The sequence below is a fragment of the Oncorhynchus nerka genome, linkage group LG11 (assembly GCF_034236695.1).
Source record: "Oncorhynchus nerka isolate Pitt River linkage group LG11, Oner_Uvic_2.0, whole genome shotgun sequence".
Lineage (NCBI taxonomy): Eukaryota > Metazoa > Chordata > Actinopteri > Salmoniformes > Salmonidae > Oncorhynchus > Oncorhynchus nerka.
In genome coordinates, this window is record NC_088406.1 from 54,650,970 (window position 1) to 54,723,058 (window position 72,089).

General features: G+C 41.3%; 2 protein-coding genes and 2 pseudogenes across 3 annotated transcripts in view; 1 reads left to right on the plus strand and 3 right to left on the minus strand.

Annotated features, from left to right (window-relative positions):
• LOC115119935 (NLR family CARD domain-containing protein 3-like) overlaps nucleotides 1-5,782 on the plus strand; it is a 10,213-nt gene extending 4,431 nt beyond the window's left edge. The window contains exons 4-6 of the mRNA XM_065024087.1: nucleotides 4,124-4,297; nucleotides 4,472-4,518; nucleotides 4,936-5,782. Coding sequence (XP_064880159.1) covers nucleotides 4,124-4,297; nucleotides 4,472-4,518; nucleotides 4,936-5,489 — 775 coding nt within the window. The 3' untranslated portion in view covers nucleotides 5,490-5,782. The remainder of the gene's footprint in view (nucleotides 1-4,123; nucleotides 4,298-4,471; nucleotides 4,519-4,935) is intronic.
• Nucleotides 5,783-17,442: 11,660 nt separating this feature from the next.
• LOC115119942 (5S ribosomal RNA) lies at nucleotides 17,443-17,561 on the minus strand (annotated as a pseudogene).
• Nucleotides 17,562-21,207: 3,646 nt separating this feature from the next.
• On the minus strand, nucleotides 21,208-36,493 carry LOC115119937 (zinc finger protein interacting with ribonucleoprotein K-like; annotated as a pseudogene).
• Nucleotides 36,494-42,847: 6,354 nt separating this feature from the next.
• LOC115119940 (zinc finger protein 271-like) lies at nucleotides 42,848-59,139 on the minus strand. Of its 2 annotated transcripts, XM_065024666.1 has the most exons (3): nucleotides 58,524-59,139; nucleotides 52,954-53,127; nucleotides 42,848-44,703 (listed from the first exon to the last, which is right to left on the minus strand). In XM_065024666.1, exons 1-3 carry the CDS (start codon nucleotides 58,900-58,902, stop codon nucleotides 44,546-44,548), a joined length of 711 nt encoding a protein of 236 aa, XP_064880738.1. In that variant the 5' UTR covers nucleotides 58,903-59,139; the 3' UTR covers nucleotides 42,848-44,545. The 2 variants fall into 2 exon arrangements, with proteins under 2 accessions (XP_064880738.1, XP_064880737.1); XM_065024665.1 differs by lacking the exon at nucleotides 42,848-44,703 and having other exon boundaries at nucleotides 48,460-53,127.
• Between the last annotated feature and the right edge of the window lie 12,950 nt (nucleotides 59,140-72,089).

Consider the following 72,089-nt stretch of genomic DNA (forward strand, 5'->3'; position numbering starts at 1 on the left):
AACGGCACCTCAGTACCTCCAGGCTCTGATCAGGCCCTACACCCAAACAAGGGCACTGCGTTCATCCACCTCTGGCCTGCTCGCCTCCCTACCACTGAGGAAGTACAGTTCCCGCGCAGCCCAGTCAAAACTGTTCGCTGCTCTGGCCCCCCAATGGTGGAACAAACTCCCTCACGACGCCAGGACAGCGGAGTCAATCACCACCTTCCGGAGACACCTGAAACCCCACCTCTTTCAGGAATACCTAGGATAGGATAAAGTAATCCTTCTCACCCCCTTAAAAGATTTAGATGCACTATTGTAAAGTGGCTGTTCCACTGGATGTCTTAAGGTGAACGCACCAATTTGTAAGTCGCTCTGGATAAGAGCGTCTGCTAAATGACTTAAATGTAATGTAAAATTAGTATGTCTTGTTGTATCCTCTGTTTTTGGTAATGGTGAGAGATTAGCATGTTTTGTTGTAGCCTCTGTTATTGGTAATGGTGAGTGGTTAGCATGTTTTTATTGTAGCCTCTGTTATTGGTGATGGTGAGAGGTTAGCATGGTTTGTTGTAGCCTCTGTTATTGGTGATGGTGAGAGGTTAGCATGTTTTGTTGTAGCCTCTGTTATTTGTGATGGTGAGATGTTAGCATGTTGTGTTGTAGCCTCTGTTATTGGTAATGGTGAGAGGTTAGCATGTTTTGTTGTAGCCTCTGTTATTGGTGATGGTGAGAGGTTAGCATGTTTTGTTGTAGCCTCTGTTATTGGTAATGGTGAGAGGTTAGCATGTTTTGGTGTAGCCTCTGTTATTGGTAATGGTGAGAGGTTAGCATGTTTTGTTGTAGCCTCTGTTATTGGCTAATGGACACTGGACACACACAAACACGCGCTGGACACACACACACACACACTGGATACAAACACACACTGGACAAACACACATGCTGGACACACACACACTGAGCAGACACACACACGCTGGACACACACATACTGCACACACACACTGGACACACACATACTGCACACACACACTGGAAACACACACACACTGGAAACACACACGCACTGGAACCACACACATACTGGAACCACACACACTCTGGAACCACAAACACACTGGAACCACACACACACTGGACACACACACAAACACTCTGGACACACACACACACTCTGGACACACACACACATGCTGGACACACACAAACTGGACACACACAAACTGCACCCACACACTGGAAACACACACGCACTGGAACCACACACTAATTGGAACCAAAAACACACTGGACACACACACAAACCCACTGGACAGACACACTGGACACACACACTCTGGACACACCTGCTGGACACACACACACACACACACTGGACATACACACAGTGGACACACACACACTCTCGATGGTCACCCTTCGCTTTTGGTTCTTAGGAAACTATGCAGTAATTTGTTTTTTTATATGTTATTTCTTACATTTGTACATTGGAAATCTTAGGTTTTATGACATACAGTCAGGAGGAACTATTGGATATAAGAGCAACGTCAACTTACCAACATTACGACCAGGAATATGATTTTCCCGAAGTGATCATTTGTTCGAACCTCCACCCTGGACATTGGATCTAATCCCAGAGGCCCACCCAAAAACACGTTGCCACAGGAGACGCAGACTGAGGGGCTTACTGGTCAGACTTAGAAGGCAAGCACATCACCCACCGCTTCTGAACATATTACTCACCAATGTCCAGTCCAAGAGATTATAACATTACCTGTTTCACAGAAACATAGCTCACTCTGGGTCGGTAGAACTAACAGTTAACGAGTCGGTACAGCTAACAGGTTTCTTCATGCGTCACACCGACAGAAACAAACATCTCTCTGGTAAGAAGAAGGGCGGTGGTGTATGCTTCATGATTAACAACTCATGGTGTAATCAGTTCAACGTACAGTCCTTTTGTAACCCGACCTAGAAATCCTTACAATCAAATGCCAACCACATTAACTCCCAAGGTAATTCTCTTTGATTAGTTACAGCCTAATGAGATACCTCGACAACCCTCAAGGAACTTCACTGGACTCTATGTAAACTGGTGACCATATATGCTGAGGCAGAATTTATTGTAGGTTGGGATTTTAACAAAGCTATTTTGAGAACAAGCCTACCTAAATTCTACCAGCACATTGACTGCAGTTCCCGCTCGAGCAAAACACTGGATCACTGCTCTAACTTCCAGGCCCTCCCCTGCCCACCTTTCGGCAAATCTGACCACGACTCCATCTTGCTCCTACCATCCAAAAGGCAGAAACCCAAATAGGATGTACCCGTGACTAGAACCTTTCAATGCTGGTCTGACCAATCAGAATCCATGCTTCAAGATTGTTTTGATCACACGGAAATGTTCCAGGAAGCCTCAGACAATAACATTGATTTATTCACTGACTCGGTGAGTGAGTTTATTAGGAGGTGCATTGTAAATATTGTATCCACTGTGACTATTAAAACCTACTCCAACCAGAAACCGTGGATTGATGGCGGCATTCACTCAAAACTGAAAGCGCGAACCACCACATTCAACCATGGTCGGGAAATATGGCCAAATATAAACAGTGTAGTTATTCGGCATAGGGACAAAGTGGAGTTGCAAGACATATGTGGCCTACATATGAGGTCTACAGGCCACGTCACGGACACTGACGTCTTGCTCCCAGACAAGCTAAACACTTTCTTTTCCCGCTTTGAAGATAATACAGTGACACCGATGCAGTCAGCTTCCAAGGACTGCAGGGTACCCCTCTCCTTCTCCGTGGCCGAAGCGACCAAAACATTTAAACATGTTCCTTCACGTAAACATCACGGACAAACTGAAATTGTTCACCCACACAGACAGCATGGTGACGAAGGCGCAACAGAGCACACACGCTGGACACACACTGGACAAACACACACACACTGGACACACAAACACACACTGGACACACACACACTCACACACACTGGACACACACACACTTACACACACTGAACACACACACACACACACAATGGACACACACACTGGACACACGCACACTGGACAAACACACAAAACACACACACAATGGACACACACACACACACATTAGACACACACACACTGGACACACACACACTGGACACACACACACTGGACGCACACACACTGGACGCACACACACTAGACACACACACTGGACGCACACACACTGGACGCACACACACTAGACACACACACACTGGACACACACACTGGAACCACAAACACACTGGAACCACAAACACACTGGAACCACAAACACACTGGAACCACAAACACACTGGAACCACAAACACACTGGAACCACACAAACACACTGGAACCACACACACACACTGGAACCACACACACACACTGGAACCACAAACACACTGGAACCACAAACACACTGGAACCACAAACACACTGGGATTAATTTACTGGTATTTAGAAATGTCTACTCAGTCATCATCCACCATTCAATTACTATTGGTTACTGTTGGGCAACACATAACCCAAAACACAACCAAATCAAGCATGATGTAGTCATTGGGTGCAACGAATATGGGACCAAATACTCAACTTTTGACTACTTTAATGATCTGGTCGAAATACTTAGGCCTTCTTCAAATAGGGGGACTAGATACATAAATTGCTTCTTTTTTTTCTAAATGGTGAAACAGATATCCTCAAATAAAAGGTGACATTATATACTGTCACCTCATATGAAACATTTGATCTGAAATCCAAAATCCTGGGTTATAGAGACACATTTAAAATGTTAGCTTCACTGTCAAAATAGATATGGTGTGGACTGTATACTCAATACAATCTAAATCTGACACCTCACTGTCTGTCTTTTGACTGAAACTGCTTTTTAAACTGGTCTGGTCAGTCTACTCAAATATTTGTACTATACATGTTTCTATCTGCAGGCAATACTTTGATAATTTGTCATTTATAATAATGATACATTCATTTATGAATAGATATGGCAGGTTTCAGGACACTGATATATCTGAAAATGTAGAAAAAAATATACTGCCACTATATTCACCACCAAAGAATATCAGTGTGATTTTAATATGATTTTACTCTTTGCAGGCTGTCACGCTGTCAAGTGACAGAGGAAGGATGTGCTTCTCTGGCATCAGCTCTGAGGTCAAACCCCTCACACCTGAGAGAGCTGGACCTGAGCTACAATCACCCAGGAGACTCAGGAGTCAGACTGCTCTCTGCTGGACTGGAGAATCCACACTGCAGACTGGAGAATCTTAAGTATGTAGAGGGTTTATGTCAATGTTCATATCAGACATGTTTGACTTATCAGGCTAGTTAAGACAAACATTCTTACCGACACTTGGGCAAAGTTATATGCGTGTGTGTGTGAGAGAGAGAGAGAATTCAGGTGTATCCGTCAATGACTGTATGATCTTCTGCTTACCACTACAGTGTGGAACATGGCGGAGAGTACACAATGAAACCTGGACTTAGAAAATGTGAGTGTTGACTGCTGTGAAGAATATGACTAAGAATAAGTCTTATTTCAAGTTAAGTCAAACACCATCATCATTACTTACTTGGTCAAATTAAATATCAGCTGTAGTTCTACAGAAGCAGAAATCAGGGACACCAAAGTTTAGATGTGTGTGTCTGTGTGTGGCTTGTTTTTGTTGCATAGGAAATATGTGTGTGTGTGTGTGTGTGTGTGTGTGTGTGTGTGTGTGTGTGTGTGTGTGTGTGTGTGTGTGTGTCTGTAATTAATGGGAATAAGTGTGTTTTATATTACCATACAGTATAACATGATCTTCTTGAAACCTAGAAACATCTACATTAAATGAATTAGTGAAAAGTGAGTTAACATTCTTATGTGAATGATGATGATTTCTAATATTGTGTCTGGTTTCATCCATCAGATGTCTGTGATCTCACACTGGACCGAAACACAGTAAACAGACTCCTCTCTCTGTCTGAGGAGAACAGAAAGGTGACACGTAGGAGAGAGAAGCAGCCGTACCCTGATCACCCAGAGAGATTTGAGGGCTGTGAACAGGTGCTGTGTAGAGAGGGTCTGACTGGGTGCTGTTACTGGGAGGTAGAGTGGTGTGGGAGTTGGGCTGGTATAGGAGTGACATATAAAGGAATCAGCAGGAGAGGACAGGTTAAGGACTGTTGTCTTGGATGGAATGACAAGTCCTGGAGTCTGTTCTGCTATGACAACAGTTACACTGCTTGGCACAATAATAATCCCACTACCATAGACGTCCCCTCCTCCAGCTCCCACAGAGTAGGAGTGTATCTGGACTGGCCAGCAGACACTTTGTCCTTCTATAGAGTCTCCTCTGACACACTGACCCACCTGTACACATTCACCTCCACATTCACTGAGCCCCTCTATCCAGGGTTTCATCTTTGGTATGAAGACTCCTCAGTGTCCCTGTGTCAAACACAACATGATGTTTCACTCTAATCATGGTCATGTTCAGTCAGACACACTGAAGCAACAATGTAGAATATCTCTCTAGTGTGTAAACCTCTCTATCCAGGGTGTTTGGTATGAATATCTCTCTAGTGTGTAAACCACTCTATCCAGGGTGTTTGGTATGAATATCTCTCTAGTGTGTAAACCCCTCTATCCAGGGTGTTTGGTATGAATATCTCTCTAGTGTGTAAACCCCTCTATCCAGGGTGTTTGGTATGAATATCTCTCTAGTGTGTAAACCTCTCTATCCAGGGTGTTTGGTATGATTATCTCTCTAGTGTGTTAATTACCTGGCTGGTCCAGTCAGCCCCTGCCCAACTCAAATGCGCCGCAGGTGGAATGTGTTGGCGGTACACATTCTCTGCATCTCTCATCTTCTCTGACATACACTCTCTGCCTGTGTACTCTGCAGTTAGTTATGAGGAGTCCTGGGTCGTCGCGGAGAACGATTCCCGTAGGGGTCCGTTCGTGATTACGTCTGCTGGGTTGGTTTTGACCAGGGCGCAGAGAGTCAGGATCAGCCAAAGGAACTCCATCCTACAGAAACGCATAATCAGAGATCGTTGGATTAAGAGCCCGGCTTGCTTTTGATGCTTCAAAAGCGGTGCTTGCAAGTTCTCGGAGCGTCGAGATTGGCAACCCAACGTGGGCAGTAGAGCCCAAGTAGTTAATGAAGTTGGGAGACATGTTTAACAGGAACAGTTGTTTAAAACCTGTTACGGCGAGGAGCTCCCCTCAGGGAACTCCACCACCCCCCCCCCCGTTCAGCTGAAAAGGTGGCGCAGGGAATTCAAAAATATTATTTCAAAATATTTAACTTTCACACATTAACAAGTCCAATACCTCAAATGAAAGATAAACATCTTGTTCATCTACCCATCATGTCAGATTTTTTTAAATGTTTTACAGCGAAAACACAACATATATTTATGTTAGACCACCACCAAACCAAAGAAAAAACGCAGCCATTTTTTCCAGCCAAAGATAAAATCACAAAAGCAGGATTAGAAATAAAATGAATCACTAACCTCTTGAAAATCTTCATCAGATGACAGTCATATGACATGTTACACAGTAAATTTATGTTTTGTTCGATAATATGCATTTTTATATCCACAAATCTCGGTTTACATTGATGCCATGTTCAGAATTTCCTCCAAAATATCCGGAGGAATTATAGAAAGCTACGCCAGATAACAGAAATACTCATCATAAACTTTGACTAAAGATACATGTTCTACATATAATTAAAGATACACTGGTTCTTAATGCAACCGCTGTGTCAGATTTTTTTTAAACGTTATGGAAAAAGCCTAACATTGCAATAATCTGAGACGGCGCTCAGACGTAACCGCCATGTTGGAGTCAACAGAAATACAAAATTACAACATAAATATTCCCTTACCTTTGATGATCTTTCATCAGAATGTAGTGCAAGGAGTCCTAGTTCCACAATAAATAGTTGTTTTGTTCCATAATGTAAAATACTAGTGTCCAAGTAGCTGCATTTGCTATCACTTTCAGCTCACGTGCCTAAAAACTGACTGCTGGTCCAAGATAACTCGCACGAAAACGCATACCAAAGTAAGCTGAACGAAGCCGGTGATAGTAGGCTTGTGGATGTTCATTTAGAGCTTGTCTGATATTGTTAGCCAACGAGCTATCGTGTTTGCGAGTCGCAGAACCAATGAATTCTATTTTCAAAACCGTGGCAAGTTTAGTATAGTCGTTTGGCACGTGTTGCTCTTGTAGACGGATGAACCTTGTCACGTGTCTGTTGGATGTTCGCTTCAAAAGGTAGAGCCTGTCTGCATTCATAGCATTTGGGTAGCCATCCAAGGCTTCCTCCATGTCTGCTAAGAAAGTCTCAGTGTCGTTTGGCTTTCCCGGAACGGGGTCAAAGAGGCAGACATTTTTGACGATTTTGTCAATGTGATCCCCTCCAAGGAGCATCTGCACGCTCCCGTGGGGAATTGTGGGCCGAAAGGCAAAGAGGAAAAGTCAAACTGTGGTTGTGTTGACGAGGAGGCCCCAATTCACTGTGGGCCGAATGGCCAAGAGAAAGAGGCTGAAATCTCGGTCTCTGTGAGCTAGGTTACTTGGTTTGGTTGTCCCGCGATAGCACGTCACTGTACTGGAGTTCCTCCAGATGATACCTAAGGGTGGTGTTCTGATGCATCGCAGAGTCCACCTGAGAGTTGAGGGTGTTTATTTTAGACACGTACGTGTCGCCCTTGCTCCGCTCAGCCTCATACTTATCTGTCATGGTTTGCAGTGAGAGGTCTCGAGTGTGGAGTGAGAGATCCAGTGAAGCGATGTCCTCCTTTTGTTTAGAGGTCACATTTTCCAACTTGCTCACCTGGTCTTTCTCATCCTTCATAAATCAGCGACTTCAATGAGTTCTGCTGTTTGTCCTCCAACTTGGTCATTGTGTTCATTAACTTATCGTCTTTGGTCTGCAGCTTTTGGAATAGAACATTATTGCTTTGAGTGGTTTCATTCACAACCGCTTGCAGGGCATCAAGTTGCTCGCACCGGTTTCTAGCTAGCTTGTTAGATTCATCTAGTTTTGCGTGGACTTCATCGTATTTAGTTTTGGCTAAAACGAGTTGTTCCTTTAGAATACAGACTTGGTCAAGAGTTTGTTCGCGTTCTTTGTTATGAGTGTTTGACAGATCTTCCAATTTATCTGTCCTCACACACAGTTCCTCAGCTAGCAGTAGCTTATCCTTTTCGGCTTTCAATGTCAGCTCCCTGTTTCTCTCCACTTGTGCCTTGAACTCCCCCGCTTCCTGCTCGTGCCTCTGCTGGGCACAGAGGTATTGGTGCACTGTCCAGCTCTGCTGGTGGGCATAGTTGAGAGCTGAACTGGAGAGAACCTTCACCAGGCCTCCGCCTGGTGGTCTATTTTGAAGAGCATCTATCGCAATGTCTGCATTTTTCTTGCTTATGGCATCGAAATCTAACATTTCCAGCCCCTCAGCATAGTTAGGATTTGCATCGTTGCGGAGGTCAGCGATCAATCTTTCCGTGGGTGAAGGTCTACTGATTAGAGGGGAAATGGGTGGAAACCCATTTGATGGATTGCTCATTGTTACGATTATCAGTTATTTCAATTTACGTAATGTTTGGGTTTTTGAGTTGGAGGCTGCAAACACGACTTCTTATGGCTAGGGGTGCCGCTTATGGCTAGGGGTTCCCGCGCTGAAAAGGCAGAGCGGGAAATTCTAAAATATTTTTCTGAAATATTTAACTTTCACACATTAGCAAGTACAATACAGCAAATGAAAGATAAACATCTTGTTAATCTACCCATCGTGTCAGATTTTTTAAATGTTTTACAGCAAAAGCACAACATATATTTATGTTAGGTCACCACCAAATCCAAAAAAACACACAGCCATTTTTCCCAGCCAAGGATAGAGTCACAAATGCAGAATTAGAGATAAAATTAATCACTAACCTTTGATAATCTTCATCAGATGACACTCATATGACATCATGCTACACAATACATTTATGTTTTGTTTGATAGTATGCATCTTTATATCCACAAATCTCAGTTTACATTGGCGCCATGTTCAGAAATGCCTCCAAAATATCCAAAGTAATTACAGAGAGCCACGTCATATAACAGAAATACTCATCATAAACTCTGACGAAAAATACATGTTTTACATATTCCTATATTAGATTCCTCACCACGGGGGTGCTAATATGGCGACATTGTATTAGTTAATGTGACGACTGTTGTTCATTGAATGATTAAAGTTTCTAATTCCGTGATTAAACCTTGTTATGGCTGCAATCCCGTTAACGGGATAATTGTCATCCACAACCGCTGAATAGCATAGCACTACATTCAATAAATATTACTACAAATATTTATATTCATGAAATCACAAGTGCAATATAGGAATACACAGCTGAGCCTTTTGTTAATCCACCTGTCGTGTCAGATTTTGAAATTATGCTTTACAGCGAAAGCAATCCAAGCGTTTGTAAGTTTATCGATCGCTCGACAAAACATTAAGTACACTTAGCATCAAGTAGCTCGGTCACGAAAATCAGAAAACCAATCAAATGAATCGTTTACCTTTGATGATCTTTGGATGTTTTCACTCACGAGACTCCCAGTTACACAACAAATGTTCCTTTTGTTCCATAAAGACTATTTTTATATCCAAAATACCTCAGTTTGTCTGGCGCGTCATGTTCAGAGATCCACAGGAAAGAGCGGTCACGACAACGCAGACCAATTCCAAATAGTTTCCATAATATCCACAGAAACATGTCAAACGTTTTTTATAATCAATCCTCAGGTTGTTTTTGAAATATATAATTGATAATATATCAACCGCAAATGTCTTTCACAGTAGGAGAGGGAAAAACGATAGCTGTCCAAACTCTGTTGCTCGAGCAAAACTCACGTGACCACTTGACGCGATGTTATCTCTCTGGCCAATTTTTCAAAATAAAAGCCTGAAACTATGTCTGAAGACTGTTGACACCTTGAGGAAGCGATAGGGAAAGGAATCTGGTTGATATCCCTTAAATGGAGCAATGGGAGGCTATGGAACATGGAGTTTTCAAAATAGAAGACACTTCCTGTTTTGATTTTCCTCAGGCTTTCGCCTGCAATACTCACAGACAGTCTGTTATACTCACAGACAATATTTTGACAGTTTTGGAAACTTTAGAGTGTTTTCTATCTAATACGAATGATAATATGCATATATTAGCAACTGAGACTGAGGAGCTGGCCGTTTACAATGGGCACCTTTTCATCCAAGCTACTCAATACTGCTCCTGCAGCCATATGAAGTTAACTGAATCAAGCAATTATTAACTCATTAACCTGGGGCACCATGGGAAAAATAGTTTTTATTGAGTTTCTATTTCCCAAATTAACTAAAAGAAAATCAGAATATCGATTTTACAGCAGCCGCTAATTAACCAGTTGCTTCTACCAATCTCGTTCTGAACGTCGTATAGCCCGTGAATCTGCATGGACCCGCGTCTCACCAATGAATTTGTACCACACCAATCTTAGTTGAATATATATTTACTAAAAAGCTAAAATTATGATAAAAGATACACATAGACAAAACACATTATAGGCTATTGTTTAGAACTTAGTATAATGGGCCAACACACTATGGCGCGTGTTACCCACAATGGGGATTTCAAAAGAGAAAGAAAGTACACGAGAAATATACATTTGGGTGAATTTGTCAGCTATGCTATTCTAACCCTAGCCTTGCCCCAAACTGCCACTCTTATGGGTCAGAATATAATGATGTAATTACATGGGGATGATCTCCGAGGATTCTCTGAGTGGACCGTTCAGCTGTTCGATGACGCACTTCTCCTGCGCACCTTCCTGCTCGTCCTCCCGATGTCAGTGTTCTTTTGGCTTAGGAGTCTGTTCCCTCACCCTTTGCTCTGGAAGGGGTCTTCTGAGGACAGACAGATCTGTAGCTCAGAGCTCACAGCATAGGAATGAAACCCTTCACATACCACGATTCGATGGGAGATGGAGGCTAGGTGGTTCGACTTGAATTCACCCGCTTAGACACAGCTACTCATCCATAGCTTGGATAGAAAATGATTTATTTGTCTTCAAACTTGCGATTGTTCTGGGTTCGTTGACTTTTTAGACCTTGCTGCAGCTTGGGTCACGTAGTCTCCTTGTAAATTCTATAGTCACAAGTTTTCTACCCTTGGGTCAGAAGTGGGCGTAACCGCCTTTAGGGCAATTCTCTGGGCGTACCAAGTTAATTAATGAGGCAAGGTCTAGATAATATTCAAATCCAATTTTAGACAACTAACTTAACATTTCATCTTCCCCGAAACATTATCTTTGATTTGGATATTTTCCATACAATGTACAATGTATAAACATCAACCATCTCTACTAGGAAAACTCTTCACGTTACAATGTTTTCGTAATAATTACCCTTTAATAACAAAACAAAAATTACATACATTTCCATATTCCATCTATCGTCATGACCACCATTGTGGCTGATGGAAATCATTCTTCCAAAGTCCCTTTATTTAATGTTTAATGTTCTGAGGCTGGTTCTCCATAGTAACAGGACAAAGGAATTTGTCTGTGGCCTAAAATTTACCAGGGCGTGAGGGGTCATAAAACCCTCCACATCTTCAGACCCCTAGATCTCTCCTCCTCTGTTGGGGTTGAGAGATAATCTGTAGGGTTGTGGTCTCCTGTAACCTGACCTGGTCAGGACAGTCATGACACCTTCAATGGGAAAAGAGTAGTAAATCGTCATTGAATGAGCGCTAAAGTGGCCTCAGAATATGGCCATTCTGATATAAATGATCAAATTCCTCAGATAAGACCGAAAAAGTGTCTGGAAGTATCAGCAACCCTCAGGGTAAGAGTGACAACAGGTCCACATGGGGGAAATCTTAACAAATGGCGTATTGGGTATTTTAAACACAATAGTGTTTTGATGTATTTTTAGGGTTTAACAAGGCAGCTCACCTGTGACCAGTGGCTTGACATTAGATGTGGCGACTTCGATTGCCCTGCAGACTATATTTTTGTTCTTCCCACCAATACAATCTACTGACAACGACCGACGAGGTGTGCGTTCCGAGATGCCTTTTGTTATTTGCCTGTTTGTGGCCCGCCTGTGAAATTGCGCGATTCTTGCAATTCTCTTTCAGCCTCTCATCAACGAGCTGTTTTTGCAGAGTGTTAAAAATACGATAGTTATTCACTACTCATATTAGCTACTGGCCTTAGTACACCTGATCTCGTCAGATCTCGGAAGCCATGCAGGGTCAGTCCTGGTTAGTACATGGATGGGAGACCGCATAGGAATACCGAGTGCTGTAAGCTTTTTGTCACTAGGGGGTGTTCTTGCATCATTTCATCAGCAGAATGAATTACTTGTAGAATTAAAACTCTTTGTCCATTTTTTACCAAAAGGCTGAAAAATGTACCCTTGCTTTGAAATAAGTAAGCAAGGTTTGTTTGTATTTCATCCAACGATCTGTGCTACAAAGTGATGGCTACAGTATATGCAATTTCTTCAACTTTTTGAGTGACACAAAGATGCTTATCTAAATGGTGAAAATGCAACATCTGTTAACTTGTTGACGCACCCCATCCCGGTATGCAATGAATATCTGTAAAATTCGGTTTACTCCTTGCTGATAGTTCTAGCAGCAGTTTCTGTAGTGTAGTGGTTATCACATAATCTTAACACGCAAACGTTCCCCGGTTTCATCCTGGGCGGAAACACCTCTCTTTGATACTTACAAAAAATTACCATATTTGTAACAGAGAATTCTTCTTGTCATAAATTCCTTCCTTTGGAAATTTGAATTTATGCAATGATTATCTGTAAAATTCGGTTTACTCCTTGCTGACAGTTCTTGCAGTAGTTTCTGTAGTGTATTGGTTATCATGTTAGCTTAACACGCGAAAGGTCCCCAGTACCGAAACCGGGCGGAAACAGTGCTCTTTGTCACATGCAATAATTACCGTAGTTGTAATAGGGAGTTATTTTTCATAAATGCCTTATTTTCGAAATTTTAATTCATGCAATGAAAATCTGTAAAATTCAGTTTACTCCTTGCTGACAATTCAAGCAAGCAGTTTCTGTAGTACAGTGGTTATCACGTACCCTTAACATGCAAAAGTTCCCCGTTTTCATCCTGGGTGGAAACAGCTCTCTTTGACACATACAATAATTACCATATTTGGAACAGAGAATTATTCTTGTCATCAATGCCTTCCTTTGGAAATTAGAATTTATGCAGTGAATATCTGTAAAATTCGGTTTACTCCTTGCTGATAGTTCTTGCAGCAGTTTCTGTAGTGTACTAGTTATCACGTCTGCTTAAATTCCCCAACTACAATACAGTTTCCCTCACACCATTTTCCTAATTCTAAAAATAAATCTTTGTGCTCTATTTCAGTATTTGGCGCAAAAATATTTATAATTCTAAAAACCATACTCATATATTCAAAATCTAAAAATTAAAATCCTCCCATTATTATCATTATACATATGTTTCAAATGATCTACCACATCCTTCCTCAATAAAATAGCAACACCACTTGAATTCCCCCTGCCATTGTTAACAAAAATAAAATCTCTCCATATTTTTTAAACTTCTAAAATACATATATTGTCCCAATGTGTTTCTTGAAGGCATAAAATATCAGAATTCTTCATTTTTACTATTCTTTGGAATTTTTCCATTGTTCTTAAACCATTCGCATTGATTGACATAAAATTAACCATTCCAATAAATAATAAAAATAAATATTTTCTCATTATCCTCTACCTGTTGTCATGTTTTTCTTCCTTTTCCGTCCTTTTTCACCTCCACCGATGCTTTCCTCTTCCTGTAGCCTCCCCTTGTTCTATCAATCTTTTCCATGTCTTCTGAATCTGAAATTGACTCTAAATTCATCTCATCCAACCAACTCAAAATCTTTTTTCCTGTGCCTGTTGTGCTTCCTGTATCCATTTGCGTCTCCTGTATCGTTGTCAGCGTCCCACTCTCCTCCACTTCACCTCCTTCCGAGGCACCCACATAGCCCGAGGCCCCCCCCAAAAAATCTGTGAGTCCCCAGTGCCTCCACCCAGCCCACCCCCTCCTCCTGAAAACTCCTTCTTATTTCTGAATCCATACTGCCCCCTATTTCATTCGTCTTCTGTTCCATCTTCTCCCCTCTTCTTTTCTCCGTCTCTCCATCCTCCACCACATCCTCTGCTCCATCTTCTTCTCCTTCTTGCGGTGATACAACTGCTTCCTCAAAAAGTTCCTGACTCCCCTCTTCAGCCAAAACCTCTCCACAGTTGCGCTCCTCTAGTCTCTTTCGGCATCCACGACAAAAAGACCTTTCCTTCCCTCCAACACATTCCCTCGCATAATGACCCTGTTTACCACACTTGAACTCTGGGCAGTCTTTGACTATGTGCCCAGGCTGGATACACAGTCGACAAACCCTGACCTGCTTATCATGTATTACTCTAAAATACTCTCCTCCCTCCAGTGTCTCAAATTTAGTTGAATATGGCAATGATTGTACTGTTTCAGTGAATTTTACTTTACAAAATCTTGTCCCGTCCACTATCTCCATACCTGGCCAAACTCTCCTTATTTCTGAGACAGCAGTTACACCCCAGCTACTCAGCTTATCCAGTATAACTTTGTCTTCGATGTGTACAGGAAAAGTCATGAAAGATACGACTAGCTCGTTTGCAATCATATCTCTCGCCATGATCCTTGTGTCTTTTATCATTAAACCATCCATTAAACCATCCTTTCCTTTTTCCATTTCGCATTAGAATTTCGTACTTTCTTTCTCCTTTCATACTACATCCAACCACCTTCCCACACACCTCTTTAATCGAAAGTAGTATCTCCATCGTTGTAACTTTATCTTCTCCCATCAACTCCACTGCCACCGTAAATTCTTTGCCATATTTCAGGCCTCCTTCATCTCCTTGTTTCTTCCGTTGAGCATTTTCTTTGTCCTTGTCCATTCCGTTAGTCATTGCCATGTTGTCCGTCATAATAAACAAAAATGAGACCGAAAAACTCTCCCCCAAGCAGCAAAACTGCAAAGGGGGGAAAAAACGAGCCAAACTTAAACTTGTTCAAATGCAAAAAATCAAAATTATACTTCAAAAAACTTTGAAAATAACCAAAAAAGCTCTAAAGCAAACATTCTCAAGCAAACAAACACTCACTCACGACTTAATCACCAACATCTGTCTCACTTTCCAAGCAGGAAGTGCTCACTCAGACCTCTTCTGGCTGTGCCGGGTGGAGAATATAACAGAACGTGGCCAAGATGTTCAAATGTTCATAAATGACCAGCATGGTCCAATAATAATAAGGCAGAACAGTTGAAACTGGAGCCGCAGCACGGCCAGGTGGACTGGGGACAGCAAGGAGTCATCATGTCAGGTAGTCCTGAGGCATGGTCCTAGGGCTCAGGTCCTCCGAGAGAGAGAAAGAAAGAGCGAAAGAGAGAATTAGAGAGAGCACACTTAAATTCACACAGGACACCGAATAGGACAGGAGAAGTACTCCAGATATAACAAACTGACCCTAGCCCCCCGACACAAACTACTGCAGCATAAATACTGGAGGCTGAGACAGGAGGGGTCAGGAGACACTGTGGTCCCATCCGAGGACAACCCCGGACAGGGCCAAACAGGAAGGATATAACCCCACCCACTTTGCCAATGCACAGCCCCCACACCACTAGAGGGATATCTTCAACCACCAACTTACCATCCTGAGACAAGGCTGAGTATAGCCCACAAAGATCTCCGCCACGGCACAACCCAAGGGGGGGGGGTGCCAACCCAGACAGGATGATCACATCAGTGACTCAACCCACTCAGTGACTCAACCCCCCCCCGGGACGGTATGAGAGAGCCCCAGTAAGCCAGTGACTCAGCCCCTGTAATAGGGTTAGAGGCAGAGAATCCCAGTGGAAAGAGGGGAACCGGCCAGGCAGAGACAGCAAGGGTGGTTTGTTGCTCCAGAGCCTTTCCGTTCACCTTCCCACTCCTGGGCCAGACTACACTCAATCATATGACCCACTGAAGAGATGAGTCTTCAGTAAAGACTTAAAGGTTGAGTTTGCGACCGAGTTTGCGTCTCTGACATGGGTAGGCAGACCGTTCCATAAAAATGGAGCTCTATAGAGAAAGCCCTGCCTCCAGCTGTTTGTTTAGAAATTCTAGGGACAATTAGGAGGCCTGCGTCTTGACAGGAAGCCAGTGTAGAGAGGCTAGCACTGGAGTAATATGATCAATTTTTTGGTTCTAGTCAGGATTCTAGCAGCCGTATTTAGCACTAACTGAAGTTTATTTAGTGCTTTATCCGGGTACCCGGAAAGTAGAGCATTGCAGTAGTCTAACCTAGAAGTGACAAAAGCATGGATTAATTTTTCTGCATCATTTTTGGACAGAAAGTTTCTGATTTTTGCAATGTTACGTAGATGGAAAAAAGCTGCCGTTGAAATGGTCTTGATATGTTCTTCAAAAGAGAGATCAGGGTCCAGAGTAACGCAGAGGTCCTTCACAGTTTTATTTGAGACGACTGTACAACCATTAAGATTAATTGTCAGATTCAACCGAAGATCTCTTTGTTTCTTGGGACCTAGAACAAGCATCTCTGTTTTGTCCTAGTTTAAAAGTAGAAAGTTTGCAGCCATCCACTTTCTTATGTCTGAAACACATGCTTCTAGCGAGGGCAATTTTCGGGCTTCACCATGTTTAATTGAAATGTACAGCTGTGTGTCATCCGCATAGCAGTGAAAGTTAACATTATGTTTTCGAATGACATCCCCAATAGGTAAAGTATATAGTGAAAACAATAGTGGTCCTAAAACGGAACCTTGAGGAACACCGAAATTTACAGTTGATTTGTCAGAGGACAAACCATTCACAGAGATAAACTGATATCTTTCCGACAGATAAGATCTAAACCAGGCCAGAACTTGTTCGTGTAGACCAATTTGGGTTTCCAATCTCTCCAAAAGAATGTGGTGATCGATGGTATCAAAAGCAGCACTAAGGTCTAGGAGCACAGGACAGATGCAGAGCCTCGGTCTGATGCCATTAAAAGGTCATTATACATTATCTCTTGTTGCACTATTTCAAGTCAAAGTGAGTCTGATTAACAGATGTTGCATTTTCACCATTTAGATAAGCATCTTTGTGTCACTGAAAAAGTGGAAGAAATTGCATATACTGTAGCCATCACTTTGTAGCACAGATTGTTGGATGAAATACAAACAAACCTAGCTTGCTTATTTCAAAGAGAGGGCACATTTTTCAGCCTTTTGGGAAAAAAACGGACAAAGAGTTTTAATTCTTCAGGTCAGTGATGCTGATGAAATGATGCAAGAGCACCCCCCTAGTGGACAAAAAGCTTGCAGCACTAGGTATTCCCAAGCGGTCTCCTATCCAAGTACTAACTAGGCCCGACCCTGCTTAGTTTCTGAGATCTGACGAGATCAGGCTTACTCAGGCCGGTATGGTCGTAAGCAATCTCTTGGTGCACTATATAAAGTCAAAATGAGTCTGATTAATCGTTTGCGTGTAGGGGGCAGTATTTTCGTTTTTTGGCTAAAAAACATACCCATTTGAAACTGCCTATTTCTCAGCCCCAGAAACTAGAATATGCATATAATTTTCGGATTAGGATAGAAAACACTCTAAAGTTTCCAAAACTGTCCAAATATTGTCTGTGAGTATAACAGAACTGATATTGCAGGCAAAAACCTGAGGAAAATCCAATCAGGAAGTGCCTCTTATTTTAAAACCGGTCTGTTCCTATGCATGCCTAGCCTCCATTTAATAGAGTTGTGATAACATACTATGTCGTGGAGTAACAATATTATCCTTGTCTGCAAAAGCCAACTTTGACCTGGGGGCATGCTTTGTAGACCATTCAAAAGCGTTCCAATACCTTGTCCCCAAGAAAAAAAACACATGTTATGATAGTTTATAGACAGTAGTAGGCAAATGAAGGGACAAAGTTCCAATATTAAGATTTTGGAATAACATTTCTAGGGTCTATTTGTTGGTAATTGGAAACACGCCCCTTTCGAATTTCATCCACCGTTCCTAAACACATCCATCCTATAGTGTAGGTTTTGAAGATTCATAATCTATGCTTGTAGCCATCAGAAGAAGATTGAGGAATGGTTGGTGGACCCAAGAAGTACAAGCCTCCGCACCATATTCCGGCTGGCCATGCTTTCCACCTGGCTACTCCTACCCCGGTCAACAGCACTGCACCCCCCACAGCAACTCGCCCAAGCCTTCCCCATTTCTCCTTCTCCCAAATCCGTTCAGCTGATGTTCTGAAAGAGCTGCAAAATCTGGACCCCTACAAATCAGCCAGGCTAGACAATCTGGACCCTTTCTTTCTAAAATTATTTGCCGAAATTGTTGCCACCCCTATTACTAGCCTGTTCAACCTCTCTTTCGTGTCGTCTGAGATTCCCAAAGATTGGAAAGCAGCTGTGGTCATCCCCCTCTTCAAAGGGGGGGACACTCTTGCCCCAACATGCTACAGACCTATATCTATCCTACCATGCCTTTCTAAGGTCTTCGAAAGCAACGTCAACAAACAGATTACCGACCATTTCGAATCTCACCATACCTTCTCTGCTATGCAATCTGGTTTCAGAGCTGGTCATGGGTGCACCTCACCCACGCTCAAGGTCCTAAACGATATCTTAACCGCCATCGATAAGAAACATTACTGTGCAGCCGTATTCATTGATCTGGCCAAGGCTTTCGACTCTGTCAATCACCACATCCTCATCGGCAGACTCGACAGCCTTGGTTTCTCAAATGATTGCCTCGCCTGGTTCACCAACTACTTCTCTGATAGAGTTCAGTGTATCAAATCGGAGGGTCTGCTGTCCGGACCTCTGGCAGTCTCTATGGGGGTGCCACAGGGTTCAATTCTTGGACCGACTCTCTTCTCTGTATACATCAATGATGTCGCTCTTGCTGCTGGACACTGTGTTAACAACCCTCCAGGCAAGCTTCAATGCCATACAACTCTCCTTCCGTGGCCTCCAATTGCTCTTAAATACAAGTAAAACTAAATGCATGCTCTTCAACCGATCGCTACCTGCACCTGCTCGCCTGTCCAACATCACTACTCTGGACGGCTCTGACTTAGAATACGTGGACAACTACAAATACTTAGGTGTCTGGTTAGACTGTAAACTCTCCTTCCAGACCCATATCAAACATCTCCAATCCAAAGTTAAATCTAGAATTGGCTTCCTATTTCACAACAAAGCATCCTTCACTCATGCTGCCAAACATACCCTTGTAAAACTGACCATCCTACCAATCCTCGACTTCGGCGATGTCATTTACAAAATAGCCTCCAATACCCTACTCAACAAATTGGATGCAGTCTATCACAGTGCAATCCGTTTTGTCACCAAAGCCCCATATACTACCCACCATTGCGACATGTACGCTCTCGTTGGCTGGCCCTCGCTTCCTACTCGTCGCCAAACCCACTGGCTCCATGTCATCTACAAGACCCTGCTAGGTAAAGTCCCCCCTTATCTCAGCTCGCTGGTCACCATAGCATCTCCCACCTGTAGCACACGCTCCAGCAGGTATATCTCTCTAGTCACCCCCAAAACCAATTCTTTCTTTGGCCGCCTCTCCTTCCAGTTCTCTGCTGCCAATGACTGGAACGAACTACAAAAATCTCTGAAACTGGAAACACTTATCTCCCTCACTAGCTTTAAGCACCAACTGTCAGAGCAGCTCACAGATTACTGCACCTGTACATAGCCCACCTATAATTTAGCCCAAACAACTACCTCTTCCCTACTGTATTTAATTTATTTATTTTGCTCCTTTGCACCCCATTATTTTTATTTCTACTTTGCACATTCTTCCACTGCAAATCTACCATTCCAGTGTTTTACTTACTATATTGTATTTACTTTGCCACCGTGGCCTTTTTTTTGCCTTTACCTCCCTTATCTCACCTCATTTGCTCACATCGTATATAGACTTGTTTATACTGTATTATTGACTGTATGTTTGTTATACTCCATGTGTAACTCTGTGTTGTTGTATGCGTCAAACTGCTTTGCTTTATCTTGGCCAGGTCGCAATTGTAAATGAGAACTTGTTCTCAACTTGCCTACCTGGTTAAATAAAGGTGAAATAAAATAAATAAAAAGTGTTGTCTTTGATGTGTGCATTTTCAAGTACCTTTTAATATTGAGTCTCTGTCTGTTTGACATTTCAAATCTGAGGAGATCATTTTTTAGAGAGCCATTTTTGATGTTTTTTGTTGGCATGAAAGAGCTAACTTGAGGTTTGTACCCCCTAGTTCAAATCCCAGAGAACCAGTTAATGTCGCAACTTCTTTCTTGTTGCCTTTGTGGGCCTGAAAGAGCAAACAAGAGGTATATAGGGGAAAAAGGGCTTGTTCCCATCAAATAGCAAGAATGAAGTGACACCTTGTTTCAAATGTGATTTCAATAGAGTTGTGATAGCATACTATGCTGTGGAGTAACAATACAACCATACCCTGCAAAAGCCGACTTTTACCTGGGGCCATTCTTTGTAGACCATTCAAAAGTGTTCCTAGTCTTGGTCCCCCTGAAGAAAGCAACATGTTAAGATAGTTTAAAAAATAATTGTAGTAGTAGTTATGGTGGTGAATTCCCAAAGGAGAGGTTGTGAGTTAAATTCATTTCAAGAGCATGCCAACTTGCTTTTGTTGCCTTAACAGAACAATGTTGAGGTGGGGTTCCGGAAGGACATAGACAGCAAGGGAAATTTGATTATAAAATGTTAGGGTACAGCAACTGGTGTTGGGTAGGAGTGCTGATCTACAATCAAACCCACCCCTGTCCATATAATCTTATTCCAGAGACAACTGATTCAGAATGATCTAGGCAAAGCTGATCGTAGAAAAGTGCTCCTCTGTACGCATTTATGAAATGTCTCCGGCTAAGAATGCTGAACTGGAATCAGTACCCCCCACCCCCCCGTCACAGTAATGTTATTCATTCTACTCACAAATGCTAAACAGATCCTAGTTCAGCACTCCTACTTCAAGCCACCAAGTGAATGTTGGGTATTGGGTGCTAAATGTCTTGAACAGTGGTTGAAAAAGTACCCAATTGTCATACTTGAGTAAAAGTAAAGATTTAATAGAAAATGTCGAGTAAAGTGAAAGTCACAAAATACTAAGTAAACGTCATTGCTAAAAGATACTTAAGTATCAGTGGTAAAAGTATAAATTATTTGACCTTCCATATATTAAGCAAACCAGACAGCACAATTCTCTTGTATTTTTATTTAAGAAATAGCCATGGGAACACTCAGACATAATTTACAAACGAAGCATGTGTTTAGTGAGTCCGCTAGATCAGAGGCAGTAGGGATGTTCTCTTGATAAGTGTGTGAATTGGACCATTTTCCTGTCCGGCTTAGCATTCAAAATGCAAAAAGTACTTTTGGGTGCCAGGGAAGCTGTATGGAGTAAAAAAATATATTATTTTCTTTAAAAATGTGGCGAAGTAAAATTGAATGTTGTAAAGAAATGGAAAGAGTAAAAGTACAGATACAAAAAAAAACAGATGTAAACGGAATGTAGTGGAGTAGTTTAAATACATTTTTGTTAAGTAATTTACACCACTGGACTTGAAAGGAACACCGGTACCCCATGTATATAGCCTTGCTATTTTTATTTTACTGCTGATCTTTATTTGTTACTTTTATTTCTTATTTTTTACTTAACACATTTTTCGTACAACTAAATTGTTGGTTAAGGGCTTCATTTCAGCATTTCACTGTAAGGTCTACACATGTAGTATTCGGCGCATGTGACAAATACAATTTGATGTTGTGAACCTGGTATGACATTATTGAAGCTGTGCTGACACCTAGTGTACATCAAGAAGACCTACATTACACACATATACACACACACTTTAACCTTAAAAAAGATGGGATGCTTTACATAAGTTGCTCTTTTTTGTTAGACACTAATATATATGTCCAATAAACAGACGTTCAAAAGTCGGAATGTAAAGCAAAAATGCCTGGAAAGTTATTCAAAAGCAGCTGTAGTGAATCAAGCATCTTGGGGTTACCTGAAATAGGTCAAAGTATATATTTTAAATGTTCTAATTTATTTCATCTTTATTTAACTAGGCAAGATGAACTCAACAACATCGACACAAGTTACCTGCTATATTTGGGAAACAGGATTAACACAGAGAGAACTTGGCAAAATAGAATATATGTTTCTGTAGTACGAGTAGGTATATACAGTATCATCAGTAACAATTGTGTACAAGCCACCTAGCTAATAAAATACTGGGGCTTGCGGTCATTAGTTACATTTCAACCACAGCGATTACCCAATTGAGGCGCAACAGAGTTCACCGGCAAATGCAGGAACACCGGAAATAATAACTAAACCAACAAATGAGAAATGGTGGAGGCTACCAGAACGAAGATAAATGATTTCAGAATGAACGTGGTGAGTGAAAAACGTAATTTACATAGCTCACCCCCTACTCGGTATCTCATTCTACTGTTATACGACTCTGTATGCGTTGTTTGTTGGCAACCTTGTTATTTACAAAGTTTTTAGAACGGATTCCTGTCGGAACGTTCCGCAAATTATACCCACCCCGGGGTCCAGCAAAATAAAGGCAGTTAAAACAATATTTAAAACATTACAATACATTCACAACACACGGTGTGCCCTCAGTCACCTTGTCCTAGAGAGATTTACATGTCCTAGAGAGATTTATCAAAACATCACACCAGGGTGAGCCTAAACAAAACACAGCCCTGTGGGAAAAATGAATGGTGGAAAAAGGATTGGAACCATTTCCCTGTTTGACCTGTAGTTATAATATCCATAACGACTCTACAGAGCCCCACAGTGGACGGGTCACAATATGTTACATTGATAAAGCACACTTTATTTAACCTCCATGTCATCTTGTTTTTACATGGCATTGTAGATTTTAGCGGTATATAGTATGCATTTTGGATGCTTTCAGTGTATTTTCAACGCTTTCAGACAATGGATTAATCGCAATTAAAAAATAGTGCACTAACATTACACAAAGTTATCTCAAGTCTGACAGCCCAAACAAAAACACACATTCTCAGTCAAAAACACAAGTCAGAACACAGCCTCTCGATTCTCTCGTGTGATTTCAGGTCCTCTGACTGGGAAAATGTCTTTCCACAATGAGAGCAGTGGTATGTCTTCTCCTCCTGTGTATTTGTATGTATTCTTTCATGCTCTTTCAGGTACCTTAACCGGGTAAATCTCTTTCCACAGTGGGAGCAGTGGTACATCTTTTTTTTTCCTGTGTGTATCCTCTCATGCTGGTTCAGGTTTCCTAACTGGGCAAAATGCTTTCCACAATGGGAACATTGGTAAGGCTTTTCTCCTGTGTGTATTCTCTTGTGCTCCTTCAGGCTCCCTAACTGGGTACAACTCTTTCCACAATGGGAACATTGGAAAGGCTTTTCTCCTGTGTGTGTCCTCTCCCTAACCACCTGCCTTTCGGAGCAGTGGCTTCCTTCTGTGTGTACCACCTAAAAAACTCTTTCCACACTGGGAGCAGTGATGTCGTCCTGCTGGTTTGGACGTCTCAGGGTCTGGTTCCCCTGAAGGACTCTTCCTGCTGTCAGAAGGAGGGTCTGGTTTCTCTCCTGTCAAAGACAAACCAATTATTTAATTAAACAGAGACCTGAATGAAACCTCCACATGATAAAACTTCCTATGATGTTTAAACTAGACTAGATCGCTCAATCACCTGTCAGGTTTTACAAGTATTATTAAACCGACTTCAAAATACAGGTCTCTGTGTGGTTCTTAGGATGTCCAGGCAGGTGATTCACTTCTAACCGAAGTCTTGCAAGTGTTTACATGGTTTGACACATCTGCCAGATCATCGAAAAATCTGATTTCAGTACGAGTGTATTATATATTTTTTCTCACCAATTTTGTTTAATCCAATTACAACTCCTCTACGGACTCCGGGGAGAGACGAAGGTCGAGAGCCATGCGTCCTCCTAGACACGACCCTGCCAAGCCGCATTGCACTTCCTGACACACTGCTAAAACACGACCCTGCCAAGCCGCATTGCACTTCCTGACACACTGCTAAAACACGACCCTGCCAAGCCACACTGCTAAAACACGACCCTGCCAAGTCGCACTGCACTTCTTGACACACTGTTGAAACACGACCCTGCCAAGCCACACTGCACTTCTTGACACACTGCTGAAACACGACCCTGCCAAGCAGCACTTCACTTCTTGACACACTGCTGAAACACGACCCTGCCAAGCCACACTGAACCTCTTGACACACTGCTGAAACACGACCCTGCCAAGCCACACTGCACTTCATGACACACTGCTCGCTTAACCCGAAAGTCAGCCACAGAGGAAGGAAACACCGTCCAGCTGGCACCTGAAGTCAGCGTGCATGGGCCCGGCCGCCACAAGGAGTTGCTAGAGCGCGATGGGACAAGGACGTCCTGGCCGGCCAAACTCTCCCCTAACCTGGATGATGTTGGGCCAATTGTGCGCCGCCCTATGGGACTCCCGATCACAGCCGGTTGTGATAAAGCCTGGATTAGAACCAGGGACTGTAGTGACGCCTCACTGAGATGCAGTGCCTTTGACCGCTGGCCACCGCTCTGCTTAAATATTTATATTCCGAAGTCTGACATCGTGCTGATATTTATTCATTTATTTGTGTGTGTATTGGTAGGTATTACACCACCGTTGGAGCTAGAAACATAAGCATTTCGCTGCACCTATTTTTGTAATGGATGAGAATTTAAAAACTTTACATTTTAACGCTGCATTTAAGACAATGTCATATTCATTCTGTCAAACAAACGCTCTGCAGCCTAGTTTAACAGTGATCTACCTTCTATGAATGCTGCTGGGAGCAAACTGGGGAACAGCTAGAGGAAAACAAACCTAACTGCATCCCCAGGCCAACAGACTATCAACAGACTGCATGCCCTGGTATATCACCAGACTGACTACAAAGAGGCACTGAACACACAAGTTACACTTTACCAATCTCATTGCAAATGGTGACGGGAACCCCAGAATTATATTTTCTGTAGTAAAGAAATTAGTTCAACCACTCGCTAATGCCTCCTTTGAATAAAGTACAATTTTTCAAATCCCCAAATCCGAAAAATAAAGAACATTTACATCAGTGTCCAACCTACCCCTTGATTCAGACCTGCCCTCTGCTTCACACTGAGCCTCCCAGCTGCAGTTTCACTGTACAATATACCCCTTGATTCAGACCTGCCCTCTGCTTCACACTGAGCCTCCCAGCTGCAGTTTCACTATATTCTCATTGAAAACCCCAACATCTGTCTCTGAAATGGTCAATTATATGAGGTCAACTACCTGCCCCTTGGACCCTAATTCCCACAAGAATCATACAATTCAGGCACTGTTCCTAATTCCCATAAAACTGCCCCCATCAAACCAACCTTGAGAAAATCTGCATGACACCCTTCTAGTCTGGCTAGATACTACAGAACTACCTCTCTACCAACAATCTGCATGAACCCTTCTAGTCTGGCTAGATACTACAGAACTACCTCTCTACCAACAATCTGCATGAACCCTTCCAGTCTGGCTAGATACTACAGAACTACCTCTCTACCAACACTCTGCATGAACCCTTCCAGTCTGGCTAGATACTACAGAACTACCTCTCTACCAACAGTCTGCATGAACCCTTCCAGTCTGGCTAGATACTACAGAACTACCTCTCTACCAACAATCTGCATGAACCCTTCCAGTCTGACTAGATACTACAGAACTACCTCTCTACCAACAATCTGCATGAACCCTTCCAGTCTGACTAGATACTACAGAACTACCTCTCTACCAACAGTCTGCATGAACCCTTCCAGTCTGGCTAGATACTACAGAACTACCTCTCTACCAACAATCTGCATGAACCCTTCCAGTCTGGCTAGATACTACAGAACTACCTCTCTACCAACAGTCTGCATGAACCCTTCCAGTCTGACTAGATACTACAGAACTACCTCTCTAACAACAATCTGCATGAACCCTTCCAGTCTGGCTAGATACTACAGAACTACCTCTCTACCAACACTCTGCATGAACCCTTCCAGTCTGGCTAGATACTACAGAACTACCTCTCTACCAACAATCTGCATGAACCCTTCCAGTCTGGCTAGATACTACAGAACTACCAACAATCTGCATGAACCCTTCCAGTCTGGCTAGATACTACAGAACTACTTCTCTACCAACAGTCTGCATGAACCCTTACAGTCTGGCTAGATACTACAGAACTACCTCTCTACCAACACTCTGCATGAACCCTTCCAGTCTGACTAGATACTACAGAACTACTTCTCTACCAACAGTCTGCATGAACCCTTCCAGTCTGACTAGATACTACAGAACTACTTCTCTACCAACAGTCTGCATGAATTCTTCCAGTCTGGCTAGATACTACAGAACTACCTCTCTACCAACAATCTGCATGAACCCTTCCAGTCTGGCTAGATACTACAGAACTACCTCTCTACCAACAATCTGCATGAACCCTTCCAGTCTGGCTAGATACTACAGAACTACCTCTCTACCAACAGTCTGCATGAACCCTTCCAGTCTGACTAGATACTACAGAACTACCTCTCTAACAACAATCTGCATGAACCCTTCCAGTCTGGCTAGATACTACAGAACTACCTCTCTACCAACACTCTGCATGAACCCTTCCAGTCTGGCTAGATACTCTCTACAGAACTACCTAGATACTCTACCAACAATCTGCATGAACCCTTCCAGTCTGGCTAGATACTAGATACTACAGAACTACCTTCTCTACCAACAGTCTGCATGAACCCTTCCAGTCTGACTAGATACTACAGAACTACTTCTCTACCAACAGTCTGCATGAACCCTTACAGTCTGGCTAGATACTACAGAACTACCTCTCTACCAACACTCTGCATTAACCCTTCCAGTCTGACTAGATACTACAGAACTACTTCTCTACCAACAGTCTGCATGAACCCTTCCAGTCTGACTAGATACTACAGAACTACTTCTCTACCAACAGTCTGCATGAACCCTTCCAGTCTGGCTAGATACTACAGAACTACCTCTCTACCAACAATCTGCATGAACCCTTCCAGTCTGGCTAGATACTACAGAACTACCAACAATCTGCATGAACCCTTCCAGTCTGGCTAGATACTACAGAACTACTTCTCTACCAACAGTCTGCATGAACCCTTCCAGTCTGACTAGATACTACAGAACTACTTCTCTACCAACAGTCTGCATGAACCCTTACAGTCTGGCTAGATACTACAGAACTACCTCTCTACCAACACTCTGCATTAACCCTTCCAGTCTGACTAGATACTACAGAACTACTTCTCTACCAACAGTCTGCATGAACCCTTCCAGTCTGACTAGATACTACAGAACTACTTCTCTACCAACAGTCTGCATGAACCCTTCCAGTCTGGCTAGATACTACAGAACTACCTCTCTACCAACAATCTGCATGAACCCTTCCAGTCTGACTAGATACTACAGAACTACCTCTCTACCAACAATCTGCATGAACCCTTCCAGTCTGACTAGATACTACAGAACTACTTCTCTACCAACAGTCTGCATGAACCCTTCCAGTCTGGCTAGATACTACAGAACTACCTCTCTACCAACACTCTGCATTCCAGTCTGGCTGTATACAACTAGAGAACTACCTCCCAACTACAGGCGGCAGGTTGAACCTTAATTGGGGAGCCACCGTGCTTCTACATCTGCATTGCTGTTTGGGGTTTTAGGCTGAGTTCCTGTATATCACTTTGTGACACCGGCTGATGTAAAAAGGGCTTTATAAAAATATATTTGATAACAAGGTGTGAAGAACATCATAGTTTAGTAGTGGTACTAGTAGTGGAGCTAGTACAATAACAAGGTGTGGAGACCATCATAGTATAGTAGTGGAGCTAGTACAATAACAAGGTGTGGAGACCATCATAGTATAGTAGTGGAGCTAGTACAATAACAAGGTGTGGAGACCATCATAGTATAGTAGTGGAGCTAGTACAATAACAAGGTGTGGAGACCATCATAGTATAGTAGTGGAGCTGGTACAATAACAAGGTGTGGAGACCATCATAGTATAGTAGTGGAGCTAGTACAATAACAAGGTGTGGAGACCATCATAGTATAGTAGTGGAGCTAGTACAATAACAAGGTGTGGAGACCATCATAGTATAGTAGTGGAGCTAGTACAATAACAAGGTGTGGAGACCATCATAGTATAGTAGTGGAGCTAGTACAATAACAAGGTGTGGAGACCATCATAGTATAGTAGTGGAGCTAGTACAATAACAAGGTGTGGAGACCATCATAGTATAGTAGTGGAGCTAGTACAATAACAAGGTGTGGAGACCATCATAGTATAGTAGTGGAGCTAGTACAATAACAAGGTGTGGAGACCATCATAGTAGAGTAGTGGAGCTAGTACAATAACAAGGTGTGGAGACCATCATAGTATAGTAGTGGAGCTAGTACAATAACAAGGTGTGGAGACCATCATAGTATAGTAGTGGAGCTAGTACAATAACAAGGTGTGGAGACCATCATAGGAACGCTGGTGTGTTCTGATATAGGAATGCTGGTGTGGTCTGATATAGTAACACTGGTGTGGTCTGATATAGGTACACTGGTGCTGGTGTGGTCTGATATAGGAACACTGGTGCTGGTGTGGTCTGATATAGTAACACTGGTGTGGTCTGATATAGGTACACTGGTGCTGGTGTGGTCTGATATAGGAACACTGGTGCTGGTGTGGTCTGATATAGTAACACTGGTGTGGTCTGATATAGGTACCCTGGTGCGTCTGATATAGGTACACTGGTGTGGTCTGATATAGGAACACTGGTGTGGTCTGATATAGGAACACTGGTGCTGGTGTGGTCTGATATAGGAACACTGGTGCTGGTGTGGTCTGATATAGGAACACTGGTGTGGTCTGATATAGGTACACTGGTGCTGGTGTGGTCTGATATAGGAACACTGGTGCTGTCTGATATAGGAACACTGGTGCGGTCTGATATAGGAACACTGGTGTGGTCTGATATAGGAACACTGGTGTGGTCTGATATAGGAACACTGGTGTGGTCTGATATAGGAACACTGGTGCAGGGCTCTGATATAGGTACACTGGTGCTAGTGTGATCTGATATAGGAACACTGGTGCTAGTGTGATCTGATATAGGAACACTGGTGCGGTCTGATATAGGAACACTGGTGCTGGTGTGGTCTGATATAGGAACACTGGTGCTAGTGTGATCTGATATAGGAACACTGGTGCGGTCTGATATAGGAACACTGGTGCTAGTGTGATCTGATATAGGAACACTGGAGCGGTCTGATATACGCTGCTCGAAAAAATAAAGGGAACACTTAAACAACACAATGTAACTCCAAGTCAATCACACTTCTGTGAAATCAAACTGTCCACTTAGGAAGCAACACTGATTGACAATAAATTGCACATGCTGTTGTGCAAATGGAATAGACAACAGGTGGAAATTATAGGCAATTAGCAAGACACCCCCAATAAAGGAGTGGTTCTGCAGGTGGGGACCACAGACCACATCTCAGTTCCTATGCTTCCTGACTGATGTTTTGGTCACTTTTGAATGCTGGCGGTGCTCTTACTCTAGTGGTAGCATGAGACGGAGTCTACAACCCACACAAGTGGCTCAGGTAGTGCAGCTCATCCAGGATGGCACATCAATACGAGCTGTGGCAAGAAGGTTTGCTGTGTCTGTCAGCGTAGTGTCCAGAGCATGGAGGCGCTACCAGGAGACAGGCCAGTACATCAGGAGACGTGGAGGAGGCCGTAGGAGGGCAACAACCCAGCAGCAGGACCGCTACCTCCGCCTTTGTGCAAGGAGGAGCACTGCCAGAGCCCTGCAAAATGACCTCCAGCAGTCCACAAATGTTCATGTGTCTGCTCAAACGGTCAGAAACAGACTCCATGAGTCTGGAGACGCCGTGGAGAACGTTCTGCTGCCTGCAACATCCTCCAGTATGACCGGTTTGGCGGTGGGTCAGTCATGGTGTGGGGTGGCATTTCTTTGGGGGACCGCACAGCCCTCCATGTGCTCGCCAGAAGTAGCCTGACTGCCATTAGGTACCGAGATGAGATCCTCAGACCCCTTGTGAGACCTGGTGCGGTTGGCCCTGGGTTCCTCCTAATGCAAGACAATGCTAGACCTCATGTGGCTGGAGTGTGTCAGCAGTTCCTGCAAGAGGAAGGCATTGATGCTATGGACTGGCCCGCCCGTTCCCCAGACCTGAATCCAATTGAGCACATCTGGGACATCATGTCTCGCTCCATCCACCAACGCCACGTAGCACCACAGACTGTCCAGGAGTTGGCGGATGCTTTAGTCCAGGTCTGGGAGGATATCCCACAGGAGACCATCCACCACCTCATCAGGAGCATGCCCAGGCGTTGTAGGGAGGTCATACAGGCACGTGGAGGCCACACACACTACTGAGCCTCATTTTTACTTGTTTTAAGGACATTACATCAAAGTTGGATCAGACTGTAGTGTGACTTTCCACTTTAATTTTGAGTGTGACTCCAAAACCAGACCTTCATGGGTTGATACATTTGATTTCCATTGATCATTTTTGTGTGATTTTGTTGTCAGCACATTCAACTATGTAAAGAAAAAAGTATTTAATAAGAATATTTCATTCATTCAGATCTAGGATGTGTTATTTTAGTGTTCCCTTTATTTTTTTGAGCAGGTTAGGAACACTGGTGCTGGTGTGTTCTGATATAGGAACACTGGTGGTGTGGTGTTCTTGGGGTTGTACTCATCCTTCTTCTTCCTCCAAACACGGCGATTGGAGTTTAGACCAAAAAGCTCTATTTTTGTCTCATCAGACCACATGACCTTCTCCTATTCATCCTCTGGATCATCCAGATGGTCATTGGCAAACTTCAGGCGGGCCTGGACATGCGCTGGCTTGAGCAGGGGGACCTTGCGTGCGCTGCAGGATTTTAATCCATGACAGCGTAGTGTGTTACTAATGGCTTTCTTTGAGACTGTGGTCCCAGCTCTCTTCAGGTCATTGACCAGGTCCTGCCGTGTAGTTCTGGGCTGATCCCTCACCTTTCTCATGATCATTGATGCCCCACGAGGTGAGATCTTGCATGGAGCCCCAGACCGAGGGTGATTGACCGTCATCTTGAACTTCTTCCATTTTCTAATAATTGCGCCAACAGTTGCTGCCTTCTCACCAAGCTGCTTGCCTATTGTCCTGTAGCCCATCCCAGCCTTGTGCAGGTCTACAATCTTATCCCGGATGTCCTTACACAGCTCTCTAGTCTTGGCCATTATGGAGAGGTTGGAGTCTGTATGATTGGGTGTGTGGACAGGTGTCTTTTATACATGTAACGAGTTCAAACAGGTGCAGTTAATACAGGTAATGAGTGGAGAACAGGAGGGCTTTATAGAAAAACTAACAGGTCTGTGAGAGCTGATATTCTTACTGGTTGGTAGGTGATCAAATACTTATGTCATGCAACAAAATGCTAATTAATTACTTAAAAATCATACAATGTGATTTTCTGGATTCTTGTTTTAGATTCCGTCTCTCACAGTTGAAGTGTACCTATGATAAACAATTACAGACCTCTACATGCTTTGTAAGTAGGAAAACCTGCAAAATCAGCAGTGTATCAAATACTTGTTCTCCCCACTGTATGTGAGAATGCTGGTCATTGACTACAGCGTTCAACACCATAGTGCCCACGAAGCTCATCACTAAGCTAAGGACACTGGGACGAAACACCTCGCTCTGCAACTGGATCCTGGACTTCCTGATGGGCCGCCCCCAGGTGGTAAGGGTAGGCAACAACACGTCTGCCACGCTGGTCCTCAACACTGGGGCCCCTCAGGGGTGTGCACTTAGTCCCCTCCTGTACTCCCTGTTCACCCACGACTGCGTGGCCAAACACAACTCCAACAGAATCATTAAGTTTGCTCACAACAGTGGTAGGCCTGATCACCGACAACGATGAGGCAGCCTATAGGGAGGAGGTCAGAGACCTCAATGTGAGTAAGACAAAGGAGATGATCGTAGACTATAGGAAAAGGCGGGCCGAACAGGCCCCCATTGACATCGACTGGGCTGTAGTGGTTCAGGTGGAGGATTTGAAGTTCCTTGGTGTCCACATCACCAACAAACTATCATGGTCCAAACACACCAAGACAGTCAGGAAGAGTTCACGACCAAACCTCCTCTTCCCCCTCAGGAGACTGAAAAGATTTGGCATGGGTCCCCAGATCCTCAAAAGTTTCTACAGCTGCACCATCGAGAGCATCCTGACCGGTTACATCACCGCCTGGTATGGCAACTGCTCGGCATCTGACTGTAAGGCGCTACAGAGGGTAGTGTGTGCGGCCCAGAACATCACTGGGGCCAAGCTTCCTGCCATCCAGGACCTATATAATGGCGGTGTCAGAGGAAAGCCCATAAAATGGTTAGTCGCCCAAGTCATAGACTGTTTTCTCTGCTACCGCACGGCAAGCGATACCGGAGCGCCAAGTCTAGAACCAAAAGGCTCCTTAACAGCTTCTACCCTCAAGCCATAAGACTGCTGAACAATTAATCAAATGGCAACTGGACTATTTACATTGCCCCCCCCCCATGTGTTTTGTACACTGCTGCTACTCGCTGTTTATTATCTAAACATTTGACTATTTTCTACATTGTAGAATATTACTGAAGACATCAACACTATGAAATAATACATATGGAATTTTGTAGTAACCAAAACAGTGTTAAATCTAAATAGATTTCAGATTCTAGATTCTTCTGAGTCGCCACCATTTGGCTTGATATTTAAGGATTTGAAGTTGTTATTGATTTGATGTTATTATACATATATTTTTGTGCCACTTATTTGAAAAGTGTGTTACAAATAAGATATTACTGTTATTAGTACTATTATATAGCGCCAATCCACTTTTCTAGACACGGGACGAAGTCAGGATATTTTGGGGGGCTTTCAGTTGGAAAATATACTGCAGAACTATTCACAGATTGTTGATGAACACTCTCATCTTTCTGTCTATAAAACAGCACTGCAATGTAGAGAAATGCATGTCAATATACATTTATGTTTCCTTTTAAACCCCAGATTTCAGCATATATTAAAGTTCCCTGAAGCGATTCCAACCTGTGACTTCAGAATATGTTTTTAAAGAGAATCTTAGCTAGAACACGTAACTTTCAAGTTATCAACAATTGCTTCAATAGAAGTCTGAAGAAAATATCTCAGAACAAGCACACTGAATGTGGTGAATGGAACAGCTTCTGAAGAGAAGATACGATCCATCACATCCACAACCGTTATGTATGTTACTGACATCATAAAGCTGAAAAAACATACTGACAATGAAAATCAAGAATTATTATAAAACCTTGATGAAATTTCCCTTTCCAGAGAAAGTTTCAAGATTATCTGATGTCAGGTGCAGGTTTTACATTTCCTAAAACCTTTATGGATGTTACATCCTTTATGGATGTTACTTCCATTGGGTCTGTACTGTTACATTGCCTGTCCCAGTCAACCCCCCTATCTTTGGGTCTGTACTGTTACATTGCCTGTCCCCCACGATCTTTACAATACTTTAAAACAACACTCAAGACTCTTCCATTGGGCCTGTACTGTTTCATTAACATATCCATAACTAATACTGGGGGACAGCTATGTCGATGACATCACCAGCTATGAGTGGAAAACAAGATCCGGGAAGCCCATTCGAAAATAATTTAAATATGATTGGCTGAAAAGCCTTTTGGAGACTTGGACACCTGCTCTATAATGATCAGAATTCATGCAATGACCTGTTTATAGGCCTTAAAGCTGCAACATATCACTTTTTGGGTGACCTGACCAACTTCACATAGAAAATGTGTGTTATAGATCTGTCATTCTCATTGAAAGCAAGTCTAAGAAGTCACAGATCTGATCTGTGTGCGGTATGTCTATGCTTCCAATTCTTAAGTGTTGTTTTTGAGTCTATTATCTTCAAACTGCTGAAAATATTTGAGGTTTTGGAAAATGTATTTAACAGCGGTTTAGATAATACAATGATTGTGACAAAACAAGCTCGGAGTGTAGACCTACTGAAATCAGGCGAAATATCACAATTTTATCAAATGGTGGAGAGATTTCTGCACATTGAACCTTTAAGGATAATTATCACTGTGGTTCAGGTTCACTTTTATGCAAAATCACCCTTAAATGCTTCCCAACATCTTTAACGGTTTGTTGGTGGACCCCCCTCTTTGTAGCTTCATCAATTCCTACAGAACATATTCAAGTGGCTAATTAGAATATTGGGACATTGTTTGAAGCCACTACAGCAACAATGTTGACATTCTGAAATGCGACCTCTGACCTGCCGTAGGGAATGGATGAGACAGCAACCTTTTCTGCTTGGCTAGAAACTATAGAACGAACAACAAGTGTGATTGGCCAGAAACTATAGAATGAACAACCAGTGTGATTGGCCAGAAACTATAGAATGAACAACCAGTGTGATTGGCAAGAAACAATAGAATGAACAACCAATGCTTTTGTCTCTCAACCTCAGAAATATAACTAATGATTGTCTCATGTCCAGATTATATCTGTTGGAGACATTTAGAAATATAACTAATGACTGTCTCATGTCCAGATTATATCTGTTAGAAATATAACTAATGACTGTCTGATATACAGGTTATATATGTTAGAGACATTTAGAAATATAACTAATGACTGTCTGATGTCCAGATTATATCTGTTAGAGACATTTAGAAATATAACTAATGACTGTCTCATGTCCAGATTATATCTGTTAGAAATATAACTAATGACTGTCTGATATACAGGTTATATCTGTTAGAGACATTTAGAAATATAACTAATGACTGTCTGATGTCCAGATTATATCTGTTAGAGACATTTAGAAATATAACTAATGACTGTCTCATTTTGGTATCAGAAAGAACAAGTATTTCTAGATATGTTTGATATTGAATAGAATGTTTTATAGAATTATTTATAGTATATAAAATTAATATAGAAATGCTGACTGTGCACAGCGTTGTATGGAAGTTGTTTATTTGTATACAGAATATCCCTCTATTTGTCATGACCCCTCGTGGCCAATTGTAGGTGCGTTTCATTAGTTGGATTATGGGAAGACGGGGTCAGTTGAAGTCTACATGGAACAGATGATGGGTGCCTGTATAGAAGATGCCGTTTTAAGATACAGTTTTCAACCAATTAATATCATTGTTTTATATAGTTTTATTGTGGATTATACCTCTGGATTGACCTTTTGACTTCAAGCTTTTCACCTTCATAATTGCTGAAGCATTTGAACATCAATATCCACTGGAATCTGTCACTGCTTCCATGTTGTAGCTTTAAACCAACTCCTTGAAGTGTCCATGACATCACCACTTCCTATCAAACCAACTCCTTGAATGCCCTACTACTTAACGTTTGCAGTTGTCTATTAAACACAATTTTCAAAGTAATATTTGTTTCACTTTAGTGTGTTTATACTTTAATGTATTTATGTATCACTTTTCAACAGGAAAAGTAAAAATCACTGGAGGACGTCATGAACAATTCATATAGTACAAAAACATATTCAAGTGTAGAATGCCCTTTTAAAAATCACACGAGTTCAACAACTGCAGTTTGTGCCCCTATTTTTTAGGATAGTACTCACTGTATTTACTGGTGTTAATCAGAACTCCAGTCTTCTCTTCTTCGTCCTCCTCTAATGTGACAGTAATCTCCCCCTCTTCATCCTTCATTAAAAAAACGTGGTCATCTTCTTTCACTGTCACAGTAACCTCTTCCACTCCAAAAACGGCTTCCTCCTCTTCTTTTACTGTAACATCCTCCTCCTCTTTCACTCTGAACGCATCTTTCTCTTCTTCTTTCACGGTAACAGCCTCATCCTCTACTTGATTTTGTATTGTCACAGCCTCCTCTTCCTCCTCCTCTTTGACGAGAGCGTCTTTCTCCGTCCAGCAGACGTCCTCTTCTTTATCAGGAGGAGAGTAGTTTAGTGAACTCATGGTCGTGGATAATAGCTCATTAGCATTAACGACTAGACTAGTGCAAATTTAACCAGCCAGCTAGTTGACTTACAACGTAAATATAAAATTAAATGAGGTAGCTAGTTGTTTCCACATAAGTATGTTTAAATCATAGTGGCAAATAAACCACGAAATTGTCTAAAGATCTTGAATGTTCCGACTTTGTTGTCTAGCGAGCTACCGAGGTGGCTGCAGGTGTTCCGTCCACTAAATTATACGTCACAGTAGAACCATCACCTGAAAGACACATATCGCCATCTGCTGTCTGGAAGGAGTAAACGCAGTTGAGGAGGGAAAACCTTTTTTTTCCTTCAATGAAAAAAGCAGTTTAGGGAAACGTTTTTTTCCTCTCCATTAAATATGAATATTATATCAACACGTACAAAGAGCAACAAGTGTTGTTTGAATAGTTCAGATTTGTAATGAGATTTTAAAACGAACTCTACATCTACTCCACATCTGTATTCCTGATTCAGTCAAATAACTAGTTATCAAAATAAGCAACTAGTTATTGATACCCTTGATAGAGATGAGCAAAAATGACTGTATGAAATAAAATAAAAAAACTTTACCCACTACCAGGATATTTTTGCCACCAAACCTGGTTACCTTTCTGCTAGGAGGCTGAAACTTGGCCATAAGTGGATCTTCCAGCAAGACACATCAACATCCACAAAGAAATTTTTATAAAATCAAATATACGTACAGAACTTGTCTGATGCTTTAACCTGCTTTAACATGTCTGGCACCAGTGGGACAGGTAGCGTCCCACCTCAAAAACAGCAAGTGAAATTGCAGGGTGCCAAATTCAAAACAGAAATCCCATAATTAAAATTCCTCAAACATACAAGTATTATATACCATTTTAAAGATACACTTCTTGTAAATCCAACCACAGTGTCCGATTTCAAAAAGGCTTTACGGCGAAAACACACCATCTGATTTTGTTAGGTCAGCATCTTGTCACAGAAAACCATACAGCCATTTTCCAGCCAAGGAGAGGGCTCACAAACGTCCGAAATAGCGATTAAATTCATCACTAACCTTTGATCTTCATCAGATGGCACTCACAGGACTTCATGTTACAAAATAAATGTATGTTTTGTTCGATAAGGTCCCTCTTTATGTCCAAAAATCCCAGTTGAAATTGGCGCGTTATGTACAGTAATCATTGTTTAAAACAAGCATCCGGTGAAATTTCAGAGAGCCAAATCAAATTACAGAAATACTCATAAACATTGATGAAAAATACAAGTTTTATACATAGGATTAAGATAAACGTCTTGTTAATCCAGCCGCTGTGTCAGATTTCAAAAAGGCTTTACGACGAAAGCACATCATGAGATTATGTTAGGGCAGCGCCTAGCCACAGAAAACCATACAGCCATTTTCCAACCAAGGAGAGGGCTCACAAAAGTCGGAAATAGCATTAAAATTAGTCACTCACCTTTGATGATCTTCATCTGGTGGCACTCCCAGGTCTCCATGTTAGACAATAAATGTTCAATTTGTTCGATAATGTCCCTCTTTATGTCCAAAAACCTCTGTTTTGTTGGTGCGTTTAGATCAGTAATCAAAAGTCACAATGCGCGCTCTCAACATCAGACGAAATGTTTAAAAAAGTACAATTAAAGTTCGTAGAAACATGTCAAACGATGTTTAAAATAAATCCTCAGGTTGTTTTTGTCATAAATATTAAATAATATTTCAACCGGACAAAAGCTTTGTCAATAGAAAAGGTAAACAAGAAATGCGCGCTCCCGATCACGCGCTGGGCTCATGGCTGCAAATATCCGCTGTCCACTCATTGAAAGTACTGTATCTCCCTCATTTTTCAGAGTAAAGCCTGAAACAATGCCTAAAGACTGGCCACATGTAGAAGAAGCCATAGAGATCGTGAACTGGGTCCTAAGTCTTTGTATGGTGGATAGGCTTTCAATGGAAAAACAGCCTTTCAAAATAATAGTACTTCCTGGATGGATTTTCCTCAGGTTTTCGCCTGCAATATTAGTTCTGTTATACTTGCAGACATTATTTTAACAGTTTTGGAAACTTTATATTTTCTATCCAAATCTACTAATTATATGCATATCCTAGCTTCTCGGCCTGAGTAGCAGGCACGCTTTTCATCCAAAATTCCGAATGATGCCCCCTGCCCTAGTGAAGTTAAGCATTCTGTTTAATTAAATAATTAAGACACACAAATGACTCGAAGTCATAACCAGAGGGAGCCGCTCGTCAACGCAACCTGACCAGGGGGAGCCGCTCGTCAACGCAACCTGACCAAGGGGAGCCGCTCGTCAACGCAACCTGACCAGGGGAGCCGCTCGTCAACGCAACCTGACCAGGGGGAGCCGCTCGTCAACGCAACCTGACCAGGGGGAGCCGCTCGTCAACGCATCCTGACCAGGGGGAGCCGCTCGTCAACGCAACCTGACCAGAGGGAGTCCCCCCTCTGCTGCTGGACTTTGTAAATTCTGCTGTTCTGCTCCTGAAGTTTGCAGTAATAGACTAATAGACTACAGATAGATAGAGTAATAGACTAGTAATAGACTACACCAGCAGTCTGCAACCTTTTCCAGTTGGAGTGCCAATTTATCTCACCATTTCTGCTAATCTGTGTGCCAGTTATGATTTTCATATGCACATTTTCTTGGAACAGTTTCATTTCAAATTATAATAGTATCTCAATCATTGTGTGTGATTAATATACATTCTATCTAAAACTAAATGAAAATGATAGATATCTAAAAGTAACTTTTATTGCCATTACTAACTATGTAAAAAAAAAAATGCCTACATAAAACCAACAAATAAAAACATTAAATTCTGCAAGTAGAAAATATCCTAGAAATCACATTGGCTGCAAATGGCCTGTCTACAACAAACTTGAAACATTGTATCAACTGGGTCAGGAAACTCAGATAGCAAGCTTGCAACATTGTATAAAATATTCTAGGCCCTCAGTTTGCTGCTCCAGTGAGTTCTGGACAGACACAGCTGTAGGCTATTTGTGAGAAGGATAAGAAGTTATCAGGTATTTTATGACATTTCCACTGGATCAGAGCATTACATGTTTCCCTTTTATGCCGAGTGGTTATCAAAAGGGTGAGAGCTGGAAATATTTTACAAAAATACTTTGAGGAACTATTCTCATTTGCAATTGATTTGGATTAGACTTGGTTTATTTGCTGTTTGAGGTGAATAAAGCATTACTTTGAGAAGCTCCACAACTCATTAGTGGTGGTGCGTTAAAACAATCAGAAATACTATCAGACATCCCCAAATGGGCACATTTATAGGCCTACATTTGTGTGCATGCCAGGTAGACTAGTCCTACTTCTATATACATAATTGGGTGTGCGTCTTGTAGGGTCAGGTCTGGGTGGTCTGCCAGGGGCCGTTTCATTTAGTATCCCTCCTTCAGGGAACAGTAGTTATAGTCATAACGTTACTCTTGTCATATGATGAACTTCACCTTAAATAGGGGTCTGGCTGGCTGTCTGACAGTTTTTTTGTATTCTGAAATGCACTCAAACTATGTATCATTTAGTGGCTCCTTATGTTACGCTGGGAAAAAAGTTTTAATGGGCACAGAAATACTAAATAATTTCAGAGTTTGCTTGATCCAATCTTGTAATCCAAGATGGCGTAGCATGAAGACGTGTTTGTTGTAAATGGTATGTTTGTTTCGTCTTTTTTAAATATTTTGCAATATATAAATCTTTTTCATTTAAATTAAATATACCTTCCGGCAACCCGCCTCAACCAATATGATATGGATTTGCTATTTTTTTTAGACCTTACAGCTAGAACCTTCATCAGATGCTAGCCATCAGAACATAGAACATCGCCTGTCATATCAGTTCTGTTATACTCAGACATTATTTTAACAGTTTTGGAAACTTTAGAGTGTTTTCTATCCAAATCTACCAAGTTTACTTTCATCCGGAGGTGAAAATAGCGCCCCCTACCTTAGTGAGGTTAACACCCCGGCCATCCTACAATCCAAGATAGATGCCCTCAATCTCACACACATTTTCAAGGAACCCACCAGATACAACCCTAAATCTGTAGACATGGACTCCCTCATAGATATTATCCTGACCAACTTGCCCTCCAAATACACCTCTGCTGTTTTCAATCAGGATCTCAGCGATCACTGCCTCATTGCCTGCATCCGTTATGGGTCCGCGGTCAAACGACCACCCCTCATCACTGTCAAACGCTCCCAAAATTACTTCTGCAAGCAGGCCTTTCTAATCGACCTGGCCCGGGTATCCTGGAAGGATATTGACCTCATCCCGTCAGTAGGGGATGCCTGGTTGTTCATTAATTGTAATTTCCTCACCACCTTAAATAAGCATGCCCCTTTCAAAAAATGTAGAACTAAGAACAGATATAGCCCTTGGTTCACTCCAGACCTGACTGCTCTCGACCAGCACAAATACATCCTGTGGCGTCCTGCACTAGCGTCGAATAGTCCCCGCGATATGCAACTTTTCAGGGAAGTCAGGAACCAATACACACAGTCAGTTAGGAAAGCAAAGGCTAGCTTTTTCAAACAGAAATTTGCTTCCTGTAGCTCTAACTCCAAAAAGTTTTGTGACACGGTAAAGTCCATGGAGAATAAGAGTACCTCCTCCCAGCTGCCCACTGCACTGAGGCTAGGAAACACTGTCACCACCGATAACTCCACGATAATCGAGAATTTCAAAAAGCATTTCTCTACGGCTGGCCATGCTTTCCTCCTAGCTACCCCAACCCCGGCCAACAGCTCCGCACCCCCCGCAACTACTTGCCCAAGCCTCCCCAGCTTCTCCTTCACCCAAATCCAGATAGCTGCAAAACCTGTTCCCGTACAAATCAGCTGGGCTAGACAATCTGGACCCTGTTTCTAAAATTATCCGCCGCCATTGTTGCAACCCCTATTACTAGTCTGTTCAACCTCTCTTTCGTATCGTCCGAGATTCCTAAAGATTGGAAAGCTTCCACAGTCATCCCCCTCTTCAAAGGGGGTGATACTCTAGACCCAAACTGTTACATCCATCCTGTCCTGCCTTTCTAAAGTCTTCGAAAGCCATGTTAACAAACAGATCACTGACCATTTAGAATCCCACCGTACCCTCTCAGCAGTGCAATCTGGTTTCCGAGCTGGTCAAAGGTGCACCTCATCCACGCTCAAGGTACTAAACGATATAATTTCCGCCACCGATAAAAGACAGTACTGTGCAGCAGTCTTCATCAACCTGGCCTGTTGTCCGGACTTCTGGCAGTCTTTATGGGGTTACCACAGGGTTCAATTCTCGGGCCGACTCTGTATATATCAACGATGTCGCTCTTGCTGTGGTTGATTCCTTGAACCACCTCTACGCAGATGACACCATTCTGTATACATCTGTCCCTTCTTTGGACACTGTGTTAACAAACCTCCAAACGAGCTTCAATGCCAAACAACACTCCTTCTGCTTTTAAACGCAAGTAAAACTAAATGCATGCTCTTCAACCGATCGCTGCCCGCAACCGCCCGCCCGACTAGCATCACTACTCTGGATGGTTCTGACTTAGAATATGTGGACAACTACTAATACCTAAGTATCTGGTTAGACTGTAAACTCTCCTTCCAGACTCATATTAAGCATCTCCAATCCAAAATTAAATCTACAATTTGTTTCCTATTTCGCAACAAAGCCTCCTTCACTCACGCTGCCAAACATACCCTCGTAAAACTGACTATCCTACCTGTCCTTAACTTTGGCGATATAATTTACAAAATAGCCTCCAACACTCTACTCAGCAAACTGGATGCAGTCTATCACAGTGCCATCCGTTTTGTCACCAAAGCCCCATATACCACCCTCCACTGCGACCTGTATGCTCTCGTCGGCTGGCCCTCGCTACATATTTGTCGCCAAACCCACTGACTCGAGGTCATCTATCAGTCTTTGCTAGGCCGCCTTAACTCGGCTCACTGGTCACCATAGCAACACCCACCCATAGCACACGCTCCAGCAGGTATATCTCACTGGTCATCCCCAAAGCAATCACCTGTTTGGCTGCCTTTTCTTCTTGTTCTCTGCTGCCAATGACTGGAACAAATTCCAAAATCGCTGAAGTTGGAGACTAAAATCTCCCTCACTAACTTTAAGCATCAGCTTTCTGAGCAGCTTACCGATCGCTGCAGCTGTACACAGCCCATCTGTAAGTAGCCCATCCAACTGCCTACATCATCCCCATATTTTTATTAACTTTTTTGCTCTTTTGTACACCAGTATTTCTACTTGCACATCATCATTTGCACAGCTATCACTCCAGTGTTAATTTGCTAAGTTGTAAATACTTTGCTACTATGGCCTATTTATTGCCTTTCCTCCTTACTCCATTTGTATATAGATTTTTCTATTGTGTTATTGACTGTACGTTTGTTTATCCCACGTGTAACTCTGTTGTTTTTTTGTCGCACTGCTTTGCTTTATCTTGGCCAGGTCGCAATTGTAAATGAGAACTTGTTCTCGACTGAGCTACCTGGTTTAATAAAGGTGAAATAAAAATAAAATCGTAACTTTATTGACAACACCCAAATGGATACTGTCATAAATGCGGTTCTTCAATAATTACACATAATTCATACTGTAGCAAACATTATATTAAACAGGACATTCAAACGAGCCTTACAATTATAATCAAAAGTAGTGTGAAATGCACTCATAAGCAACCTGGAAATGGAGGTTACTCCCCTGAGTTTTCCCCCATTCACATTCAGAATACATTGTGAAAAACTCAAATCTTTGCTCACCATTTTTGCTCCAGGCAGATATAGTACAATCATAACTATCGGTTTCCTCATTAGCAGGGAGGAGTTTCTGTAATCAAATTGCCCTCGTGCCGCAATTTTAGCAAACACAGAAGGGGGCCTTGGAGACCAAAGTCGTATGGCACGCTGTTTAGAGTTTCAACAACATGAATATCCTATTTCTAGCCGACAATCATCGATGTTACTACTAATGTGAAAACAAGACAAAATATGATTTTTTAAAAACATTTTTTAAAAACATTGTCAAGTAATGTTAACATTGATTACAGACGTCAATTGCTGTACAACATCATGGCTACGCTGTTTGCATCACCTTTTACAATGGATTACCTCTGTTGTGGGCCTTTAGTCATCTGTCTGACTTTGTTGTTCACACAGGAGAGATACAGGACTATTGTGGATCCTCTGGGGAGCCTCAATAACCACATGATGCTGAAGAGGCAGAGAAGAGTCTCTCCAGATCAGAACACCTCAAACACCTGCAGAGATCCACAGGGAAGAGAACTCACTGCTGCTCTGACTGTGGGAAGAGTTTCACCTCATCAGGCATTAAAATTCACCAGAGAACACACACAGGAGAGAAACCTTATAGCTGTAATCAATGTGACAAGAGATACTCTGATAAAAGGTGTCTGATCAAACATCAGAAAATACATGAAGGAGTTGTTTCATGATATCAATGAATTCATGTTGAATGTTAACACTTTAGTAGGAGTATTTGAATAATGTCACAATGTAGAAGCCTAAACGTTTGCCCCCTTATCATTTGATTTCAAAATGATATGGATATTAGCCTCAGGGGGAAAATCCAGGCTCTGAAATGGAAGAGTACTATTTATGTGATTTAACAAAAAGTGACTAACACAAAAAGAGCTGTGTTACACTTACCATGTTGGTGACCCACTTGAGTCAAAATGCAACACTTCAAAATGTAGTTATCTGTTTTCTACAAATTGTCCTCTTACCAGGGATGTACACATTACTCCCAGATTCCGTGTGGTTTTTGAGCTGTTAGTTTTAACAGGACTTGCAACCTCATCTCTCTCCTCTCGGACAAATGATTTTAGCATGATATCGATGAGTGGTGAAAAATAAGTGTTGCATTTAGTTGCTCCACCTTTTTGGTTTGCTTCCTGTCTTTAAGTTTGGTGTGAGTTTTTCTTCTTGGGGGTTTGGATATTGCATCCAATTAATATTTTAATCAATGGCATTTTCTTAGGGTGCTCATTAGTCTTCTGTTTGTTGTGTACTAAATATTTCTGTTCATTTTCATTTGTTTTTTTCTTGTGAAGCCATTGTGTTGCATTCATGTCTGAAATGTGCTGTACAAATAAAGCTTGATTTGATTTCAACAAATGAACCCAATGACCGACCAATCGACAGACTCTTGATCCCTCTTAGTATGAAAATCAGTATCAATCCCATGTGAAAGGATTCAACTACTGCAAACTGAAACAAACGGATCAATCCCACTTTTCCAGCGTGGTGGAGTGGTAAACACCACCCCCGGCTCTACCAGAGGCTTGAGGTGGTCTCCCACAGCTCTGCTTATGTCATGTTCTGTGGCCTTGCCATTCCATTTCTTGACTGCCCCTGCAACACAGAAAGAAACACATTCAGTCATATTATATAAAACTCTCAAAGTAATGGATATGGAGCATCTATGTCCTCAGTTACACCTATCAACTAAATATGACTTCTGTCATCTGATCACTCTAAGCTGCATTAGGTTCAGAACAACCAGGATGGGCCTTTGACATAGTCAGGCCACCAAATATGCATAAGCAATGTAAAGAGATGTGGGGAAAAGTACATTGCACACAAATTACCTTCATAATATCAAAGAACAAATGTGTGTGCCTGAGGGGAAATTAACTTTCATACAGCCAAAAGGGGTGAGAAATTACACATAGATGGTGGAACATATTCCCTTTTGCTGACGTGATGAACCCCTAAGGGGACATAAATATTTACTATCTAAACCAACCCCTAAGGGGACATAAATATTTACTTTCTATACCATGTGTGACCTCACCTCTCTGGCTGTAGAAGTGTTCTTCCTAACCAGTCCCTCAACAGAGGAGAGGAAGGCTGAGGAGGGTTGGAAGGATGAATGGATGGTTGTCAGTCAGTCAATAAAGTGTAGAGCTGCTGTCTGACAAAATCACTATTTTAGTAGTTCATTAAAGTAATTAAGGATTTATGACTGCTGAATACCAACTATTAATCACTTAGATCATGTATTTTCAGGTAGAGATACATCCTTGGGACATCACTAGCCTGTTGAAGTTGACATTTAAAATGGTTAAGGTAGGGTTTAGGGTAGGGATGTCCCAAGGATCCCGGATAGCATTGACCATTGTGCATTCTTCTGTCTCTTTTACATAGCAGGTGATGGGTTCTGACTTCTGAACTTGAAAATATGAAATTTCCTTATTATGTGAAATTGAATGAAACAATAATGTATGTTGATGCTAATATGATGTACAATATCCCATGATGTTTCTATATGTTAACAATATATGCCATATACTATTTTTTAACAGTTTCACTAATTAATTTTAATTAACTTAATTATTATGATTCGACATCAGTTCACCTTCTCACCTCATACTGTGTTGATGCTAATCAGCATGTTTTGAATCTGAGAGTAAATGGATCTGACTACAACTCTAAAAATACAGGGTTCAACTGGAGTTGTTCTGAGATCCCCTAAGAACCATAGGGTTCTTGGTCAATGAAAAACAGCCCCAAAAGGTTCTTCAAAGAACATGTTAGAAGGTGGGTTCATCGAGGAACCTCCGTTGTTGCTGGACTTCTTCCAGGAACTTCGCAATTACAACTGAAAACGATGGTGACAAGTTTGGATGCGACAACAGTTAAAAGGTTAAATTGGGTTGATGTTTGGCTCTGAATATGTCTCGAAATAATTTATTATAATAATATAAGATACTAATGATAAATAACGAAGACAATTATGGTTTTCTGTGAATATCTTCCATAACGTTGATTAAGGTAAATATTAGAAACCCGGGTTTGACTGTCGGCGTTGTATGAGCTACAGTACAATACCGTTATCTAGCAAGATAACGTTATGTCCTAACTAGGCACAACTAGGTTTGGATTATTTCCCTCAACTATATTCGTTCCCATATATTGTTTATCGTTTCCATAAAGCCAACATGGCTTTACACTCATTAACGTAAGTTTCCAATCTAGAGCAGTTCTCAGTTTTGTGATAATGAACTAGCTAACTAACTAACTAACGACGGTGACCTGTCCAGGCGAGATGTTACAACGAACTGAATCGTCAATGGAGGTCTTCCTCTTTATATAGCCTGCTACAGCATGCAATACTATTAACTCACAAGGGGGCATAACGTTACATGTACAATACTATCCCATTTTGGAAACGTTACATGTACAATACTATCCCATTATGGAAAAGTTACATGTACAATACTATCCCATTTTGGAAACGTTACATTATCTTAATTATCTTTTCAGATCTTCTCAGAAATGAATCAAGTCCATGGAATGGATATAGACAAAACGAGAATTCAAGAACTAGCAGAGGTAGAGAGGCAGGGGTGAGGACATCATCCTGCTATTTTGACAGTCCCTGAAGGACAATACAGAAGAGGTATTTGCTCTTATTCCTTCCCTTTCTCTAAAGTATTTTGTAATAAAATTAGCAAGTGTAGTAAGATCAATGCTTTACTAGGACTGGAGACCACATCAGCGATTCTGCTCTTACCCTACCTCTTCATAGAGGACCCGAGTGGCCTTTATGTCCATGCCTATGCACCAATCATCTGTTTCTTCATAAACGTAAGTGTGCATGCTTATATAAAACTACAGCTGAACATTTGTTATGTTCTTTGTATGTGTATTATTTTTTTCTTACTTTTGTTGACACATATTTCACCGCTCTTCACTCCTTTACTGCACATCGGCGGAAATCCATTTCACCATGAGAGTGAAATCCCGCTGGCCTTTGATGGGGAGAACATCCACGCCCTCGAGGACGTCTCCATGGGACTTGGGGCTCTGCTAAGGCTGTATTTTTTATTTTCCCTTAAATTTCCCAAAAATGTCAGAAAATCCAATAAGCGTTTTATAGTTTCATCCTTAGGGTAACTTACCCTAAAGTGGACACACTCCCATCAGTTTCTGAGACAACTGCCCAGACTTTGTAGACTGTTTAAAAATGCTTAAACCTCATCTTTATCAAATTATCCATTAAAGATACCAACTTAAAACCTACGTTTGTCTACATATGGGTTGTTTAAATTGTATCTAATTATATTCCCAGTTTTACTTTATCAAATCTCTAGTAATCATTAGTAATCACTCGGCACATACAATTCATCACATTTTCATATATTCACAGAATCCATATAAAACGTAAGAAATTCTTAGGTACTCACGAAAACCATTCAATTTGCTTTTTCAAGGAGTCTCCATAGCTAAGAAGCAGCTCTCCAAACATACACCCAGCAGAATAATTTTTAAATTTTTTAAATCCCAGACATTGACCATGGGATCATCAACGGTTCTCTAACCTCCCAGAGACCACGGTAAAAATCAAGCCTCCCAGGAACTATAGACCTTCCGCTGCTTTCTAAAATATCATCCAGTTTATTATCTAAATTTCAATAATCTGAGTAAGCATATTTCTGTTACTATCCAAACGTCAGATTAAGACGCTTTTCCACATTCACACAACTCTCATATCAGTCACACAATGCTATTCCCAAACATACCTAATCAATTAGTTGTTTTTCAACAATATTTTAACCTGCAGGAATATTTTCACATTTCTATCTCATGGTTAGTTCCTAGGATAATGCAACTCATACATTTACATCTTTCAAGACTTCTTATACTATATCATAAATGGTCCTAACTAGTAAACCAGATTCTAGTTTTCATCCAGTTCCAAGATAGTGCCCCCCCGTTTACACCAAAATAAAATACACACTCAGAGCCTACTGACTGGGCCCTGTTTACACCTCCAAGGTGCACCCCTCACACAGGAAAACACACACTCAGAGCCTTTGAGGATTTTCTAAAAACTCCACTTTACGCTCGTCATTATTATTATTTTTAACTACGTTTGAGATGTGGTATCCACTCGGCTCGCTGCCTCTCAAAACAAAGGTGGGACCATCTGCTCCGTTCCCAAAGTGTGGTCTCCCTGAGATCCCATGTTTGAGGGATCCCTCGTGCACGATTTACCTGGGTTGTCAGGAGCGGTCACCAAGTGAAGATTAACATCCCCATCGCCAAATGTGGTTAATCTCTTTAATATCAAATGAGGAGACAAAGTTACCACACAAGTCAGAGTTCAATTTAAATATTTATTCACTTATTAATAAGGGAGCAGGTCAATACAACACACAAATATAAATTGAATCAATTGAGTGCTCTACGATAATGATGGATGGTCGACAAATCACCCCCAGATGATTCGTTGAGAGCCACGATACAAAAGTACAAAGGTTTTTTACAGCCAAGATACACCCCTTTCAACCTACATGACCAACAACAGATGTTAAGAACGGGTCACAAGGTTTAGATTTGTATGAAAGATACTTATCATTCTCAGCAGACAGCATCTGCTGTAAAAACAGTACTCTTTGTGTAGAGACCAGGGTCTGGCCCTGAGGTCATCTCTCCCTGGTACCATATAGAACAGAAACATTAACTCAAGCTCTGGAATGCCCATCCTCAGTAGAACACACAGACGCAATAGTTCTAAGAACCCTCTATTCTGTTGCATAAAACCACCATTTGATGCAATAAAAGTATTATAACATAATGTTGAAGTTTTGCTCTCAGTGCCCACTGAAAGTTGACTAGTAACAACAACTGGGACCTAAAAGTCACCCACCATGAGACCCACTAAATCTGCCAAAGAAGAGGGAAACAAAAGAAAAACCCACACCCAACTTAAAAACAGGAAGCAAACCAAAAAAGGTGGATCGACTAAAGGTGTTGACTCTCCACATCTATCAAGACATCCAACCAGAACCAGAACAAATAGCAGGCCAAACTATCCCTCTCAGCACTGCCTGGACTGCGCAAAAATGCAAATGCTTTCCGTTTGAGTTATATTAGGTTTTATTTTCATCCAGACTTTCTTAAATAGAACCTGGACCAGTTCAGGTGAAACACCTTCCCACTAACTAGACAGACAAGCCAGCAGAGGTGTAACACATACTGACTAACGAGGTGACCTCAATCAGTGCACCCTACCTGCTAACGAGCTATACCTCAAAACATAAATGGAAAGACCAAAGCCTGTAACACCTTCCCCCTTTAACAACAAATATATGCTATGTTTTTGTTGGACAAGTTTGCTCACCCCCGACAGAAAACAACTTCCATTTCACATAATCAACTACAATAAACATGGTGTCTACTGGCTGTCAACAACTAAAAACAAGATAAAAAACACATTTCTAAATAATTAATCATTTTTCTTTCAATAGAATCCTAAAACTCACTAGCTTCTAGAACTCTCGTCCACTTGGAAAAAGCCCCCCAAAACCTTGCCTCCAATACGGAAAACGTGCAGTCAAAATAAATTGTGATCCATGGCAACGCACTGGCTAAACGCAAAACTTGTTGACTGCCCACCCTTGAGACAATCAGCAACCAACTCCTGCAATATCCGTAGTAACATGTTGTTGGATATAAAAGCAGGGTAACAATGTCAATATAATTGTACCCAAAAATGTTATGTTGGTTGCATGAATAACTATGATTCCTAAATCTTACATAAATGTAAATATGAAATATCAAAACCAACCGTACACCCCTTTGTTAATATGTATTGGTATTCTGCCCTTGAGTTGCGTTCCCATGCAAAACTAGACAGATAGCTAACAACTAAGTCTTCAATAAAACTCCCAAGGCGTGACTTTTCTTGAATGAATATATTGAAAACGTTTATGTTGTGAAACTGCAAAATACAGAAAATAATATACTTTAGTATTCAATTCACACCGACATAATATAGCTGTACATTATACATTTGAAGTTGCATAAAAACAAAGCACGTGCTAAGGTACCATGCATCTGGCATGATGCCAAACCATATAGCTAATTGTTACTCATATGGTAATTGGCTCCTTTCATTACTCTAATAATGTACAACCATTTATGTAGAATAACAAAGCATATTACACTCGAAACAGTAACAAAACTACAGTATTATTGTATATTTTACAATTCGTTTGCATGACGCACGAGCAAAGTAATACAGCTAACGACATACATTAAAGGCATTGCAATTTGTGAGTAAATGCAACCAACCAACATTGATATGTAAGCAACTCTATCAATGACAAGATTATCATCATTAGCTAAATGCTTGAATCGAACTTACAAACAAATATTTTCCAAGAAATAACTACATTGAAAGACCTGCACCGTAGCGTTGTTTGTAGCTGCTTCTATCTGTGCAGAACAAATTCTCTACTTCCTGTTTGCGTAGTCTTTCTAAGTACCAGAAACATCCACTAGGGGGCAAATAACACCATTGAACACAATGAAAATCCAATTTAACCATTGTAATAAAATAATCTGTTAACTTCTAACAGGATGGCAGCACAATTGGCAAAAATTAACTTGATGGTGAGGCATGGAATAATAAAACATGTATCTTTTGTCAGGCTGGATGTTTGAAATATGAGGTGATTTGAGTCATGCTTCATCAGTAGTGGCATAAAGACAATTAGCACTTGAGCGTTGTCAAGAAATACTGGAGTGATGTAAGATTGTTAATAAAATTGATTATAGACCAATTTATTATACCCTAGTAGGCCGTCAATGTAAATAAGTCAGTTAAGAACAAATTCTGGCTTACAATGACAGCCCAACGCTCTAACCACTAGGCTACCTGCAAGTAAATTGAAATTAAGTTATTTTCAAGTCACTGAAAAAACTACCCGAAAATACATATTTCGGGCATAGTCTTCTTTTCAAAATCTTTTCAATGACATTTTGCTAGGTGGGATATCCCGATGTCAAACCACAGTTTTAACCTGTCCAAATCAATAACTAATATGCAGAAACCGTTTGGGATAAATTGAAAACCTAAACATAAAATGTGCAATATCCACAAACATCTGCCACAATAATCATATTACTTGTATTTGTTTAAACAAGCACCATATAAACTGCACAAGCACCAGAAACATTGTTGTTTTGACAAGTAGCAATACATCACTAATATCGACTAGGTTGTACGTGCTGTTGAAACTAACAACTAAAAAACACATGGAAATTTGAGATATCTTTTACCTCGCTGGTTAGAGGACAACCTGCAGAAGACAGTCAGCTACATTTTGGAGTGATGCATTTTAATTTAGGGGTCGCTAAACAAAGGAAGTGTTGCACACTTATGTGTCATAACTCATCGATATCATGTTGAAATCAACTGCGAAAGGAGGGAGATGAGGTTGCAAGTCCTGTTAAAACTAACAGCTCAAAAACCACACGGAATCTGGGAGTAATGTGTACATCACTGGATAGAGGACAATTTGAAGAAAACAGCTAGCTACATTTTGGAGTGTTGCATTTTGATTCAAGTCGGTCATCAACGTGGTAAGTGTAACACAACTCAACTTTCAATTCTGAGCCTGGATTTTTCCCGAGGCTAATATCTATATCATGTTGAAATCAATTGTTAAAGGGGCGAACATTTAGGCTTCTACATTGTGACATCATTAAAATACTCCTACTACAATGTAAAACATTCTACATTGTGACATGATTTCATTGATATCATGAAACAACTCCATGTATTTTCTGATGTTTGTTCAGATAACTTTTATCAGAGTATCTCTTCCCACATTGATTACAGCTAAGATATTTCTCTCCTGTGTGTTCTCTGGTGTCGTACCAGGCTGTTTAACCGAGTAAAACTCTTCCCACGTTAATTAGAGCTAAAAGATTTCTATTGTGTGTGTGTTCTCTGGTGTATTGTCAGCTGCCCAGATGTAGCAAAACTCTTCACACATTGATTACAGCTATAAGGTTTCTCTCCTGTGTGTGTTCTCTGGTGTACTGTCAGAAGGCTAGATGAAATAAAACTCTTCCCACATTGAGTACAGTTAAAAGGTTTCTCTCCTGTGTGTGTTCTCTGGTGTATCTTCAGATAGCTAGATTGAACAAAACTCTTCCCACATTGATCACAGCTATAGGGTTTCTCTCCTGTGTGTGTTCTCTGGTGTGATATGAGGTTGCTTAGCTTAGTAAAACTCTTCCCACATTGAGTACAGCTGAAAGGTTTCTCTCCTGTATGTATTCTATGGTGTAGAGTCAGATTGCTAGACCTAGTAAACATCTTCCCACATTCATCACAGCTATAAGGTTTCTCTCCTGTGTGTGTTCTCTGGTGTGATATCAGGCTGCTTAGCTGAGTAAAACTCTTCCCACATTCAGAACAGCTATAAGGTTTCTCGCCTGTGTGTGTTCTCTGGTGTGATATCAGGCTGCTTAGCTGAGTAAAACTCTTCCCACATTCATCACAGCTGTACGGTTTCACTCCCGTGTGTGTTCTCTGGTGTGATATCAGGCTGCTTAGCTGAGTAAAAATCTCCCCACATTCATCACAGCTATATGGTTTCTCTCCTGTGTGTGTTCTCTGGTGTGATATCAGGCTGGTTGAATGACTAAAACTCTTCCCACATTGAGTACAGCTATAAGGTTTCTCTCCTGTGTGTGTTCTCTGGTGTATCTTCAGATGGCCATATTGAACAAAACTCTTCCCACATTGATCACAGCCGTGAGGTTTCTCTCCTGTGTGGATTCTCTGATGAATTTTAATACCTGATGAGGTGGTGAATCTCTTCCCACAGTCAGAGCAGCAGTGAGTTCTCTTCCCTGTGGATCTCTGCTGGGGTTTCTTGACGTGTTCTGATCTGGAGAGAGTCTTCTCTGCCTTGTCAGCATCATGAGGTTGTTGAGGCTCCCCAGAGGACCCACGGTAGTCCCGTCTCTCTCCTGTGTGAACAACAAAGTCAGACAGATGGTAAAAGGCCCACAACAGCGGAATCCACTGTAAAAGGTGATGCCAACAGCGTAGCCATGATGTTGCACAACAATTGACATCTAATCAATGTTAAAATTATTTGACAATTGTCTTAAAATGAGAAACAATAGTCATATTTTGTTTTGTTTTCACATTAGTAGTAAAATCAATGATTGGAGGCTAGAAATAAGTTATTAAAGTTGTTGAAACCCTAAGCAATGTGCTAGACGACTTTTGGTCTCCAATATAGGCCACTTTCTGTGTTTGCTAAAATTGCGGCACAAGGGCAAAGCACACACAATTTGGTTGCAGAAACTCCTCCCTGCTAATGAGGAAACTGCTAGTTATGGATGTAGTGTATCTGGTTGCAGAAACTCCTCCCTGCTAATGAGGAAGCCGCTAGTTATTGTCATGACTGTCCTGGTCGGGTTACCGGAGACCACAATCCGACAGAGAGATCTCTCACCCCCACCAGAGGAGAAGAGATTAAGGGGTATGAAGATGGGGGGGGGGGGTTATGACACCTCACGCCCATTGTAAATCTAAGGCAGCAGACAAAATCACTTTGTCCTCTCATTATGGAGAACTAGCCTCAGAGAATTAAACATGCAATAATTGGACTTTAGGACAATAAGTTTTGAACGGCAACAAAGGTGGTAATGACGAAAGATGGAATATGAAAATTTATGTCATTTTTGTTTCGTTAATAAAAGTTAAAGGACGACGTTATAATGAAAACATTGTAACTTTAAGAGTTTTCCCAGTATACTCTTGATGTTTATACATTGTACGTTGTGTGGAAAATGTCCAAATCAAAGAGAATGTTTTGGTACAGATGAAATGTGAACTTAGTTGTCTCAAATTGGATATGAGTAAAATCCAGACCTCCAGCCTCTTAACTTGGTAAAAGGCGTAAACACCCACTTCTGACCCGAGGGTATAAGATATGTGAGTTAAGAATTAACATGCTAAACTAAGTGACCCGAGCTGCAGCCAAGGTCTGAGTAGTCAATGAACCCAAAACGCAACACGAGGTTGAAGACAAAGGAACCCTCTACCAAATCCATGCTATGGATGAGTAACTGTGTCTAAGAGAGTGAATTCAAGCAGGACCACCCGGTCACCACTCTCTATCGAATCGTGCATCTACACTGCTTTCATTCCTACGCTGTGAGCCCTGAGCTACAGGGCTGGCTGTCCTCAGAAGACCCCTTTCAGAACAAGGAGACCTTCAACACGCAATTACATCATTATATTCCGACCGATAAGAGCAGCAGTTCGGGGCAAGGTTAGGGTTAAAATAAGCATAGCTGACAAATGCACCCAAATGTATATTTCTCTCATGTACTTTCTCTTTTACTCTCTCTCTTAAATCCACCTTTTGGGTAACACGCTTCATCGTGTGTTGGCCTGTTGTACTAAGTTCTAATCAAGAACTGTGTTTTGTGTATGTGTATCTTATATCATTTTAGCTTGCTAGTAAATAAATAATCAACTAAAATTGGTGTGGTACAGACTCATTGGTGGGACTTGGGTTTGTGCAGATTGACCGATTATGCGACGTTCAGAATGAGACTGTAGAGGAAATTGATTAATTAGCGACTGTTGTAAAATCGATATTCTGAAATTCTTAGAAACTCAATAAAACTAATTTTCCCATGGTGCACCAGGTTAATGAGTTAATAATTGCCCGATTCATTTAATCACGCAATTATAAACAGTTAATCATTCGATGAGCAGCAGTTGTCACATTAACCGATACAACGTCACAACATTATGGATGTAGAAACAATCTGGTTGCAGAAACTCCTCCCTGCTAACGAGGAAACCGCTAGTTATGGATGTAGTATATCTGGTAATGAGGAAACCACTAGTTATGGATGTAGTATATCTGGTAACGAGGAAACCACTAGTTATGGATGTAGTATATCTGCTAACGAGGAAACAGCTAGTTATGGATGTAGTATATCTGGTAATGAGGAAACCACTAGTTATGGATGTAGTATATCTGGTAATGAGGAAACCACTAGTTATGGATGTAGTATATCTGGTAACGAGGAAACCACTAGTTATGGATGTAGTATATCTGGTAACGAGGAAACCACTAGTTATGGATGTAGTATATCTGGTAACGAGGAAACCACTAGTTATGGATGTAGTATATCTGGTAACGAGGAAACCACTAGTTATGGATGTAGTATATCTGGTAATGAGGAAACCACTAGTTATGGATGTAGTATATCTGCCTGGAGCAAAAATGGTGAGTGAAGATTTTAGTTTTTCCACAATGTATTCTGAATATTGCAGCGCAAGATCATGAGTGCTACTCAAGGAAACTCACATTAAGCTCTGTGTATATTCACTAATTCACCACCGTGGGGGAAAACTCAGGGGAGTTCTCATAGGCTGACAGCAAAAATAGCCTCCATTTCCAGGTTGCTTATGAGTGCATTTCACATTACTTTTGGATTATAATTGTAAGGTTCGTTTGAATCTCCTGCTTAATATGTTTGTGTTATTGTCGCAAATCGAATGCTTTATACTTTTTTTTAAACACTTCAACAAGTAAAATGCTCTTTGGCTAGCTTTGCCATCAGCCTGACAATGAGGGTTTGAACACTAAGTGTTTAACAAATTGGCCCATAACTTTACCTAACAACAACATAGACCTACTGTGGGACCCATAACTTCACCTAACAACAACATAGACCAACTGTAGGACCCATAACTTCACCTGATGACAACATAGACCTACTGTAGGACCCATAGCTTTTCATTTGACCTTTATTTAACTGGGCAAGTCAGTTAAGAACAAATTCTTATTTACAATGACGGCCTAGGAACAGTAGGTTAAATGCCTTGCCCAGGGGCAGAACGACAGATTTTTACCTTGTCAGCTCGGGGATTCAATCTTATAAACTTTCGGTTACTGGCCCAACGCTCTAACCACTAACTGTCGACCCACTTACCGCCCCACTTCGCCTAACAATAACATAGACCAACAGTAGGAGCCATAATTTCACCTTACAACAACATAGACCTATCATGTAATATTTCAGGTGAAACATGGAAACTAAAATATCTTTGTCATGACATTTCCTAACCTGATCACCAGATAATTTTGTGAATAATCCCACTAGGCTACTCTGTAATGTGTTGTCATTCTAAATGACCTGAATAAAGGAAAATAGCTCTGTGTGTTGAACAATAGCTAATCAATCAAGGAACAGTTCTCTACACATTAGGAACAAAGTATCTCTGTGTCCAAACAGACTAACAAGACCCTACTGTAAATCAAGCACACAATAACACATTATAAACAACAATTTTTTTAGGGATGTTGAATCCAACGTGGAGCACGGCATAACTGTCTTTACCAGAGTAATGAATGAAGAAGCACTTGTTGTTGTTGCATGTCGTGATGTTTGTCATTTGACTGTCATTCAGAAAATGATTTCCTGGATCAGCTGATGATAGTTGAACATGTGACTGTAACTAAACAGCTACAGTATTAAGTATTATGTGTAATTATTGAAGAACCGCGATAATGACAGTATCGATTTGGGTGTTAAAGTTAAGGTGACTCTCGGTTAGAACCATTGGATTTATTAAACTCTGAAATTATTTAGGATGTCTGTGCCCATGAAAACTGTTTTCCCAGCGCAACATAAGGAGACACTAAATGTGACGTAGTTAGAGAGCATTTCAGACTACAAAAAAACTGTCCCACAGCATAACATAGTCACTCCCCTTTATGTAAATGATTAATACCCTTTAGCCTTGGCCACCCTTATCGTTCTGCTTAGTTTCCATTCTCTGATTGGCTCAGACATTAGGGCATTGATTCTATTGGTGGCGTGACCATTGCAATGACACAAAAATAAACAGACATGCACACTCCTATTGCAGGTGCCTATAACTGATTAACTAATGTTCCTGTCCAATGGCCTTCACAAGTCCAAGCCTATGGTGCTTCCAAATGATTAACCAATGTTCCTGTCCAAAGGCCCAGAATGACCAGGTGTGTTGATCCAGCTTTGCACAATCACATATGTCTAATGGTTAACTATATTGATTCTGCTACCTACTTCTAAGAAAACAGTACAGATACTGGACAATTCTAAAGGTACTGGAAAATGTCCAATAATCTCCAGGAATTTAAAATAGGAATGGGGTTGCCCTAACGCTGGGGGAACACCAGTAAGCTTAATTCACTGGAAGTTATGCATGCCAGCCAACGGTAGTCAATGTTGGGCTCCCATGTGGCTTGGATAGGATATAGTGCTTGAGGTGTCACTACAGACCCTGGTTAAATTGAAATGTAATGAATCAAATTGGCTGAATATTAAACAATGACTTATAAACAGCTCTAACAATTTGACCCCCACAAGAAATCTACACTGGCAATTCTAGAATATACTATATTGCCTAGAAACCTGGTTAAACTATCATTATGACATCATGGATGAATTCTAGAATATACTATATAGCCTAGAAACCTGGTTAAACTATTATTATGACATCATGGATGAATTCTAGAATATACTATATAGCATAGAAACCTGGTTAATCTATCATTATGACATCATGGATGAATTATAGAATATACTATATAGCCTAGAAACCTGGTTAAACTATCATTATGACATCATGGATGGCCAGTCCTTGTATTCATAGTGTAGTGAATTCAGGGGATAGCCCTGAGCTGAACTCAAACCTGGTTCCAGCGACTGTCAAGTCAACACCTTATAACTGTTACGCCAAGATGTCTGAACTTCTTGACGAGGTCGCTAGGTGTTGGGTTACGGTGGCTACAATAGCTTTCTCTATGAATTTGAGAGTGGTTACATTTCTCAAACCACCATCCCTCAGCTGTTTACCAAACCAAGTCTCAGGGCAGGCATTTTGTTCTGTTTAAATCCTAGGGTGTCTCTTTAAAAAATCCCCATCAACCAATCTGCAGTTTAAACAATAACAAAGCTGTCATTCCACCACTGTTTTGGTAATAAGATGATGGATGGGGCTGGAGAAATGGAACTACTCTCAAATTCATAAACAGACCTATGGATGCAATGACTGACTATCCATGACATCAACATTATATATTTAACCATGTTGAGGCTATACAGTGTTGATTTACATTGTTTCCAAACATTGGAGTTAAACAAGTTTATTTGGGGTCCTGATGGGGTACAACAGTTGAACTAAGCTCATGAGGCATGTGTTATATTCTTCAAGAATCAATGGCTATAAATAAACCATTTAAAAGTCCAAATATAGATGTAACAATGGCAGATTTCGCCTTTAACACCAAACATCAGTTCAACAACTGCAGAGTTTGTGCCTCTGTACTTAAGACAGTACTTACTAGTGTTAATCAGAGCCCCGTTTCTCAAAACCATCTTACGGCTCAGTTCATCGTTAGAACCATTGGTTGCCTTAAGATGAGTTTGGATAACCGGGACCAGATATCCAGTTTCCTCCTCCTTTTTGGATGTGACAGTCATCTCCCTCTCCTCCTCTTTCAGTCCAAAAAATGCATCCTCCTCTTTCTCTTCCTCCACTGTAACATCCTCCTCCTCTTTCACTCTATACGAGTCTTCCTCTTCTTTCACTGTAACAGCCTCACCCTTCACTTGTTTTTTTATTGAAACAGCCTCCTCTTCCTCCTCCTCTTTAACGAGAGTTACTTTATCCGTCCAGCAGACCTCTTCTTTATCAGGAGAAGAGTAGCTTAGTGAACTCATGGTCGGGGATGTTAGCTAGTTAGCATTAGCGACTTTCCTAGTTCTAAGCTAACTTAGCAAACCAGCTAGCTGACAAACAACGTAAATATATAATCAAATGGGCCAACAAGTACATACGACAGACGTGTGTTTTATACACAGCGACTAATATACACCAAAACAGTGTAAAGAGCGTGAATGTTGTAGCTATGTTTGCTAGAAAGCTACCGAGGTGTCTGACTAGCCGTTGTTGTTGAAGGAGCGTCCACTAGATTATACGTCACACTGGCAGCGTCGCCTGAACCTAAAAGACGCACATCGCAATCTGCTGACTGGAGTGGGCAACGCAGTTGAGGAACCAAAAGTTTATATTTCATTTATTTCATAAAAATTGATTATTATGTTAAGTTGTTCAAAGAGAAGCATGTGTTGATTGATTCGTGTTTAATGAGGGAGAATTTAAAACAAACTTTACACTCACTACATATTTGCATTGAACCATACATCTGACATGGATCATTTTGACCCCAGAGACATATCTTTTATCATAGCCAAAATATGGTTTGTTCAATTCTTCCAATTTTTCATTACTTTGTCAATCAACTTGTTATTAATATATCTAAATCATGGTTTAGTGTTTCTGTATCAATATGGACTTTTAACAAATTCAAATCCTATGGAGTCATTTTGACCCCAGCCAAAAGCACCTTTGTTAAATAGGATGTGTTTGAAAAAAAAATCAAAACAACATTTTATTGGTCACGTCCACATGTTTAGCAGATGTTATTGCGGGTGTTGTGAAATGCTTGTGGTTTTAGCTCCGACAGTGCAGTAGTATCTAACAAGTAATATCTAACAATTTCACAACATATACCCAATACACACAAATGTAAGTATTCAAATCTAGGTTTCTCTGTAGACATGATCCATCCCACCAGAGGGTGGAGGGGCTCCTGTATCAGTGGTTTTGACCAGATAGACACCTGCAGACACACAGTATAGTGCCTCCCATGTACTCTCCTAAGATTGGGTAGCGGTAGAAAACTCTACCAGGAGTATACAGTGCATTAGATGCTATAAGGTAGGGTATTAGTATTAGCTATTGGGTGTAGGCTATTAGTATTAGTATTAGCTATATGGTGTAGGGTATTAGTATTAGTATTAGCTATAGGGTGTAGGGTATTAGTATTAGTATTAGCTATAGGATGTAGGCTATTAGGTATTAGTATTAGCTATAAGGTGTAGGGTATTAGTATTAGCCATAGGGTGTAAGGTATTAGTATTAGCTATAAGGTGTAGGGTATTAGTATTAGTATTAGCTATAGGGTGTAGGGTATTATTATTAGTATTAGCTATAGGGTTTAGGGTATTAGTATTAGCTATAGGGTATAGGCTATTAGGTATTATTATTAGCTATAGGGTGTAGGCTATTAGGTATTAGCTATAGGGTGTAGGGTATTAATATTAGCTATAGGGTATTAGTATTAGTATTAGCTATTAGCTATAGGGTGTAGGGTAGTAGTATTAGCTATACGGTGTAGGGTATAAGTATTAGCTATAGGGTGTAGGGTATTAGTATTAGCTATAGGGTTTAGGCTATTAGGTATTAGTGTTAGCTATAGGGTGTAGGGTATTAGTATTAGTTATTGGGTGTAGAGTTTTAGGTATTAGTATTAGCTACAGGGTGTAGGGTATTAGTATTAGTATTAGCTATAGGATGTAGGCTATTAGGTATTAGTATTAGCTATAGGGTGTATGGTATTAGTATTAGTATTAGCTATAGGGTGTAGGGTATTAGTATTAGCTATAGGATGTAGGGTATTAGTATTAGTATTAGCTATAGGGTGTAGGGTATTAGTATTAGCTATATGGTGTAGGGTATTAGTATTAGTATTAGCTATAGGGTGTAGGGTATTAGTATTAGCTATAGGGTGTAGGGTATTAGGCATTAGTATTAGCTATCGGGTGTAGGGTATTAGCTATTGGGTGTAGGGTATTAGCTATAGGGTGTAGAATATTAGTGTTAGTATTAGCTATAAGGTGTAGGGTATTAGTATTAGCTATAAGGTGCAGGGTATTAGTAGTAGCTATAGGGTGTAGGGTATTAGGTATTAATATTAGTTATAGGGTGTAGGGTATTAGGTATTAGTATTAGCTATAGGGTGTGTGGTATTAGCTATAGGGTGTAGGGTATTAGGTATTAGTATTAGCTATATGATAGTGCATTCGTAATGTATTCAGACCCCTTCACTTTTTCCACATTTTGTTACATTACAGCCTTATCTTAAAATGGAAGATTTTTTTTTACCCCTCATCAATCTACACACAATACCCCATAATGACACCACAATACCCCATAATGACATTACAATACCCCATAATGACAAATACAAAAGTTTTTTAATTTTTAATTATTTTTTTTTACATTGATTAACTTAAGTATTCAGACCCTTTACTATGAGATCAGATGCATCCTGATTCCATTGATCATCCTTGAGATGTTTCTACAACTTGATTGGAGTCCACCTGTGGTAAATTCAATTGATTGGACATGATTTGGAAAGGCACACACCTGTCTATATAAGGTCACAGTTGACAGTGCATGTCAGAGCAAAAACCAAGCCATGAGGTCAAAGGAATTGTCTGTAGAGCTCTGAGACAGGATTGTGCCGAGGCACAGATCTGGGGAAGGGTACATTTCTGCAGCATTGAAGGTCCCCAAGAACACAGTCGCCCCCATCATTCTTAAATGTAAGACGTTTGGAACCACCAAGACTTCCTAGAGCTGTGTAACCCAGAACCCAATGGTCACTCTGACAGAGCTCCAGAGTTCCTTTGTGGAGATGGGAGAACCTTCCAGAAGGACAACCATCTCTGCAGCACTCCACCAATCAGGCCTTTATGGTAGAGTGGCCAGACAGAGGCCACTCTTGATGAAAACCTGCTCCATAGCACTGAAGACCTCAGACTGGGGCGAAGGTTCACCTACCAACAGGACAATGCCCGTAAGCACACAGTCAAGACAACACAGGAGTGGCTTTGGGACAAGTCTCTAAATAACCTTGTGTGGCCCAGCCAGAGCCCGGACATGAACCCTATCTAACATCTCTGGAGAGACCTGAAATAGCTGTGTAGCAACGCTCCCCTTCCAACCTCACAGAGCTTGAGAGGATCTGTAGAGAATAATGGTAGAAACTCCCCAAATACATGTGTGCCAAGCTTGTAACGTCATACCCAAGAAGACTGGAGGCTGTAATCGATGCCAAAGGTGTTTCAACAAAGTACTTTGTAAAGGGTCTGAATACTTAAGTAAATGTGATTTTTCAGTTGATTTTAATAAATTAGCAAAAATATGTAGCGTTTTTGCTTTGTCGTTATGGGGTATTGTCGATTTGAGTATTTCAAATGTATTTTAAATCATTTTAAGTATAAGGCTAACGTAACACAATGCGGAAAAAGTGGAAAGGAATGTTGTTACACCATGTAGGAGCAGTATAGACCCAGTCTGTTCCTTATATACATCTACATGATGTATTGTTACACCATGTAGGAGCAGTATAGACCAAGTCTGTTCCTTATATACATCTACATGATGTATTGTTACACCATGTAGGAGCAGTATAGACCTAGTCTGTTCCTTATATACATCTACATGATGTATCGTTACACCATGTAGGAGCAGTATAGACCAAGTCTGTTCCTTATATACATCTACATGATGTATTGTTACACCATGTAGGAGCAGTATAGACCTAGTCTGTTCCTTATATACATCTACATGATGTATTGTTACACCATATTGGAGCAGTATAGACCTAGTCTGTTCATTATATACATCTACATGATGTTTTGTTACACCATGTAGGAGCTGTATAGACCAAGTCTGTTCATTATATACATCTACATGATGTATTGTTACACCATGTAGGAGCAGTATAGACCAAGTCTGTTCATTATATACATCTACATGATGTTTTGTTACACCATGTAGGAGCAGTATAGACCAAGTCTGTTCCTTATATACATCTACATGATGTATTGTTACACCATGTAGGAGCAGTATAGACCTAGTCTGTTCCTTATATACATCTACATGATGTATTGTTACACCATATTGGAGCAGTATAGACCTAGTCTGTTCATTATATACATCTACATGATGTTTTGTTACACCATGTAGGAGCTGTATAGACCAAGTCTGTTCATTATATACATCTACATGATGTATTGTTACACCATGTAGGAGCAGTATAGACCAAGTCTGTTCATTATATACATCTACATGATGTTTTGTTACACCATGTAGGAGCAGTATAGACCAAGTCTGTTCCTTATATACATCTACATGATGTATTGTTACACCATGTAGGAGCAGTATAGACCTAGTCTGTTCCTTATATACATCTACATGATGTATTGTTACACCATATTGGAGCAGTATAGACCTAGTCTGTTCATTATATACATCTACATGATGTTTTGTTACACCATGTAGGAGCAGTATAGACCTAGTCTGTTCCTTATATACATCTACATGATGTATTGTTACACCATGTAGGAGCAGTATAGACCTACAGTAGCTGGCTACTTATTTAGATTTAGTTTGACTTAAATGAAACTGCCTTAAATGTGCTGTAGTAAACATTTTTTATTCGCACTAATCAATCAACACATTCAGGTCTTTGTATGTCTCAATATAATAGTATTATTTAATTAAATCCATTTAAAATAATCTTTGTCTGAAAATAAAATATGATCCTCAACTGCGTTTCCCCTCCAGTCAGCAGACGGCGATGTGCGTCTTTCAGGCGACGCTGCCTGCGTGACGTATAATCTAGTGGACGGTTGTTCAGAAACAGCTCGTCTACCACCTCGGTAGCTTAAAGGTGATGGACTGGCCAAGCATGTCTCCAGACCTAAACCCTATTGAGCATCTGTGGGGCATCCTCAAACGGGTGGAGGAGTGCAAGGTCTCTAACATCCACCAGCTCTGTGATGTCATCATGGAGGAGTGGAAGAGTACTCCAGTGGCAACCTGTGAAGCTCTGGTGAACTCCATGCCCAAGAGGGTTAAGGCAGTGCTGGAAAATGATGGTGGCCACACAAAATATTGACACTTTGGGCCCAATTTGGACATTTTCACATAGGTGTGTACTCACTTTTGTTGCCAGCAGTTTAGACATTAATGGCTGTGTGTTGAGTAATTTTGAGGGGACAGCAAATTTACACAGTTATACAAGCTGTACACTCTCTACTGTTGTCACATGAAAAGATATACTCAAATATTTACAAAAATGTGAGGGTTGTACTCACTTTTGTGATATACTGTAAACTGTTGTTCGTGGTTCCATGGGAGCGTGCTCCGAGAATAAATACTATTATCTAATTTTGATAAGACTGGTCTCTGTCTATTTTATGCAAATAAGAATCTTACACATTCTTATAAAATAGACTGAGTGAATTTAATTAATGAACACATATAGGAATTATGAAATTCCGATGACACATAGAGATCATGAGATCAACATAACCCGACCAGAGCGAGCCAGTCGTCACTATAACCCGACCAGAGGGAGCCGGTCGTCAACATAACCCGATCAGAGGGGGCCGGTCGTCAACATAACCCGATCAGAGGGAGCCAGTCGTCAACATAACCTAACCAGAGGGAGCCGGCCATCCGCTGCTGAAGTTTTCAGTAATAGACTAATAGACTACAGATAGAGTAATAGACTAGTAATAGACTACACCAGCAGTCGGCAACCTTTTCCATTTGGAGTGCCAATTTATCTGACCATTTCTACCAATCTGTGAGCCAGTTATGATTTTCATATGCACATTTTCGTGGAACAGTTTCATTTAATTTATAATAGTATCTCAATCATTGTCTGTGATTAATCTACATTATATCTAAATGAAAATGATACAAATCTAAAAGTAACTTTTATTGCAATTACCGACATAAAGCCAACAAATAAAAACATTGCATTCTGCAGGTAGAAAATATCCTGATAAAAATAAATATCCTAGAAATTACATTGGCTGCACATGGCCGGTCTACAACAAACTTGAAACATTGTACCAACTATCAACTGTGTCAGGAAACTCGGATAGCAAGCTTGCAACATTGTATAAAATATTTGAGGCCCTCAGGTTCCTGCTCCAGTGAGTTCTGGGCAGACACAGCTGTAGGCTATTTGTTCAAAGGATAAGAAGTAATCAGGTATTTTATGACATTTCCACTGCATCAGAGCATTCCATTTTTCCCTTTTATGCTGAGTGGTTATCGAAAGGTGAGAGCTGGAAATATTTTATGAAAATACTTTTTGTCAGCATTCGCAGCACTTTTTGTCATTCGCAATTGATTTTGATTGGACTTTGTTTACTTGCTGTTTGTAGGTGAAGAAAAAAATACTTTGAGAAGCTCCACAACTCATTAGTGGTGCAGCGTTAAGAAAATCAGAAATACTATCAGACATCCCCAAATGGGCACATTTATAGGCCTACATTTGCACACAGGCCAGGTAGATTAATCCTACTTCTATATGTGTAATTAGGTGTGCATCCTTACTCAACATTGACAGGAGTGTTTCAAACAAAAGACAATGAATAAATTGATAAAACTGACGCATCTTGTAGGGTCAGGTCTGGGAGTTCTGCCAGGGGCCGTTTCATTTAGTATCCATTGGGGAATGATTTTATTTCCCCATAGTATGTTGTACCGAAGTTGACTGACTGAAAGGGAGTGTAACTTTGATTATAATTACACTTCCCTGAAGGAGAGAAACGAGGTACAACGCCTGTTTGTTCCCGCCCTTTCCTGGGTGGGTGAAGAGCGGTATTAAATTTAAGGAATAAATCCAAGCCTCACGCACATCACCTGTGGAAGGCGGGTCTTCCAGCGAGGCGTGGATTTGATAGTATGTTGTACCTAGTTTCCCTCCTTCAGGGAACAGTAGTTATAGTCATAACATTACGCTTGTCATATGATGAACTTCAACTTAAATACAGGATTTTGCTTTCAGACAGTTTTTTTGTATTCTGAAATGCACTCGAACTATGTATCATTTAGTGGCTCCTTATGTTACGCTGGGAAAACAGTTTTCGTGGGCACAAAAATACTAAATAATTTCAGAGTTTGCTAAATCCAATGGTTTTAAACAGAGTCATCTTGTCTATCCAAGATGGCGTAGCAGTAAGACGTGTTTGTTGTTGTAAATGTTATGTTTTTTTCGTATTTTTTTGTATATATTGCAATATATTTCAAACTTTTTCTATTTTTAAATGAAATATACCTTCCGGCAACCCCCCTCACCCAATGTGATACGGATCTGCTATTGTTTTTTAGACCTTATAGCTTGAACCTCCATCAGAAGCTAGCCATAGCTACTAGCTATTTAGTCATTGTTAGCCACTGCTAGTGGCCTTTACCTTTTTAGCTCAGACACCAGCCGCTTTTAGCCTGGATAATACCTGCCAGTCTGCACAGCGTGATATCAACCCTGAGCATATCAGAGCGTGATATCAACCCTGAGCATATCGGACTGTTTTTCTCTACTATATCACCGTATTCCTGCCGTAAGCTCTGGACCATTACACCAGATAATCGCAGCTAGCTAGCTGCCACCATGTGGCCCAGCCCCGAAGCTAGCCTTGAGCCAGGCCCATCTCCCGGCCTGCTCAGTTGACCCTATGATCACTCGGCTACACAGCTGATGCCTCCCAGACTCTTCACTACGACGACTACAAGACACTACATCACCGGATTCCTGCCGTAAGCTCTGGACCTTTGCACCGAATTGGCTATAGTGGCTAACGCCCTTGTCCCGAAGCTAGCACCAGTTAGCCTCGAGCCAAGTGCATCTCCCGGCTAGCAAACAAAATTACTCCAGCTACAATACCTCTTTTGCCAATTGGCCTGGACCCTTTGTCGACACAGAGCCCCGCCGATCCATCACAACTGGTCTGCCGACGCAATTCCGTCAGATTTGCTCTCAACCGGCATTTGCCAGACGTTGGTGACACCCTTGTCCCAAAGCTAGCACCAGTTAGCCTCGAGCCAGGCGCGTCTCCCGGCTAGCATAGTAACGACTACCTTACGGCTTCCCTGGTTCATATATTGCTGATCACTTGGCTACATAGGTGATGGCTGCTGGACTGTTCATTGATCACGGTTCTTCATTTTGTTTATTTTGTTTATCTGTCGGCCCCAGCCTCGAACTCAGGCCCTGTGTGTAGTTAACTGACCCTCTCTGCCCATTCATAGCCATTTTACCTGTTGTCTTACCCATTGTTGTCTTAGCTAGCTCTCCCAATCAATACCTGTGATTGCTTTATGCCTCGCTTTATGTCTCTGTCTAATGTCAATATGCCTTGTATACTGTTGTTTAGGGTAGTTATCATTGTTTTGTTTTACTGCGGAGCCCCTAGTCCCACTCAACATGCCTCAGAGAACTCTTTTGTCCCACCTCCCACACATGCAGTGACCTCACCTAGCATAACTGGTGCCTCCAGAGATGCAACCTCTCTTATCGTCACTCAATGCCTAGGTTTATCTCCACTGTACCCGCACCATACCATACACCTGTCTGTACATTATGCCTTGAATCTATCCTACCACGCCCAGAAATCTGTTCCTTTTATTCTCTGTTCCCAACGCACTAGACGACCAGTTATGATAGCCTTTAGCCATACCCTCATCCTACTCCTCTGTTCCTTGGGTGATGTAAAGGTTAACCCAGGCCCTGTGTGTCCCCAGGCACTCTCCTTTGTTGACTTCTGTAATCGAAAAAGCCCTGGTTTCATGCATGTTAACATCAGAAGCCTCCTCCCTAAGTTTGTTTTACTCACTGCTTTAGCACACTCTGCCAACCTTAATGTCCTTGCCATGTCTGAATCCTGGCTTAGGAAGGCAACCAAACATTCTGAAATGTCCATCCTCAACCACAACATTTTCCGTCAAGATAGAACTGTCAAAAAGAGAGGAGGAGCAATCTACTGCAGATATGGCCTGCAAAGTTCTGTCATACTTTCCAGGTCCATGCCCAAACAGTTCGAGCTTCTAATTTAAAAAATGAATCTCTCCAGAAATAAGTCTCTCACTGTTGCCGCCAGTTATTGACTTCAGCTCCCAGCTGTGCCCTGGACACCATATGTGAATTGATTGCCCCATATCTATCTTCAGAGTTTGTTCTATTAAGTGACCTAGGACCTGGGATATGCGTAACACCCTGGCCGTCCTACAATCCAAGCTAGATGCCCTCAATCTCACACAAATTATCAAGGAACCCACCAGGTACAACCCTAAATCCGTAAACATGGGCACCCTCATAGATATTATCCTGACCAACTTGCCCTCCAAATAAACCTCTGCTGTTTTCAATCAGGATCTCAGCAATAATCTGAACAGTTTCATTTAAATGTATAATAGTATCTCAAAATTGTCTGTGATTAATATACATTCTATCAAAATCTAAATGAAAATTATAGATATCTAAAAGTAACTTTTAACTATGTAAAACAAATAGCCTACATAAAACCAATAATAAAAACATTAAATTCTGCAAGTAGAAAATATCCTCATAAAAATAAATATCCTAGAAATCGCATTGGCTGCAAATGGCCTGTCTACAACAAACTTGAAACATTGTATCAACTGGGTCAGGAAACTCAGATAGCAAGCTTGCAACATTGTATAAAATATTCTAGGCCCTCAGTTTGCTGCTCCAGTGAGTTCTGGACAGACACAGCTGTAGGCTATTTGTGAGAAGGATAAGAAGTAGTCAGGTATTTTATGACATTTCCACTGGATCAGAGCATTACATGTTTCCCTTTTATGCCGAGTGGTTATCAAAAGGGTGAGAGCTGGAAATATTTTACAAAAATACTTTGAGGAACTATTCTCATTTGCAATTGATTTGGATTAGACTTTGTTTATTTGCTGTTTGAGGTGAATAAAGCATTACATTTACATTTACATTTAAGTCATTTAGCAGACGCTCTTATCCAGAGCGACTTACAAATTGGTGCGTTCACCAGTGGTGCGTTCACCAGACATCCAGTGGAACAGCCACTTTACAATAGTGCATCTAAATCTTTTAAGGGGGGGGGGGGTGAGAAGGATTACTTTATCCTATCCTAGGTATTCCTGAAAGAGGTGGGGTTTCAGGTGTCTCCGGAAGGTGGTGATTGACTCCGCTGTCCTGGCGTCGTGAGGGAGTTTGTTCCACCATTGGGGGGCCAGAGCAGCCAGGGGCCGTTTCATTTAGTATCCCTCCTTCAGGGAACAGTAGTTATAGTCATAACGTTACTCTTGTCATATGATGAACTTCACCTTAAATAGGGGATCTGGCTGTCTGACAGTTTTTTTGTATTCTGAAATGCATTCGAACTATGTATCAGTTAGTGGCTGTTACGCTGGGAAAACAGTTTTAATGGGCACAGAAATACTAAATAATTTCAGAGTTTGCTTGATCCAATCATGTAATCCAAGATGGCGTAACATGAAAACGTGTTTGTTGTAAATGGTATGTTTGTTTCGTCTTTTTATATTGCAATATATAAATCTTTTTCATTTAAATTAAATATACCTTCCGGCAACCCGCCTCAACCAATGTGATATGGATCTGCTATTTTTTTTAGACCTTACAGCTAGAACCTTCATCAGATGCTAGCCATCAGAACATAGAACATCGCCTGTCATATCAGTTCTGTTATACTCAACTTGCCCTCCAAATACACCTCTGCTCTTTTCAATCAGGATCTCAGCGATCACTGCCTCATTGCCTGCATCCGTTATGGGTCCGCGGTCAAACGACCACCCCTCATCACTGTCAAACGCTCCCAAAATTACTTCTGCAAGCAGGCCTTTCTAATCGACCTGGCCCGGGTATCCTGGAAGGATATTGACCTCATCCCGTCAGTAGGGGATGCCTGGTTGTTCATTAATTGTAATTTCCTCACCACCTTAAATAAGCATGCCCCTTTCAAAAAATGTAGAACTAAGAACAGATATAGCCCTTGGTTCACTCCAGACCTGACTGCTCTCGACCAGCACAAATACATCCTGTGGCGTCCTGCACTAGCGTCGAATAGTCCCCGCGATATGCAACTTTTCAGAGAAGTCAGGAACCAATACACACAGTCAGTTAGGAAAGCAAAGGCTAGCTTTTTCAAACAGAAATTTGCTTTCTGTAGCTCTAACTCCAAAAAGTTTTGTGACACTGTAAAGTCCATGGAGAATAAGAGTACCTCCTCCCAGCTGCCCACTGCACTGAGGCTAGGAAACACTGTCCCCAACGATAACTCCACGATAATCGAGAATTTCAATAAGCATTTCTCTACGGCTGGCCATGCTTTCCTCCTAGCTACCCCAACCCCGGCCAACAGCTCCGCACCCCCCGCAGCTACTTGCCCAAGCCTCCCCAGCTTCTCCTTCACCCAAATCCAGATAGCTGATGTTCTGAAAGAGCTGCAAAACCTGTTCCCGTACAAATCAGCTGGGCTAGACCATCTGGACCCTCTTTCTAAAATTATCCGCCGCCATTGTTGCAACCCCTATTACTAGTCTGTTCAACCTCTCTTTCGTATCGTCCGAGATTCCTAAAGATTGGAAAGCTTCCACAATCATCCCCCTCTTCAAAGGGGGTGATACTCTAGACCCAAACTGTTACATCCATCCTGTCCTGCCTTCCCTAAAGTCTTCAAAAGCCAAGTTAACAAACAGATCACTGACCATTTAGAATCCCACTGTACCTTCTCAGCAGTGCAATCCGGTTTCCGAGCTGGTCACAGGTGCACCTCATCCATGCTCAAGGTACTAAACTATATCATTTCCGCCACCGATAAAAGACAGTACTGTGCAGCCGTCTTCATCAACCTGGCCTGTTGTCCGGACCTCTGGCAGTCTTTATGGGGTTACCACAGGGTTCAATTCTCGGGCCGACTCTGTATATATCAACGATGTCGCTCTTGCTGTGGTTGATTCCTTGATCCACCTCTACGCAGATGACACCATTCTGTATACATCTGTCCCTTCTTTGTGTGTTAACAAACCTCCAAACGAGCTTCAATGCCAAACAACACACCTTCTGTGGCCTCCAACTGCTTTTAAACGCAAGTAAAACTAAATGCATGCTCTTCAACCGATCGCTGCCCGCAACCGCCCGCCCGACTAGCATCACTACTCTGGACGGTTCTGTCTTAGACTATGTGGACAACTACTAATACCTAATTATCTGATTAGACTGTAAACTCTCCTTCCAGACTCATATTAAGCATCTCCAATCCAAAATTAAATCTACAATTTGCTTCCTATTTCGCAACAAAGCCTCCTTCACTCACGCTGCCAAACATACCCTCGTAAAACTGACTATCCTACCTATCCTTAACTTCGGCGATATCATTTACAAAATAGCCTCCAACACTCTACTCAGCAAACTGGATGCAGTCTATCACAGTGCCATCCGTTTTGTCACCAAAGCCCCATATACCACCCTCCACTGCGACCTCTATGCTCTCGTCGGCTGGCCCTCGCTACATATTTGGCGCCAAACCCACTGGCTCCAGGTCATCTATAAATCGTTGCTAGGCCGCCTTAACTCGGCTCACTGGTCACCATAGCAACACCCACCCATAGCAGGTGCTCCAGCAGGTATATCTCACTGGTCATCCCCAAAGCCATCACCTGTTTGGCTGCCTTTTCTTCTAGTTCTGCTGCCAATGACTGGAACAAATTGCAAAAATCGCTGAAGTTGGAGACTAAAATCTCCCTCACTAACTTTAAGCATCAGCTTTCTGAGCAGCTTACCGATCGCTGCAGCTGTACACAGCCCATCTGTAAGTAGCCCATCCAACTGCCTACATCATCCCCATATTTTTATTAACTTTTTTGCTCTTTTGTACACCAGTATTTCTACTTGCACATCATCATTTGCACAGCTATCACTCCAGTGTTAATTTGCTAAGTTGTAAATACTTTGCTACTATGGCCTATTTATTGCCTTTCCTCCTTACTCCATTTGTATATAGATTTTTCTATTGTGTTATTGACTGTACGTTTGTTTATCCCACTTGTAACTCTGTTGTTTTTTTGTCACACTGCTTTGCTTTATCTTGGCCAGGTTGCAGTTGTAAATGGGAACTTGTTCTCGACTGGCCTACCTGGTTAAATAAAGGTGAAATAAAAAATAAAATCGTAACTTTATTGACAA

Coding starts and splice junctions, on each gene's coding strand:
- LOC115119940 (XM_065024665.1), bottom strand. CDS start 58,902: ATGAGTTCACTAAGCTACTCTTCTCCTGATAAAGAAGAGGTCTGCTGG. Junction 53,128..58,523: donor CGGGGCTCTGATTAACACTA/GTAAGTACTGTC, acceptor TTGTTCACACAG/GAGAGAGACGGGACTACCGT.